General features: G+C 37.9%; 2 protein-coding genes and 1 long non-coding RNA gene across 3 annotated transcripts; 2 read left to right on the top strand and 1 right to left on the bottom strand.

The window, feature by feature from the left end:
- Positions 1-31,951: 31,951 nt before the first annotated feature.
- On the bottom strand, positions 31,952-32,783 carry LOC147621351 (uncharacterized). The gene is made up of 3 exons (XR_015269885.1): positions 32,683-32,783; positions 32,505-32,553; positions 31,952-32,373 (listed from the first exon to the last, which is right to left on the bottom strand). It is a non-coding gene; the product is annotated as an uncharacterized LOC147621351 (long non-coding RNA).
- A 32,179-nt stretch (positions 32,784-64,962) lies between these two features.
- LOC147621350 (uncharacterized) lies at positions 64,963-65,982 on the top strand. The gene has a single exon (XM_086824443.1). The coding sequence runs from the start codon at positions 64,969-64,971 to the stop codon at positions 65,980-65,982; it is 1,014 nt and encodes a 337-aa protein (XP_086680569.1). The 5' UTR covers positions 64,963-64,968.
- Positions 65,983-65,992: 10 nt separating this feature from the next.
- Positions 65,993-69,091, top strand: LOC147621349 (uncharacterized). The gene is made up of 6 exons (XM_086824442.1): positions 65,993-66,031; positions 66,124-66,615; positions 66,703-67,093; positions 67,196-68,265; positions 68,715-68,885; positions 69,017-69,091. Exons 1-6 carry the CDS (start codon positions 65,993-65,995, stop codon positions 69,089-69,091), a joined length of 2,238 nt encoding a protein of 745 aa, XP_086680568.1.
- The last annotated feature ends 2,998 nt before the right edge of the window (positions 69,092-72,089 follow it).

Raw genomic sequence — 72,089 nt, 5'->3', positions numbered from 1 at the left:
TCCTAGCATTTTTTAAAATAAACAGAGAGTAGAAAGAAGTGGATAAAAACATTAACAAAAACATATATTTACCAAGTTGAAATGATTAGAAAATATTGATAAGGTCTTTAGCCATATACAAAATAAAGCTAAAGGGATTACTAATCATTATCCTCACCTTCAAAATCACTTTATTTATCTTCATGGTCTTCTTGCCATATATAAAATAAAGCTAAAGGGATTACTAATCATTATCCTCACCTTCAAAATCACTTTATTTATCTTCATGGTCTTCTTGATGTCCATAGTTGGGATCATCTTCACTATGCCACACGTGCACACATGAATAAGATAACTATGAAATAGTAATAGAGAACTTATACATAAGAAAAAGGCTTATGTACTACTTATCGAGTTAGCTGTAGTTTCCTAAATGGACTCATTCCTAAGTATGACTAATAACAACCCTTTTGGTTGTGATTTAAGATTATGTTTCATGTAGATCGCATTGATCTAAAGTGGTGGCATGTTATACAAGTTTTCCCTCCTTCAAAACATTGTTTTCATTATCAAGATGTTGTGGCCAAATCTCTGGATGAGATGAATGTACTATTTTAAATGGACTCATTGGAAGAAGATGTGATCAAAATGAAGAAAATAATCTAGAAGAGGCCGATCAAGAGTGCGTGGAATATCATTCTAAAGAAGATAATGAGTCATAGTTTATCGATCATGACAATACTTTATTAGATGATAATAGTGTTATCCACATTGAACCTTAACTTTTTATTGAGCTTTAATTAGATATGGAGATTGATGAAGTAATACAAATGGATATATTATAAGATAGGATGGAATTGTTTATGCAGTAATTTCACGGCTCATTGAAAAAGTTTTCTTTCAAACTATCTATGTTTTTTTTTCAAACATGGCTTTAAGGGTCCACTCCAGATTTGTTTTTGAAACCACCATTTTTTTCTCTATAAATATGATATGTACAACCTCAAATCAATTCTCAATCACTCTCTAGATTTGTTTCGCAGTGTAGTAGCATTTTTCATTACTAATAATGATGTCGAGGAGCAGTGAAAAAATGATGTTGAGTGGCATTATTAGCAACCAAAAACTCTTGCTAAGTAACATTGAAAAACCCCGACACCCATGTTGTAGTAACATTGCTATCACCCGACATGTTGTAGTGACATAGTCTCCATCACATGGAATAATTAACAAAAAAGAGGGGGATGTTTTCTCCATTTGGAACACTGGCTTTTCTTTGAAACATTTTCTCTTCCTCACTTGCCTAAAAGATTTAATCTTTTGCGGTGCTTAAGTGTGTGTTTGCAACCAACCATGGCACTTGGTCACATCTCGCCCTTCTAAAAAAGGGAAGTGTGATGTTGTCTTAAAACTAAGTGATAATTTTGGGTTGTCCTTAAAACACAAGCCCAGATGTGGTTTTGCATACTATAGGGAAATTAAAATTGACCAAATTATTTTTTATCAAACAAAGGAAAGTTATTTACAAATTTACCACCTTAAAATTTAATAAACAAATCCTCAATATATACTCAAAATTCTATAAATTATAACAAGCCATTGATTTCCTCTCATATACCATTTACAACATTTGTGAATATATAAAAACCGAAATGAGAATATAGCATATTGTGGAGCTCAATGGTAAGCCTCTACTTTACCTTCTCTTGTAACTACACTAAATATGATCTAGCATATCTATTTAGTCATATATATTAGCTTCCATTATTCACATCTTCCTCTAGATTATCTCACATGTTTAACTCATATGACCAAAACAATGCCAAAATTCATTTTGGCATATCTATTTAGCCATACATATCATCTTCCATTACTTAGATCTCTTTTGAAAGGAAGAGACATAAATAAAAACCATTATTACACACACACGAATACCAAAAGGTGTATCATGGTTCCAATCTTTTTTCATTTTAAGGTAGTGGAAAGGTCATTGGAACACACTATAAGACAAGTTTTTCAAACATTTACAAGTCTTTTTTTTCACAACTTCTCTCGCTTTTTATGGTAAGGTGACCCATGGGCAAGCACGACATCCACATACACCCTACCTGTTTAAGCAAGAAAGTGAATATTTTATAATTATAATGGTTTTTTACATGAGTAATACATTGGGAGATCTTCATATATCCAAGTTAACCTCTATAGGCAGCTTTATTACGTAGACATGGTTAGAGATTGGGACTATTACCTTGTGAGTTATTTGAATTATAATGTTTTTTAATGCTCATTTGAGCTACTATTATGGTATAAGTATGATACTATACAAGTTTTATGATTCTAAATCATCATATAAACATGTAGCAATATGCCAAGCATATATTATACCATGCATAAAAGAATCCTAATATGTTTGATTTTTTTATTTAAAACTTTAGACTATATATTTTTACTATATGTAAACTATGTATCCCATGAGTTATATAATATTCAAACTTTATACAAAATATTGGCACTTTATATAACCACCTTTTCTTCTTGTGTGTGTAGGACTCAAGATTGTAAGTTTTGATCATGGCTTGCACATGCCTCTTTGGCATCCCAAAAGTTATTGTTTACTCACTTTTGAAAATTTTCCATCAATATATCCTTGATCATGTAGATCTATCAATAAAAAGGAATTTTGAATGCTCCTATTATTTAAAAAAAACACTATGAAAACACACTATTACATCAATTCAACTCCAATATAGAGTGATATAGCTTCAAGGAATCAACTTGTGTAGTATTGTTGCCAATCAATTATTGTAAATGAGGCCCAAGGAGTCAACTTGTGTACTATTACTACCAATCGATTATTGTAGATGATGTTAAGAAGCACATGATTAGGCAATACAAAGTCCTAATGTATTATAATGTGAGTGTGTAACATACCCATCTTCACTAATAAAGAAATGTCCATGTAATAGTGAATTTATGAGTTTTTATGGTATAAAAACATTGATTTTATTAAATGAGCCATTTCTACTTATAATCTTTACATTTTGAGCCCAAATTTAGAATTTGCGCGTAATTTTACCCTAATATAGGACTTTATAGCATCCAAAATGGACATCGGATCAAGCTTATACGTAAATTTTGGTTATTTTTAGTTAAAAAACGATGACCTTTAAACCTTAATAAATGCACGACTGAGCGTCCGATTGACGAACGGTCTGCACCCCAACGACCAGGGGGAGCATCCCGAACAAACAAAAAATCACCCCCTTGGGCGGTTCGGCAAGCAAATCGAAGCCAGAAACCCAAATTTGGAAACCCCGCCCCACAAAGGGACCGTACACACTCACTACGGTGCCCATACAATGGCGGCACAAGAACCAAAGGTCGGCCACCCATTGTGTGGTCCACACGCACTGCTACGTGGACACCCATGCTACCTCTGACAAGATAAGGTACATGCATACCCCTTTTCCTCTTAACCGCGCCACTGTACCTTTCACCCAGGGCCATGCACGCCACAGATCCACATCCTTTGCCGGCACACCGTCCTTTTGATCGTACTTTATGCAGTGCCCACACTCGTATCCCACAGCTATATAAATCCCCGGGGTGCTGCATAGGCAGCATGCATTTTTACATAGCCTATACTCTGCATAAGGCCGTGTCATCGTCTGTACCGCCCTTCTGTGCCTGCATAGTGTACTTGTTGCTGCAGTGTTGTCATCTCTTGCTACCGCCCCTCTCAACAACACCCCCTCATCTGCCACTTTTAAGATAAGCCAACTTTCCTCAAGTCAACCCTTGTTAGGAGACATTGTCCTTAGCTCTTCTCCCCCCCCCCTCCCCCCGTGTGAAGAGACTTACGGCAGCACCCCTCTCCCCTTCAGCAATTTGTTTTTGCCTTTTTCTTAAGGACATCTCACAATCCCCCCCCCCCCACATTTGTGTGGACTTTACTAACAAGTTTTTACCTTCTTAGAGAGGGTTCGTGCGTTGTGGTCTTTTGCTCATACGGTGAGCAAACAATCTCAGAATCAAGATCTGACTAAAGCATTACGACCACGACAGCGAGCACTACAAGGCAACATACAAGATGGCCCCATCCCAAAAACGCCAAAATACTACCTCGAGAGGAGCTCACAAGAATGAGATTGGAGAAGATGCTCCTAATGCGGCTCCAACCCTCCCGTTACAAGCTATGGTGGCCAGGTTAGCTTGGTTATCTTTTAAAGAAGAGTTTTTTCTTTAATATTAATGTTAATAAATGAAGAAAGAAAATGTGTATCTTTTCCTTCAAAAAAAATTGTATGAAGTTACGATTTGAAGTGATGTTGTATTCAATGAATTGTATTGAAATTGTTATCTTTAAGAGAAAGAGTGCAAATTTTTCCTGGCTTTGACGCTTACTCCGTTCTGTGCTTGTGTAGGCGGGCGCGGGATCATTAGCAAAGCCCACGATTGGCCCAAGGTATCTCTCATACCATTGGGAGAATAAGGTTCGCCGATTGAGGCGAGAGATTATGATGTCTAGTTCTGAGTGCCCAGGCTAGTGCGGTGAATAAGCCCACGCTAGTGCATAGACATCGCTCTGAGGGGCGGGAGGATCGAGCAACAGAGCCTGAGAGGGCGATAGGCCGGCTTGAGTCCTCGCCAGCAGCGACTGACAACGAGGTGTATGGTCCCGTAGGCTTTTGCCCAGCATGTAGAGGAGGCTAGAAGGCCGAATTCTAGATCATCTGTTGTATAAAGGAAAAGAATAAGAGAGCCGGTTTGGCTTGGATGGGATTGATTCATGTATATTTTTTTTTTATAAATCTTATCTTGGTATATTTGTACTATGGCAAAACGCTGTTTTAACAAACCTTGTGAAAAGGGCCTTAATTAAGGAACATGTTGATTTATGTCAAACAGTGTGGTAGGATTAATTAGAAAACAAAATTGACGCGTGAGTAGAATGGAAAGTGGGAGGATGGAATGCCCCGACGGCACCATCCTACGGATAAGTGGACTCGATTAGTCGGGTAGCTTTCCAACAGATTAAGTGAGAACCCTACACTAGATAAATAGGTTCTCGGGCAATTCTATTCTAGAAGACTAGGCCAACGGCTGTGCCTTGCATGGATGAGGAAAAAAGTGTTGTCTCTAGGAATCAAGACTAGTAGTTGCACAAATTATGATCAATTACCCTATGGGTGATTTGATTTTTAGAAGATCACACTCCCCTTGCGGGATAGGACATCTTACCTATGAACCGTATCCTTGAATCTCTTCATGGTCAAGGTGTCGATGAATAGAAAATTTTCTCCAAGTTAAGACTTAGTGGACTATCGTAAGTGTTTCCCCTATTTTGAAAGGGGGGAACCTTACAATTGGTATCAGAGCCAATCTTAGCTCCTACAACTTGCCATTTAAGAACTGTTGTAATGTATGTTTTACCTAACATAATGCTAATTAATAAAAACATCTTACTAAAAACAAGTTGAATTGATGTTTGAATGATTGTAGGAAGAGGAAGATGCCTAATCGAAGTTTCTAGTTTTCTAATGCATCTTTGAGACTGCTAGTCATTCCTCAAATTTCAAGTTCCATGACACCATGGTGCAGATACTAGAGAAGATGTCCCTTCCCCATTTCTCTCGTATCGAAAGAGGATGGGGTAGAGATTTCTGGAGTCGCGGGCCGAGATATTTCTTCATCCGAGTGGATCGAATTGGGAACCTTACCACCGACCTAAAGCGGATTCATTGGATTGAAAAGTTGAAGATGATCCATTTATTTTGGTTCATCGGTACTCCCAGGCCCAACACCTCTATGACTATAGATGGGATTCACATACCTCAGGATCGCTGGTGTATGACTGAGTGATGCAAATATTACCTGTCGACAGAGTAGCTGTGTTGGGACCTACCCCAATCCAGAGTCTACCACCCTTACCATCAGTTTTTCAAGTCTTAGAAAACGGAACCCCCATACTTCACCTATGTGGACCGCTCTACCCTTATGTCATAGTCAAGCTTAGGAATTTCCCTTGATGGTAAATAAGACTAATTATATTAGTCTCAGATCTTTGTAACAAAACTTGTCCTTGTAAAAATTTAGAAATAAAATGATTTCAATGTTTTACACTCCAAAGTAAGAGTTGTGCAAGTATGAATCTTGTAATCTTAAAATTATTTTTACAAAGATGGGCCATGATGATCAACCTCCACTTCCCAATGCGCTTTACAATGATATCACGAGAAGAAGCTCTTGCTCAAGCAAATGCAACCTCTCTCCTTTAAAGGAGAAGGTTCAAAGATTGAGAAGGATGCTGAAGTCTCGATTGAAGCGATGAACGATTATTTCTCTATTGCCGGGTACTGGAGTAGCAAATCAGTCTGCTTGCACGATGCTTGCACGGTTTTGCCTCATCGGAGATGCTAAAATCTGGTGGAAATATTGGTGCTGTGACAAGGGAGTCATCGAGCATTCTCAAACGTGGGAAGACATCAAGTAGGCCATGAAGGAAAGATATCTTCCCCCATCCCATGAATCCATAAAGATGAATGAGTTTTTTAGTCTTAGGCATTACAACTTAACTCTTGAGGACTACTGTTCCAAATTTATCACTCTTCGAAAGTATGCCCCCAGCTCTGACTACCTCCCAGCAAGTGGCTCGTTTCTGCCAAGGGTTAAATGAACCCTTAGATTCCCACCTTAAAGCAATGAGGCCAAGCACGTTACAGGATTCTCTCATACGAGCAAAGCCCCTTGTGAAACAAATGAGGACTGACAAAGCTAAGCCTCAAAAGAGATCTTACCCTGAGGAAACCCTAAGGCAAATCCTAAAGATCAACCCTACAAGAAACCCCAACAGAATTTCCCTACTACAAGAGCGGGTGGCAAAGCAACTCTTTTGTCCCCCGCTCCTTGTATATGCTACTTCTTCCAGAGAAGGCCCTCTGTGTTTTTAATGCAATGAGCCGGGACACTTTAGGGCCAACTGTCCCATGTTGGCAACATCATTTTCCCAAGGTGGCAGAGGAAATCAAGGCCGTGGAACCCCTATCCACCAAGGTGCAAGAGGCGGTGGACATGGCAGAGGCCGCAGAGGAGCAGTTGCTAGGATCCCCTATATTATAAGTGAAGAACCGACCTTGGAAATGGCTGAAGAAGAGCGCGCCACCGTCCATGTGGTGGTAGAACACCAAGGTCCGAATGAACAATTTAGTGTAATCCAAACCCCCGGCACTCATCATCACCGTAAGCCATTCTAGCTTTTGATTGATTGTGACAGTACCAATTCATTTCTTTCTCCTAGGTGTTTGCAAAAATTAAACTTGGGTCAAAAAACAACTAGAAGAATGATTATAGAGTTAGCCAGTGGGAAAGAAGTAGTATCTCGCCACTCTGTAGGAAACCTTGATTTTGAGCTGGGTAATGAGAAAACTCATGGCCACTTTAGAGTCTTGCCATTAGGAATTTATGATGGAATCCTTGGGATTGAGTGGTTAATTGTAAACAAAGCTAGCATTCACTGTAACCAGGGGAGTATCACTTTTAAAAATGAGCATGGCCAAGTAACATCCGTTCAAGGGAAAACAAGAAAACCTAAATTTAGGGTAGTCAAGGCAAAACATCTTCTCAAGGGAGCACATAAGGGTCAGCAAGTTTTCTTAGTTAAGCTCAACAAAGCCATTGAACCTAGTAAGGAGACAGAACCCTCTTGGCTCCAAGAATTCTCTAATATCTTCTCTGACCAGCTTACAGGGCTACCGCCTCCTCGAGAAGTCGATCATGAAATCGAGGTGATCCCTGGAGGTCAACCCATCTCAAAAATGCCCTATAAAATGTCCCTCTCTGAAGCCATTGAACTTAAAGAGCACATGTCCCAACTCATGAGCAAGGATTAGTACACCCCAGTAGCTCTCCTTGGGGGGCACCTGTTCTTTTCCAAAAGAAGAAGGACGAAACTCTCTGCCTCTACATAGATTATCGAGGGCTAAATCAAGTTACTGTGTCAAGAAATAAGTATCCTATCCCTCGCATCGACGAGCTTTTTGACATGCTTCATGGGGCCAAAGCTTTCTCAAAAATAGATTTGAGGTCTGGTTACTATCAGATCAAAGTCAAGGAAGTAGATGTACCCAAGATAGCCTTCAATACCCGTTATGGCCACTGAGTTTACTGTAATGTCATTCGGGATAACCAATGCTCCTGCAATCTTCAACCGTCTAATGCAAGATATATTCCTTCCCATTTATGCTTAATTTTAATGGTTTTTATGATTTTTGTCTTCTCTAAAATGAAAATGATGTTGCCTTGGTAGCTGCACAAGAAGGATTGCAAAATAGTGTGGCTGCCAATCCATCAAAACAATTTTGATCAGCTCAAGGTCATTATTACTTCTGTCCCAGTCCTGAAACTTTGTGATTTCACCAAGGAATTTGAAGTGGTTACTAATGCCAGTAGTCTATAAGACCTCATGCATAGCTTTATGCATAGGCTTTATGCATAAGGCCTCATGCATGTTTTATACATAAGCCTTATGCACAATACTTTATGCATGTCATGCATAGCTTTATGAAATAAGGCCTCATGCATGCTTTATGCATAAGCTTTAGCATAGCGTGCATAAGGCTTGCATAGTGGCATAGTTTGCATAAGCTTTAGCATAGCGTGCATAAGGCTTGCATAGTGGCATAGTTTGCATAAGGCTTGCATAAGCTTTAGCATAGCTTGCATAAGCTTTTGTATGAATGCATTACTAATCCTTTCCTTACCCTTTTGTTGGTTTTGTAGGTCCTCTAATCCTCTCTTTTCAACATCACGAAAAAGAGGTAAGTGCTTTTCTATCTTTCCTCTCTTTCCTCTATTATTGTTGCACCCTTGGGTGCTGGGGATTTGTTTTGTAGGATTGCGCATAATATTTATGCATAATGATTTATACATATGCTTTATGCATAAGGCCTCATGCATAGCTTTATGCATAAGACCTCATGCATAGCTTTATGCATAGGTTTTATGCATAAGACCTCATGCATAGCTTTATTCATAGGCTTTATGCATAATGCTTTATGCATAAGGCCTCATGCATAAAGTATTATGTTTAAATCTTTATTATCCCATAAGGCCTCATGCATAAAGCATTATGCATAAGGCCTCATACATGCTTTATGCATAAGCTTTATCATAGCTTAATCATAGAGCTTAATCTATGCATTAAGCTCTATTCAGGTCACCCACAGCCCAATAGAGACCCTTGCCAAGCACTTTACTCTTGTTAAGCACTTCACCTGCCTTTCACCCCTTATTCGTCAGCCGCCCCTTAGTGTTACAACATCTCCTAGACCAGCACCTTCAGGAGATGTGACACCTCACAGTCATCATGGCTCTCATGAGAGTGGCAGTCATCATCGTAGTAGGGGAGGATAGTCATAAGGTGGAGATAGTGGCGATCGTACCTCACGCCACACTAGCACTTAGAGTGGAGGTAGAGGAGATAGAGGATGCCTATAACAATGCTTTGGGAGTGGGGATAGTTCTTCAAAGTCACCACCACATCATGGTTATATATCATATTATGATATCAGAGATATGGGCGGCATAGTTGATGACTCTCATGGAAAGGAGGTGGTAAACTACTTGCGCGAAGCAGTTTTTGTACACTATAAAGACTGCTTTATACATTTTATGCAACAAAGGAAGAGCCTAGTGGATGATTGCATTAAAGCTGTCCACAAGAAGTATCCTAATCCTCATAACTAAAGGTTTAACAGTAGATAGACACAACACAAAATCAAAGACATACTTAAAAATAGAAGGTCTCTAGTAAAAGGAGACATGTAAAGGAGGAGAAATCCCGAATAGATGCCGGTCAAAATGGACACGGCAAGCTATCTACTGCTCATAGGGGCGAGTGGAAGAAAGCCAAGAAGGAGTAGTGAACCAGCAACAAAGAGAGGCACGATGAATACAAATGGAATGATATGGATCGTTGCACTTCAGATCTGGAGGTCGTGCATCATGGGAGGTCGAGTTTGTATGTATAGTGCAACTTCATGTCTTTTCTTTGTATTCTCTCTATTTGAGTTGTGTTATAATGTTTGTCTTGTGATGTAGCGTGACATTTTGGGTAGAGATCCTACCCCTGCAGAGACTGGCTACCATCATCGCCAAAGTAGAGGAGATACATGGGATTACCTTCATGATCGATGAAGGGATCATCTCCGACGAATAATACAATCGAGAAAGGAGAACACCAATGCACGTAATACTTTTTTATTTTTATTTACAAACATGTTTCGACCTTTATAATAATTTCTATTTTTATTTATATATATCTTCACTTTGTGTAGGCACAAGGTGGACAAGATGACTCGGAGAGTGATGACTCCTCCGAGTAGTTTTTCTTCATGTATAGTTTTGGTTTATGTAAATATGTTTCTTTTTCAAGCCTCATGTGGCTACCATCATGTATGGACAATTTCTTGGATATCAGATGAAATTTTTCATCTTCTTTATGTATCTATGTTTTTATTCAAGCCTTATGTGGCTACGATCATGTATGAGTAAATTTTTGGATATAAAATGTAATTTCTCATCTTCTTTAATCAATATTCGAAGTGATTTCACAAATCTTTTTGTGCATATCTATCTTTAATTTAAGTTTTTATATTGATATCTTTGCTAATCTTGATTCGTCTATGTACAAGTAAGAAAAACCTTAAACCAGAGAGCTGCCTGTGCAGAAAATGCAGCTGCATGTGTAGAAAATGCAGCTGTACACTACACAGGCAGCTCTTTGGAATTTCTTTTAAATTCCAGAGTGCATCAATAAGCGCGTCTATAACAAAGGCTATAAGGGAGTCTATTTAGGAGTCTCTAAGGGAGTCTATTTAGGAGTCTATATACATGTCTATATGTGTGTATATTTAGGCATCTATATTTGCATCTATTTGGGCATCTATATACGAATTTATTTACGCATCTATATTGGCGTCTATATGCGCGTATGTATTAGTATAGATGCCAATATAGACACATAAATAGACGCGTGTCCGTAGATGTGCTTTTAGACACCCTAATGCACCCGTAACAATTTAAAGCAGCATGTTGTCAAAATGTTTCTAAAAGCGCGCCTATAATCGCTTTTCCTTGTAGTGATATTCTTTTATATAGGAAATGTTTCTTACTTAATTATTTCTTCTAGATTTTTTAACATGTGATTTCTTATCTTATGTTATAGGCTTCTCAAGAAGATGCTCCCCCCTCAAAATCTATTGCCAAAATCATGAGATGAGGCTAATAAATTGCTCTATATGTCTGATATGGATTATATAAAAATGCATTCATGTCGTCAAGAGTGCATGCTATTTTGTACGATTTATAAAGATGAAACACAATGTCGCACACTGTGAAGTGTGTGGATATAGAGATGATTTACAAGGAGACAAAAATTTTCAAAAAGTGTTGAGAGACTTTCCTATTATTCCTTGCATCCAACACATGTTTAGATGTAAGAAGATTGCAAAGCTCATGACATGGCATGCAACACATCGATCAACCAATGGCATCATGAGGATCAGAGCCTGATTCACTTGCATGGAAACATGCGGAGCATGAGTGGACAAAGTTTAAAGATGAGCCGTGTCACTTATGTCTTGCTTGGCTCTACAGATGGTCTTAATCCATTTGTCTTCAACTCTACATCATGGTATACTTGTCCTATTGTGTTGGTGAATTTCAACCTCTCTCCATGGTGGCTAACAATCAATAAAGGTTACATCATGCTTGCTCTTATTGTCCCAGGTAAGTATCCGACAAGTATAAGATGAAGAACATGGATATGTACCTATACCTTTGATTGAGGAGCTCAAGGCAATATGGTGAGATATCAAAGTTGATGATACCTCAAGGTCAATAAATAAGCATCATGTGGAGGTGAAAGGAGTTTTGCTTTGGATGATACATGACTATCTGGGGCTCTCATAGTGCTCATGAACAAACTTGAACTTTCTAAATTAACGTAAAGACTAGACATATGAGAGTATTACCCTAATCTCAATTTTCTTAATTTTATAATAGACTCTACAACCTCTATATATCATGCATATCCGATTTGTGGACCAATACTTGTTTTGGAAAGACCCCCCTACACTAAATAAGGTTGTGTATGACAAACATCATCGTTTTTGTCCCCCTTTATATCCCAAGCATGTGACACATGATATCTCATCACTTGTGATAAGAGGTAGAGATTGGTTTTAGACATGGAAAAGCACCCCAAATCCACCACCTGATGGGATGTCAAGACACTCAATCTTTGTTCTTCAATATTGGTGTGAGTTGAAGATAAATCATCTCTTAGACCCCATGCACATCTTCAAGAATGTAACAATAAATATTTGGGACCGTTTAATTGGTAAAAGAGATACAAGTGTACAAGGGACGACTTACAAAAGATTAGTTTCCTTGAAAGTTCGTGGCCAATTATAGATGAGAGTGGTAACATGGTCATACCAATGGCACCATGGGTATTAACCAAGGAGGAGAAAAGTAAGGTGAAAAGATAATTGCCTCTTTTAATACACCAACGAGAGTAATGTATTTATTCACAAATACCAAAAAGACAAAAGGTGCAATTATATGACCGTAAAACACATGATTGGAACAAGATATTATAGGTATTCAAATATTCCTTTATTCATTTTCTCTTTATGGTACACAATTTATAGGCTCGTATACTAACTTTGTTTCTTTTTTAATGCAAAGTTTATTCTTCCAATGGCTATAGTTAGTTGTAGAGATAAGAAGGTGAGCGAGGCTATTTACAAAATGGCAAGCTTGGTGAGGTATGAATCTTCTCTTGAATTGACTATCTAAGTTACATTTAATATTTAGTATTCTCATGCAATCACAAGTTATGTATGATAAATAGTATACACGATTGGTATATATCCTCAAAGGATATAGATCCTACATCCATTGAGATGGCTTGTCTCAATGTAAGCAGAGGCAGTGTGAAATATAACTAATTTCCTAGAATAATACTCACTAGCTAATTGCATCTTGTGGTGCATTTGATTGATGAAGTGGAACTTTATAGTGGTGTTGTTCATGTTGGATGGATGTTTCTCCTTGAAAGGTTTATGAAAACCTTAAAGAACTTTATGAGACAAATTATAAGGTGAGAAGTAGCAAGCATGACAGAGAATAGTTGATGCAATCTCAAAACATGTCTCTTGAATAGATCCTTCCAAGCGATGATTGTGGAGCAATGAGGAGGATGACCAACTAATCACAAATGCGCCATGTGGAAAAGAAAGGCAACGAAGAATGGATGAAGAATTATGCCAAAATGTGAATACATTCTGTATTCTAAATAGTCCTATCATGGAGAAGTGGATTGGGAGATATAAGGATGCAATCAATAGACAAATTGATGAAAGAAGAGTAAATTAATGCTTGCCATTTCAACCCAGCTTAGAACCTCTCCCAAGTGTGATCAATATAGAATAGCTTCATAAGGTAATATTGAAGGCATTAAAAAACAGAGAGATAATCACAAGAGAAGAACAAGATTATGCACAAGAATGTGACCCTCAAGTAAGTATATCCTTAATCTCTTTCTCATGCTTTGATTGTTATATACCTTGTTTGATGAACTATTCTAAATATCATGCTTTTTTCTCACTTTTTTTCAATGTTAGTACCAATTATATATGCAATATGATTAGAGGAAAGGCACTTTTGAATGGAATGAATGGATTCTAAAAGGAACACATTTGATGGTGGTGTCATGGAAACTTTTTCAGCAAGAAATTCATAAAAGTCTTCTCTCATTCAAAACATATCTTTTAAGATCAAGATGTTGAGACCAAATCTCTCAACAATGAGGTGCAAGTACTACCTCAAATAGACCCATTAGAAGGAAATGATAAAAATGAACAAAACAATCTAGAGGAGGCCAATATCAAGAGCGTGAGGAACATCATTTCACAGAAGATGATGATTAGTCAATTATCAATCATGACAATGCTTTATTGACATTGAACCCCATGTTTTCATTAAGATTTCATTAGATGTAGAGACTGATAGCAACACATATGGATCTATTACAATATGGGATGGATTCATGATCTCAAAATTGTCTATGTTATCATTTCATTCGAGGAGTTTTCTTTCAACCTATCTTTATTTTTTTTCCAAAAAGGCTTTAAGGGATTTGAAGGATGTTTTTAAAGAAAAACCATCTTTCCTTTCTATATAAATATGATATGTATCAATGACCTAGAGAAAATCCCCATTCAATCTCTATTTTTTTATAGTGTAGCATTAAAATTTTGTTGTTGCACTGTTATTAAAATGTTGTCTAGTAGTGATATTTCATTGCTGAGCAATCAAATAACACTACTAAGCATAGTGAAATAAGACTGTTGTGAGTAGCCACCACAGAAGTCCCGATGTTTCCATTATTGGAATGCTGCTGCTAGAAAATTCTACTATATGGCCCCAACATGTTGTAATGCATAGCAATGGGCATTGTGGACATTCGAGGAGATCAAGATATTAAAGGTCGATCTAGCTCTAAGCTGAGCCTGAGTTGTAGGAGTTCTCACTGGAGGAATGCCCGAGAGAATCAAAGCTTTTATGTTAGGTATCTATTTCTATAGATTTCAAATGAAAACTTTTCTATTGTAGATGTGTCCTGTAGAGAGCACCACATGTTTGGATCATACCCAAGCTCCAACTACATGAGATGTATGATGATTAGCATAGCTTCCAACCTTCCAGCATAATCGAGAATCCAGCTTCAAGCTAATCTACTAGAAATTATTGCTTTAGAGATGGTAGGTATTCATAACTCATAATAGATTTGTGCATCATTGATCATTACATGCTTTTCCAAGTTGCCTACAATATGCATGTACTATCTGTAAACTGAGTTTTGCTACTAATGTTGAATCTTGATGAGTTTATATGGGTGATGAGTTTTCAACATATATATGTCTATGGTTGTTGAGTTATCATGGATCGGCTTTGACGTAGTGGAACAGCTCTAAAAAAGGACCCACAAATTGTCATTGTAGGTAATATAATCTATAAAAGCAAAACATGGTCTCTTGACCTATGTATATGAAAGTTGTCATTTCTTTCATTATGATGATAGGTTGATTGATTGTTTTATGGCCACCACCATGCTTGTGTTTTGAGGATTTCCCATCAAGCAATAGTGTAAAATGCAAATATATACACATGCTTCTCAAGGAGAACCTATCTTCTTATATATTATGGACTTCAAATAGACTTAAATGTATTGACACTAATAATAAATTATGTACATGTAGATACCCATCATTAAATCATCACACTTATTTGAAACTCAAGGAGGAGGTGGGAGAAATTGTTCCTAGACTATATAGTATTTCTCTTAAAATACCAGCTTGGTGGGTGAGCATCATGAATTACATGGTTTTATGAATTGTGGTGCTATTTGTGCAAATCACTTTGACTAGATACCAAGGTGAATGACACCCGAGAACTAGAAGATCTTAAGGGGGAGTGTTTATAGTTACATTTATGCAAGATGATGGGGGCCCTTCTCCTCCAATGTGCTTATATAGTTAAAACAACAAATGAACCAACTAGACCATTCACCTCTGATGATCATGATTATCTGAAAAAGAAAGAGGCACACGTCATTAGGAAATTTTTGAGGTCATTTTGGGGCCCTGTAAGGAAGTTTGACCGGAATATTCCCTCCAAAAAGGGGCACCGGATAAAATTTTTGCAAACGAACTCCAAATTTGTCGGACCTCACATATTTAGATTCTACTCTTCAAAAGCTATCCATTGATATATAACACGATAGGGTTCGGAGAAGGGACAAGATAGATACCTAGAAGATTCCTTTTTGCCTGGGAAAGATTCACGTAACGGGAAAGATAGGGTTCGGAGAAGGGACAAGATAGATACCTAGAAGATTCCTTTTTGCCTGGGAAAGATTCACGTAACGGGAAAGATTCACATAACGTTACGTGAATCTTTCCCAGGCAAAAAGGAAACTTCTAGGTATCTATCTTGTCCCTTCTCCGAACCCTATCGTGTTATATATCAATGGATAGCTTTTGAAGAGTAGAATCTAAATATGTGAGGTCCGACAAATTTGGAGTTCGTTTGCAAAAATTTTATCTGGTGCCCCTTTTTGGAGAGAATATTCCGGTCAAACTTCCTTACAGGGTCCCAAAATGACCTCAAAAATTTCCTAATGGGCGTAGCCAATGGGGCCAGATGTTGAGTTACTAATCAATGCATTATATATTGATGTAGTAAGCATAGAATAGCAAGTCTTTCAATATAGTAGTGATATGTGTGTGTATGATGCGAGTTTCTATAGAAGTGCACAGTGCACACTGTAACCAAACATAATATTCTATCTATAGTCTACACGATATGAAGGGATTGGCTGCGTAGCAAGCTAGCCTAAAACTACACCAAAATTGAGAAGGAAGTGATGTTTAAGATACAACCTATCCTGAAACTACACCAAAATTGAGAAAGAAACGATCTTTTAAGATAGAGTGGCCATGTGGCCACCGTCTATCGTCCATCCCAACCAGACATGCTACTCCATCATACATACTCATTAGGTGGCCAAAACCCTCTACTATGCTATTGATGATTTAGCACATCACTCCTCTCTTCTGCAACCATAAAGACACGCCCTTGTCTATGATGATCGTAGGTTTGTATGGCGAGAACTGTGTAGTGCTCTTGTACATGTACTAATAGTTCATCTGTATGGCATATCACAGATGTTTGCAGGTACTATACAATAGCACCATAGCCTTACTTTGCCCGTGCCATAGTCCTGCTTCGCCTGCGCCATAGCCTTGCTTCGCCGACCCTATAGCTGTTTCCTAAGAAGTCATCGTCCCCATAGCCCTGAACCCACAACTGCACCCTGAGCCCACCGTTAATTGAGCTCTAACTGCATGCCCACGCCATAGCTCCAACACACAAAAACCTTGTGGTGCACATTTTTCTACCAAGCTTACGCAATTGGTGCAATGATGAGAAAAAGAGGGAGAGAAACCTGGATTACACGGCAGTCGCCCCGAAAGAAGGTAAGAACGAAGAGAAAAGAAGCAACATGTCATCCAAAAATCGCACAGGTAGAGAAGAAGCTCCCCATCCAGAAAGCGCACACATTATACACAATCTACAACTTGTTTTGTTTACTGCAACTACACCTGGACATGCATCAGAGGTACGTAACATCATATGGTTCTTTTCAAGACACAAGTATTTTTTTATGATTTCCATCCTTGTTTATTATATTACTCGATGCCATACATGAGTGACTGAGATTCCATACATAATGAATTATTGAAACCAATGGCCAATGGATTTTAAAAGATGAGTAAATTCAATAAATAAAAAATTAAAGTTGAATATTTCAAGAGTAGGGAATAACAAAATATTATATTTATCTTAAGAAATAATCATTGAGACTTACCATTAGGGCAACACCTACTTTGAGGAAGTAGTGCTTGTCCCTCAATGTTACATCATCTTGAGGATGACCACAAAATTAAGCACGTTGATATTTCAAAAATAAAATTCAAGAGGCCTAAGTCAAATGAGAGACAAAATATTCATGTATAAGATAGGGCTACTAGGAAATGCCGGATGCGTTTCATGAAAATTGGGCTCAAGATAAAAAAATATAAGGAAGAAGAACTACAAGGGTGTACTAAGCAAAGCAGAATTTGCATGGGATCTTTGTGAGAAGAAGGGGGCATTACAAAGAATGAGTGGCAAGATTCCTACGTAAAGAAAAAGATGGACAAGTGGGAAAGGCAAATGTCGCCCACATGGAGAGAAGAATCCCCATATAGTATCTTGATGCATTTTACTCTTAATGTGGTAGAGGTTTGACGTGTCATTAGCTCCACAAGACACGTAAGAGAAGAAATTTTTATGCTTCCTCCCTACTCCTACTAGAATTGGTCAGCATGCCAATGATGTGAAGGTGATGGGAGAGTGTCGTCACATCAGGAGACTCATTCCATTATGAACATTTTTTGTGAGAGCACCCGAGTTTGTAAGCGTTGGAACTAGTAGGATTTGAAGATGGCATGTGCAATAACTTAATGAAGTATGAAGTACCTTGTAGAGCTGTAAGAATCATCTAGTTGATGAGGATAGCGATGATGACGAGAGAGATAGAGGACGATATCACTACCTTTATGCATATTGTGAAAACTAATTTCCAGCTCTTACTTGTGCTATGAGTCCTAATGTGCTGCACTCTTTCCAATGTAGACAACAACTGATCCTGAGAGGAATTAAAGATATACCTTTACCCAAGAGAAGAAAGTGTGATGCTTCCTCCCCTCATAGTGGAGGAGAGCATTTCTAAGTGATTCTCCTATCCTTGTTGTGGGTATATTATGCACAGTAATCTTTTCCATGTAGTATCCTACTGTGTTTCAGTCTTCCATTGTAGAGGATGGATGTGCAATTAGCTCTACAAAAGACACATAGGAAAAAAAATTCGATGCTTCGTTCCCTTCTATTAGAATTGGCCGGCATGTCCATGAGGAGAAGGTGATACATCAGTGTCATCAGGTGATTCCCCTCTTCTTGTTAGAAATTGATGTGTATACTATACACATTAATTAATTACATTATGAATGTTTTTGGCAAAAGAAACACGAGTTTCATGAGGAAAATAAATGTTCAATTGTTATCAATTTCATGTCTCTAGGCAAGAGCACTGAAGCAAAGAAAGTTGACTTCCTGGTCGGCACATGGAAATTTCAATGTTATAAAGTCCTCCCCAGAAATCCATGGCCTCTTATTTATACAGGTATCTTTTGTCATAGCTTACACCTTAATGTACTTTCTTTTTATAATTTCAACTCTGTAACTTAGACCAAAGAATGGTATTCTTGTAGATTGAGAATTGGCATGGTCTTTCACTTTACATCTACACAATTAGGATTGCTTGCAAACTTGAATGATAAACTTATTGATGCCAAGTAAGATGTCTAAGCATGCACTAATTTTATAAACATCTTTTCATTGTGAATATCTATACATGTCCTAAAAAATTGGTCTACTCCTTTTATTCCGTATTCAAATGGTATAACACTCCTTATGCAATTTCGTGTAGGTGGATGGAGAACGTGCCTTGCCAAAGAACATCATTGATTAGGTGTGGTTTGTAGATATTTTATGATACACTTATTTAACCCATCATTCACTTGAGCTACACCACTTTGAGAAATTTGTTGGGACACTAAAATTGGCTACTCACATGTTCACCTCTTTACCTGTCATTGTAGGTGCACTGTGAAATAAAAACGGTGTACTCATAAGTTTCTTGTCATGATGGTTATAACAATCGTTATTTGTAGATCACAGTAGACGCTTATGGTCTTCTGCAATGGTGGACACTTGGCACATTTCCATGGATTGACAAGAACATGGTCTATTGTACTTTACTTTGATTCTTTATCCACTCATTGTTGGATAGACTATTTATCGAAACTCACATTGTTGTACTTTTCTTCAATTGTTTGTCTTCTCTTTGCTTTGACATGACCATGTTATATCTGTTAGAGCTATATATATTACACCCTAACTTGACCTACATCTCACCTATATATACAAACTCATAATCAATATGAACTAGTCTTTTGGGAGCGTATATGGTGTAACTCTCTTCCTCCTTGTCTCTCTCTGAGTCACTCTGTCCTTATCTCTGAGTGTTCGTGTATTTCCAACATGATATCAGAGTATCATCGATCTTGCTATTGAAGAGAAGAGAAAGGAAGTATCAATTGTGTTAATTCCATTCATGTTGTGCATGTTCTATGTTTCATTCAATCTGTTTTGTAGAATTCCAATGATTAATCACTATTAACAAGTTTATGCAGGTCCTTGGATGATCGATCTGGACCACCCTATCTTATCCTAATTGGAATTGTATTATAGAAATGCAATTGGTACTAAAAATTTCATGGCATCGGAAGCTTTCTATAGAGTGAATTGGTTTGTCAATATGATATTCATATCAAAAGCTATGTCATTTCAGATAAACAATACTTAAAATAGAAAACGTGTAACATGCAACTCGTGCAATAAATTATAAGTATTTTCTTGGCTTCATCGAAGTTTGGAGTTGAAAGTTATGGTGTTTTTTGCGCAACAGACCAGGGATTTCATTAACGTCTTCACAATTTCGTGATCACGTTAACAAAACCTGTTGTTAACATAAAAATTCTTGTGATCACAATGTATATTCATGGGCATTTTTTATGACCTACAAAAACCTTCTCTGCCAGTAATCCCACCGGGAAAATGCATTTCCCGGCGGACAAATTAAAAAAAATAAAAAATAAAAAAAATAAAAAAAATAAAAAAAATCATGTTCACAGTCATTCTTACCATTTTTGGGCCTTCTGGACTCATTTATGATGTCAAAAGTTCAAAATTCTTGGCACAAAAAAAGTTTTGTATAATTTGATGGTCTTAAGTTCAATTGACACACCAATTAAATCTAACTATACTTACATCAATTGACTCAATTGTCCATGACATCATTGCACTCAATTGAGCCCAATTGGACTCAATTACACTTGATTTACACTCAATTGATATTAATTGGGTGTCAATTGATGTCAATTGTGCCTAATTCGACGCAATTGAGCCCAATTTACATCCAATTTGCATAAATTGGGTGTAAACTAAGTATCAATTGAGTCGAATTAGACTCAATTGATAATAATTGGATGTTAATTGATATTAATTAAGCCCAATTGACTTCAATTGGGTGTTAATTTATTACAATTAATGTCAATTAAGCTCAATTGAGCTCAGTTGACATCAATTGGGTGTCAATTGATATCAATTAAGCTCAATTGAGCTCAGTTGACATCAATTGGGTGTCAATTGATATCAATTAAGCTCAATTGAGCTCAGTTGACATCAATTGGGTGTCAATTGATATCAATTGGGCTCAATTGGACTCAATTGCACTCAATTAACACTCAATTGGGTGTTAATTGCATCCTATTGTGCTCAATTGAGCCCAATAGGATACAATTAACATCAATCGAGTGTCAATTGATCACAATTGATATCAATTGGGCTCAATTGCACTCAATTGTGTGTCAATTGATGTCAATTGAGCCTAATATGATACAATTGAGCTCAATTCACGTCCAATTGGATGTAAATTGAGTGTCAATTGAGCCGAATTAGACTCAATTGATAGCAATTGGGTGTTAATTGATATCAATTAATATCCAATTAACACAATTGAAGTCAATTAAGTTCAATTGACTTCAATTGGATAATTTGGGTGTCAATTGAGCTCAATTGGACGTAAATGACATCAATTGGGGGTCAATTAACATCAATTGAACCTTATTGACATCAATTGGATGCCAATTAACATCAATTGGACTCAATTGACATCAGTATTGAGCCAAATTGGATGCAACTGATACATCAATTGGGTGTCAATTGATTACAACTGAGCTGAATTGGGCTCAATTGCACTCAATTGATATTAATTGGGTGTCAATTAAACCTAATTCCATGTAATTGAGCTCAATTGACATCAATTGATATTAATTGGGTGTCAATTGATGTCAATTGAGCCTAATTCGATGCAATTGAGCTCAATTCACATCAGTTCACATCAATTGGGTGATGTCAATTGAGTAAAATTGAGTCTAATTGGGTGTCAATTGAGTCAAATTGAGTATAATTGGGTGTCAATTAATATCAATTGAGCCAAATTGAGTCTAATTGAGTCTAATTAGACTTAATTAAGCCAAATTGAGTCTAATTGGGTGTCAATTGATGTTAATTGAGTCAAATTGAGTCTAATTGGGTGTCAATGGAGCTTAATTGACATCAATTGGGTGTCAATTGATGTCAATTGAGCCCAATTGAAGTTAATTGTGTATCAATTGACACACAATTGATATCAATTGGGCTCAATTGACATCAATTGGATTCAATTGACACACAATTGATGTCACATGGACTCAATTGACATCAATTAACACCTAATTGATGTCAATTAATATCAATTGGGTGTCAATTGATTATAATTGATGCTAAATTGAATGAATTGAGTCCAATTGACATCAATTAAGTCTAATTGGGTATTAATTGATCAATTGGGCTCAATTGATATCAATTGACACCCAATTGGACTCAATTGACATCAATTGGACTCAAAAGGGTGTTAACTAATGTTAATTGAGCCCAATTGACATCAATTGGATTAATTGAGCTCAATTGGACACAATTAACAATAATTGGGTATGAATTGAACTCAATTGACATCAATTAGGTGTCAATTGAGCCTAATTGCATCCAATTGAACTCAATTGACATCAATTGGATAAATTACGTCCAATTTAATTCAATTGACATCAATTAAGCCTAATTGCATCCAATGTAATCCAATTGGACTCAATTGAATCCAATTGGACTCAATTGACATCAGTTAGGTGTCAATTGAGCCTAATTGTATCTATTTGGGCTTAATTGACATCAATTGGGTGTCAATTAAACCCAATTGGAGTCAATTGATATCAATTGGGTGTTTATTGATATTAATTGAGTTTAATTGACATCAATTGGATGTTTATTGATGTCAATCGAGTCCAATTAGATGCAATTGGACTCAATTGGGTGTGAATTAGACTTAATTAATATCAATTGGGCTCAATTGATATCAATTAGGTGTGAAATGATGTCAATTGAGCCCAATTCGATGCAATTGATATCACTTGGGTGTCAATTAGACTCAATTGGCACCCAATTGATGTCAATTGAGTCCAAGTGGATGTCAATTGATATCAATTGAGCCCAATTGATCAATTGACATCCAATTAGACTTAATTGATATCAATTTGACTCAATTAGGTGTTAATTGATATCAATTAGACTCAATTGGATACTAATTGATATTAATTGAGCTCAATTAGATTTAATTGATATCAATTAGGTGCTAATTGAGTGTAATTGATGTCCATTAAGCCCAATTTGGCTTAATTGACATCAATTGGGTATCAATTGACTACAATTGATGTCAATTGAGCTCAATTGACATCGATTGGGTGTTAATTAATATCAATCAAGTCCAATTAATATCAATTAGGTATCAATTAAGCTAAATTGATATCAATTGGGTGTCAATTGAGCCCAATTCATTTCAATTGAGTGTAAATTGAGCCTAATTGGACTCAATTAACATCAATTAGGTGTGAATTGATGTCAATTGATCCCACTTGGATGCAATTGATATCAATTTGGTGTCGATTGGACTCAATTGGCACCCAATTGATGTCAATTGAGTCCACTTGGATGTCAATTGATATCAATTGAGTCCAATTGATCAATTGACACCCAATTAGACTTAATTGATATCAATTTGACTCAATTGGGTATTAATTGATGTCAATTGAACTCAATTGGATGTTAATTGATGTTAATTGAGTCTCAATTGACATCAATTGGATGCCAATTGAGTGCAATTGATATCAATTAAGCCCAATTTGGCTCAATTAACATCAATTGGGTGTCAATTAACTACGATTGATATCAATTGAGCTGAATTGACATCAATTGGATATTAATTGATATTAATTAAGTTTAATTGACATCAATTGGGTGTTAATTGATGTCACTTGAGTCCAATTAGATGTAATTAGACTCAATTGGGTTTGAGTTAGACTCAATTGATATCAATTGGGCTGAGTTAATTGGGTGTCAATTGAGCCCAATTGACATCAATTGGGTGTGAATTGAACGTGATTGGACTCAATTGACATTAATTAGGTGTGAATTGATGTCAATTGAGCCCAATTGGATGCAATGGATATCAATTGGGTGTCACTTGGACTCAATTGGCACCCAATGATGTCAATTGAGTCCAATTGGATGTCAATTGGTACCAATTGAGCCCAATTGATCAATTGACATCCAATTAGACTTAATTGATATCAATCTGACTCAATTAGGTATTAATTGATATCAATTAAACTTAAATGGGTGTTAATTGATGTTAATTGAGTCTAATCGGACTCAATTGATATCAATTGGGTACCAATTGAGTGTAATTAATATAAATTAAGCTCAATTCGACTCAATTGGCATCAATTGGGTGTCAATTGACTACGATTGATGTCAATTGAGCTCAATTGACATCAATTGGGTGTTAATTGATGTCAATTGAGTCCAATTAACATCAATTGGATGTCAATTGAGCCCAATTGACATCAATTGGGTGTGAATTGAACCGGATTGGACTCAATTGACATCAATTAGGTGTGAATTGATGTCAATTAAGCCCAATTGGATGCAATTGATATCAATTGGGTGTCACTTGGACTCAATTGGCACCCAATTGATGTCAATTGAATCCAATTAGATGTCAATTGATATCAATTGAGTCAAATTGATTAATTGACACTCAATTATACTTAATTGATATCAATTTGACTCAATTAGGTATTAGTTGATGTCAATTGGACTCAATTGGGTGTTAATTGATGTTAATTGAGGACTCAATTGACATCAATTGGGTACCAATTGAGTGCAATTGGTGTCAATTCGGCTCAATTGGCATCAATTGGATATCAATGAACTAGGATTGATGTCAATTGAGCTCAATTGACATCAATTGGGTGTTAATCGATGTCAATTGAGTCCAATTAAGCCCAGTTGTGTCCAATTGGGTGTCAATTGATTGAATCCAATTAAGTCCAATTAAGCCCAATTGAGTCCAATGGGGTGTCAATTCATGTCAATTGAGCCCAATCGATCAATTGACACCCAATTAGACTTAATTGATACTAATTGGACTCAATTGGATATTAATTGATGTCAATTAGACTCAATTAGAAGTATAATAAGATCTAATTGATGGTAATCGAGCTTAAGGTGATAAATTTAGAGATAAATTTTTTTGTACAAAAAATTTTGAACTTTTGACATCATAAATGAGTTCAGAAGGCCCAAAAATGGTAGGAATGACTGTGAACATGAATATATTTTGACCATTTTTTTAAACTTTTTTTCTCGCCGGGAAAATGGATTTTCCCGACGGGCCCGCCGGGAAAACAAAAAGCCCGGCGGGCTTCGGCAGGTTACCAAGTCACTGGTAACCTGCTATTTTGAGAACATGTGAACATGTGAATAACATGTTCACAAGTGTTATTAACAAAAAAAATCTTGTGATCACGTGAATATAAAATCCCTGCAACAGACTTTTGCTCATTTTTCGTGTGCTACACGCTTTTCATGTTTTAATCCAAAAATAGCTAATTTTTGGGTCATCCATATCTCAAAATAGCAGTGCTCCAACTATTTTTGGAGTTACTTTCTTATTGCATATCACGTTTCTTCTATTTTCAGGCTACTTTTCATCGCCACTTGCTTTTCGTAACTCGTAAATCACGTTGTATATTTGACAAGTTCATTGCCACTCGCTTTTCATACACGTATCTCATATAACTTTCAGGGTCCTCCTTGTTTATGTTCTCATTTCATGATTTCTACACTTTAATACAATCAAATCAACCCTCTCAAATAGCAAAAAAAGCATGCATGTCATATCTTAGATTCTTATATATATAAGAAAAGAATTATAGAATCTCAACAAACATTCCCATAAATAAAACCTCTATCAAATAAAGCATATCATCTCAATCAATCACCATGTATGTGTCTATCTCAAACATTATGTCATCATTACCATACTCGATAACATGATAAGTCATAATTACCAAAATCCAACCAATCGAGGGCTTTTGCCGATGCCCGTTCACCCAACCTCCACACCAGACACATCATGGCTATCCTATATGCCTCTTTTTGAATCTCGTCCTCTCCGGTTCCTACCACATGGCTCCTAGAGGGCATAAATCTCGTTCTCTGTCTGACGTTTCCTATCTAAGGAGGACGGCCAGCCTAAATCTCAAAATCTCATGTCGAGTCTCATCATCATACACATGCATATCAATCATTAATACACATGCATATCAACCATTCATTTAAAAACAAAGCAATCACAAGTCATTCTTATCATCTTACACTCATCTCTAGTCCACAGTCTTTTAAGACAAGCATATTCAAATTAATCAAATTCAACTTCAAGTATAAAGACAAGCTTTTAATTCAAACAGTCCTTAACTTCTCTTAGTCTTTTAAGCCACATGAGAATCTTTGTTTCTAACAAAATCAATTATTATGTTCTAACTAGCAAGATCATCTCTAGTCACTATAGCTAAGTCTTAACTATGCTTATGCATGAGTCCATCCAGTCTATGCGTTAGTCCATCTGGTTTATATAGATAAGATAGTCAATCTTGATGGCAATTCGTAAGGCAAAGCCTGACAACTGGTCTCTTTGAGAGAGTATTATCTTCTAATCTATTTGGAATTAGAGAAAAGTCAAAACTACAAAGTTTTAGGACTTTTAATTCTCTATAAAAACATATCTCAGTGATGGTTCTCTAAAAATGAGTTCTATGGTGTATTTGAGAGCATTCAGAATGGCCAAAGTTGTGTTTTCAGCATAAAACTGTAAAAAATAGCCAAGTGCCCCACTTTGCACTCGAATAACTAAAAAACGAAAGGGATTTGGCTTTCTAACATCTCATACACTCTTTTAGAGATTTCTATCCTCTTAAACTTTTATCTTTATGTACAATATAATTCTAAACAAATGAAAAGATAATGCTTCGTAAAACATCTCCTAATGAAGGTTATACCTAAGATCTAGTCACAAACTAGTCAAATATTCTATCTTCTAATTCGTTAACTACAAGTGTTTATTCTATGAGTCAGACTAAGGTAATCAACAATAGTTCTTAGCGGGAAAACCCCTCCTCTCCCTTTCTCGTGGTGTTCCCCCATAATTGCCAATGGTTAAGCATTCCGTACATCAACTCAGATTCTCCCATATACATGCTTATCGATTTATTTATTTGATCTCTAAAGAGTTTAAAGCAAAATAATAGAAAGAGTGTTGTATACTTCCCTAATATATTTGCTGATGTCTTGATTGATTGAGAATCCATGTCTACTCTCGAGAACTTGTGAAAGAGTTGTTTGTAGATTTGGCGAGCCTCTCATATCTGCTGTCAGGACTCCAGCCTATAGCAGGTATAACTTCACACAGTTAGAAACTAGTCATGTGGATACTTAAAATTACCAAAGTATGTACGGTCTACAACCCCCCACCATGGGAGGAATCGCCAAAATTAGTTGTATATGAAACCCAACTCTAAAAATAGGTCACGTTTTTAATTTTTTATCAAATTTTGATCTACATGTCCATATAAACACTTAAAGACTTCCTTTGAGCACACTAACTAATTGAAAACTCACTTAATTTCAACACTTACAATTTTTGCCTACTCTAAAAAACTGCTAAAGACCTGCTCTGAAATTCATTACTGAAATCTGTAACATCCAAAACTTAAGATTATCTGTAATCATAACTTTGTTAAACTTAGAGGTATGTTAAAAATATTCTCAACGATATGAATGCCGTACAGAGAATTATGACACTATTTTGAATACACAAGAAGCTGCAGATTCCAAAATGGCTTGTATTAAACACCAGACTAGATATTCTCTTTGCAGCTAATTTCTTGGGACAACATCTTGCTTCTCCTTCTGTTGCACATTAGGCTGCAGCCAAACGTGTTCTTAAATATTTGAAAGACACTAAAGACTTTATACTCGTCTATCTTACCGCCGCCATCAACAAGAACCTTCTCCCTCGGATTCTTTATGTCCTCTTAGTTATTCAGATGCTGAGACTGGGCAAGCTCGTCTATGTAATCTACAAGAGAAAATTGTCTCTTTATTAATGATTTCCCAATTTCTTGGGCTAGCAATAAACAACGTTGTGTTGCAATCTTTAGAACCAAATTTGAGTATGTAGCTACATTTTAGCAGCTCATGAATTGATATGGCTTCATCGATTACTTACTTATCTTGGACATCCATTATTGTCAAGTACTCCACTTAGATGTGACAATCAAAGTGCCATTAGTCTTGCCAAGGATTATGTTCAACATAGCAAAGCCAAGCATATTGCTATTCATTATCATTATGTTTGACATGAAGTGAGTGAATAAAGGATCAATAATGATTAAGAATTACACCACATATAAGATGATTGCAGATATATTCACCAAAGGACTAAGTGAAGCTCGATTCACATCATTACGTGGAGAACTTGGAGTTGTTGCAGCTTCATGCTTTGGAGATTAATACTTTTCACACTCACACCCTGAATAATTAAACTTGTATAAAATGTATTTTCGTATCAACACCATATTAGTGAATTTGGGAATTTCCCAATTCCCATTTTTGAATACTTAAAAAAGGGGGACATGGATAACATGTTTGTAAGTTTCTCAAAACCCTATCATATGACCTATCGTTGGAAAGCGCTTGAAAAATGGAATCTTAAGAGCTATAAAACGCTCATTTTGGATTAGTGGTGTTCAAGTTATGGTTAATCCAAACTTTTGACCACGTGTTCCAAACTTGTGGGAAATTCCCATATTCCCCAATATGGTGTTTATCCTTGTAGATACTCTTTCACATTATGCACATTGATCTTTTTTATATGATATGTATGTATAGGGCCTTGGGTTTTTTCCTTGTACTCCCCAAGGGTTTTTTCACTCGCAGCTAGAGACCTTTGTTTGAGTGGGGGTGTTGAAGCTATATATATCACACCCTAACTTGACCTAGATCTCACCTATATATACAAACTCATAAACAATATGAACTAGTCTTTTGGGAGAGTATACGGTGTAACTTTCTTCCTTCTCCTCTCTCTCAGTCACTCTGTCTTTATCTCTTCATGTTAATGTATTTCCAACAATATTAGGGTTCTTCAATACATTTCTAGGTTTTGTTCTAGTCAAAATGTGAGGAGTGAGCTTAAGAGCCCATAAGGCCAGTGCAATGGTGGAGGTATTCTCATATTTTCATCCTTGTTATGTTTTTGAGCTCAATTTATCTCCTTATTCTATCAACATGGTTGTGCTTTTATGTCTGAGATGTCGTAATAACCCAATGGTATCCATTATGGATATAACGTAATGGCCTACATGATGTTCTTGATCGAGGAAAGACTACAAGGCAAGGGGAAAATGAAATGGGTAAGCTTCGAAGTCTTTTATTTGTTTCAATGAATTCATGGAATGTCTAAGTGATAGCATATCTTGGTGTAGCTTACGAGGGCTTGATTTACACATGCAGATGTGGAGATCATGAAGGACAAACTCTTTCAATGGATTCATGGCCTTTTTCTCAACATGGAGCTTCATTGTATATCTTTTTCTTAGCATGCAGTTGGAATATATACCTTTTTCTTAACATGGAGTTTTGACGTATATCTTTTTGGTTGGTCTTTGTATAGTCCTCATGTTTTCCCACAGTATGAAACAGAAGTTTTTGATCCACAATCTCTTTTAATGGCGTGAATGGATTCACGGCCTTTTTCTTAACATGAAGCTTTGATGTATTTATTTTTTTGAATAATATCAATGTGTAAGTCATAATGATTCCAATGTCTTTTTGTTATTAAACCAAGTGTGAAGTGAAAAATTTCAAGTTCTTTTTGTTTAGACCAATCACCCCATACCTAAAGAGAAAGCTAAGGTAATTACTAGTGACATATTACATTTTTACCTATGCTGGTGACCTTGGAGAGCTAGTTGGTCCTAATTGAGCCCCTCAATATTTCTACCTAGAGGACAAGGCCCCGCATGGCACCAACTAAAAAGGGTTCGGGTCTTGTAAACATGCATCAAGTCATTCACATCCAATCCTTCACATCCAATCCTTCACCAAATGAAAAGGCAGAGATACACAAAGTTTACATGTTGAACCTCTTTCCTCTCCTTGCTTGAAATGGTGCCACCTCTTCCTCTCTTAAATTTTAAGCCCATTTGGCTACCCTAGCATGTAGTCTTGACTCTATAAAGCGCCGTCTCAAGAGCAACCCAGTCTACAGTCCACCATCTAGATTCTTGTTATCCTTGGTGAAGGGTTTTTTTTTGGATTCTAGCATTAAAGATGAGGTGGCATAATGCTTCCTAGAGCTTTGCTCTCTCTCCAAGGCATTCAGATGTTGTAAAGAATCGATTTAAGGGCGTAGGGTTTTTGCGTGGGAGCGCTTGGACGCAAAGGGGATCAATGTAGGAGAAGATTGGATGGTTCCTTGCATGAGATCCCGAAATAGCAAGGTTGTGTTGAATGGAGAAAATTAAAGGTTAGATATTGCTAAGTGAAGGGATTTTCCATTAAGATAGGTGAGTGTCTAGTTTCCATGTACCAAGTGGGTCCGGCATGTTTGAATGTTCAAACGTCTTCTTCTCATGCATAGCTTGGCTAGAGAAAGATCGCAGAGATTGAGTGTTGGTCGTCTCTGCGTAGTAATCTCGAGTTCTCACAATAAACTTGGGAAACCACAATACTTTCTTTATCCAATTCTTCTCAAATATTTTGATGATTCCACACATATTTAAATAAGAAAGAAAGATAGTCGTTTTGTAAATAACTAAAAAGATGTGAAGACTCAAACAGGTATAGCCTAGTCTCTTCGTTGCTTGACTACAAGGAGATCATGCTAAATAAAGAAACCCCACAAGATTTGTGTGTCGAGAATGTAGATAATAACATAAGGATTTGACCTTTAAGTTATAAAAAATCTTTTTATTGAAAGTCCAAGAATGTTAACGATACATTCTTTACATTTTGAGATAAACTATTCTCACTAATTTTGACGATGTTTTGTATGGATTGTGTTCAGTATTTAAAAAGCTATGGTGATACATTTAAAAATATACACTTCTCTTGTCATAGATCACTAATCTCAAGTTGATTTATTTTTCATAAGTACAGATCTTCAATTTTTAATCACTCAAAAGTAATGTAAAATGTCTATTGTCCAATTTAAAAATTTTGAATAGTTAATACAACATATCTATATTTAAAAATGCAAATAAGTATCAAATTATTTTAGCATAGTAATAAAGACATGCTAAATAAAGATTTTATAATCTATGTATTTATACTAAACAAACTACAAAGAATCATATAATTAACTAGGTAGATTGTTAACCATATATAGGAAAAGTTTTTTTATATAAAAGGTTTTTTTTTGTTTTTCAAGATTAACGATTCTAGAAAAATATTTTCTGTACAAAAATAATTTTCTAGGAATGGAATTTTTGATATACATAGGTGATATTTACTACGTAGATGAAATGAGATTAAGGACATATTAGATTGGTTATGAATTAAGAACAATGGGATGTTGAAGTAGTTTGCAATTATGTGTGCAGAGGATTGAATTTGAGAACTATCTCTCTCTCTCTCTCTCTCTCTCCCTCGCGCACCCCACAAAGTAAGCGTGGGAGTTCTTTGATGTTTCCCCATGGCATGGAAGGCCTAGGATTCCACATAGTATCGAGCTAAGACACTTCAGATAGCCTGCTCAAAAGAGTGGAGAGTAAGCGTGTGCCTTCCTGGATGTTTTCTGCACATGGTATTGAGCTAGGCAGCCTTCTGAAAAGGAAGCGAATCACTCTAAAGGCTTTTGAAAAGGGAGGGGATTACGAAGGAAGACACACAAGGGAGTAAGTGTGTCTTGTGGACATTTGTACATGGTATTAAGCTAGGTAGATAGAAAGTGACCTGCATAGTATTGAGCTACGTACTCACACGTAATATAGAGAGAGCATGACCAAACATGGATGCTTTCTTTTAGCTTTATTTGACATGTGAGGTGAGCAGCGGGATCGATGGTGCAAGGTTGGGGATGGGATGATCCGGGGACTAAATGGCCGTCGAATTCAAGATGGCAGACAGGTGGATGGTCATCGGTGATCCCAAGTGGAGAGTAATATTAGGTGCCGGAAATTAGGCGCCTTACTCAAATCATTGCTATGAATGGTAACAAGACAACATCACACTATACAACTCGCACGAAGGCACCTCAACATGCACGTTGTTCATTGTTCACGCATCTATTATCAAATAGTAGTGCTATCCCGATGACCATAGCCAGAGTTACAATGTCACTGCATGCCTGCTTGCTCCACTTGCCTCACAACCCTGAGGCTACCTGTCAGAGTGCCATAGCCTGAGAATCGACCATGCATGACCGACCATCACTGTGGATCCGTTTCCTAAGAGGCCATCATCCCCATAGCCATAGGAGGAGGCCATAGTCCTCAGCTTATGTCTATTCTCTGAGCCTGCTCCACCTACTCGTCCATGCGATAGCCTCATCACACAATCGACATACCAATAAGAATCAATGCACCATTGGTAATCACTGCACCTCTGTCCCCATACATAGCGCATACAAAGGCATATCAGAGATTAAAAAAAGCATTTAACACTAAGAAAAAGAGAGGAAAAAAGCATATACATAGAACTTACATAAAAGATTAAGAGGAAAAAAGAGGGTTTACCTTCTTGTTGAAAACAAAGCCAAATGAGCAAGCATGAAAAATTCCAATCCTATAAAATAAGCACGTAGAATAAAGTTAACTAACAAAAAAGATAGAAAAGTGAGAAGAAGAAGACAACTATCAAGACCTGCGTATGTGCATAGAGATTGAAACAAATGTGAGAATAGAGAGAATATACCCTTGAAGTTACCTTTCACCATAAGACTTGTATTTTTAAAGATAAAAGCACATAAATGAAAGAGAACATGAGTTTGATGCTTGAGATGCTTGAGGTATAGGAGATGAAGGGAGAAAAAAAAACAACTTTAATGCAGGTTTTAGAAGAAAAAATATGCAAAAAAATGACACGTATCGTATGAGAAAATTATATTTTAACAATACACGTGGTTATATATATGCAGCTACCACGTATATAACCACACTCGACAGTAACCACCTGTATAGCCACGTACTAAAAGTTCTCTCTCTCTCTCTCTCGCGCGCGCGCGCTCTGTCGCAAATCCGCGTTCTGGGTCTGCTCCAATAGCACTTGGTGTTTCCAAACTAAATTTATTATACTCTGTACTGACCTCATCGAGACTTGTCAGGGGGAGCTCATCGAGACTTGTCCTTACCAAAAAAGGAAACAAAAACTTAATGAATTTGATACTGCTGGTGCATAAGAGAATAATCACCTTCCGGTAGCTCGCATAAGCGAGTACGAGCTTAGAGAAGTTGGGGTGCGCGATAATCTTTGGTTTCTGTCTTTCCATGTCCGATGCCGATACACTTGCACACTTGCAAGTTATGAAGTAGATGCACCTGGCCTGAGGGTTCTAGCTGGTTGCACTCTTTTCCAATGAGAGATGCCTCCATTTTCAATGTTCTTTCCTGGTTACTTAAAGTTACTAGTACATTCCCCACTACCTCATCAACATGGTCATCCAAATGTTCTTTCCTGGTTTATGTAATGACTGATAAAGAGCATGAGCCTGTGTAGTGGCAACGACATACTGCTCATTTTGTTGCCCTTCCTCGTTCATCAGAACCGTAAAGGAGCCTGTCGCTCCCACATAGATCAACGGATCACAAAGCGTTGCGATCGCTGTTACACCGAATCTCAAAGAGCAGTTCCCTCTGGTAGCCTCTCGGGCAAAAATTATCCTGTTCGATACTGCAATAGTAATATCACTATCGAAAGAAAGGTGCTAAGAAGCTTCTGCGTGGCGCAAACAAGATCAACGGTTACCGTCCAAGTCCTACCATGAAGGGTTAGGATTAAAGTTTAGCGTTAATAGGAAAGATATGGTCGTTGCCCACTATTCTTACCAGCACAAGCAGTGACCTTCAGAGCCTTGGTTGGGCAGCGTAAAGGTACCAAAGATATCCACGATTAGATAAAAGAAGCTTCAAGCTCTGCTGGGTTAGGAAGCGAACATAGAATTGACGGAATTGATAGCTATGCAAAAAGCTTGGACACTCTGTGGAGAGTTTGACTCTCCCGTTGGCAAGGCGTGATGTTGATCATGAGAAAGTGATGAAAGGAGGGGAGGGCTCGTGGTAAGAAGCCGGGAAATAAGTGAATGGGTCGGTACAAGATGAGCGGTGAATTGCTAACACAGACGGTGGTTGACAGGCTGACAGCGTAGAGCAAAATAGGCTTGAGTCGAGGAAGACGAGAAACTTACCTCCTGGCTGCGTTGGGTCGGATCACCAATGCCATTCTTTAAACTTCACAGTACACTCCCGCGGCCCGGCTTATAAACGTGGTTTGACGGGCGTCCTCCCCCTCATGGGTCCACTGGTCCCAGCCAGGACTCCTAGCTGGAGCCATGTGAGAACATGCAGGGGGAGGTCGAGGACGACCAGTTGATGAGCCATTCCTCCGTCCTCGCGCACTTCGAAAAACCTTTCCTCAGTCCTCGCGCTCGCTGCAGCGAATGTCTTTGTTTCTTAACCTTAATCAATCCAATGCCTCCAGCCATTAATTAATTCCACTTTCTTTTTTCCGTCCTCGCGCTCGCTGGCAGCGAATCTCTTTGTTTCTTAACCTTAATCAATCCAATTCCTCCAGCCATTAATTAATTCCTCTTTCTTTCTTTTTGTTTCATGACCTTATGCACATGGGAATTTGACCGGTTACACACACCATACTAACCACACACCCCCCCAGTACCATAAGGGGTACCATCCTTTCAAATATTGGTCACTTTATAGGTAGTGGGCTAGTCGCGGGGACGAACCCTACAAGTTAGTATTGAGTACAGCTTTGGTAGAGCTGGGCATCGCAAAAGCTGAGTCAGGATCTTTGATGTCCATGGCAACCATCATCCCTAATCCAAAGCACGAGATTGAAGGGCAAGCATTGCACACTCTTGTCGCCTCAAGATCACAAAGTGGAAGGTGGAAGCAAAAGTGCCATGATGATAGAACGATGACGACGTGCCCACCTGCATACGAACACACCCTTAGTATAAGATGTCCCGAAGAGGATTTGAACCCAAGACCTCCCTGTAGAAAGTCCAAAGTCTTATCTGCTAGGCTATCACCTTGGAAACATTCCTCTTTCTTTTCCAAAACTCAACCCCCATAAGTTAGTTCCCCACGTTCGTTACACACCTCATTTTAAAACATTGAACAACACATCGAATTGAGCACCAAATTGGAAACAAAATACAATACATAAGCTGGGCCTATCTTGCCTGCCATGACCTACGCAAGCAATGATAAAGTTGATAGTGAACGCTAGAGCCAGTGACACTTCTACAGAAGGGTCTAGGACCTTAATCTCCCCTTCCCTCTTCCATCTCTAACGAAGCATTGGGTCGGCCACCTTGTTGCACGATATTCCAAGTGCATGTGATAGTATCAGTCTGGAGTCTGGTCTCTTGGACCCTACACTCATCACCAATGTCTTCTTTTGTTGCCGAGGAATTGTGTCTTTTTGGCACTTATAAACTGTAATTAGCATTTAGGCTACCCACCTAAAGCGAGTATGCCATCTTCTCTTCAAACCTTACGATGCCCTTATGCATAGCCTTTCAAAAAAAAACTATTTTATAGGCAGGTGTGCCAAGTTTTAAATCATTTTGTAACTTGCCCAGGAACCGTCTCCACACAACCAAATTCCCTCAAGAAAAGTTGGACAAAATGACCTTCTTTTAAAAAAATAGTACTTTGTGTTTATTGGTCCTTTTCTATGTGTAAAGAGTGAGTGCGCCCAAAGACATGGATTCGAGTCTTTTCATTGGCTATTCAAACCAAAAAGTTGGATAGTCCTCTGTGTAAGTGACATGAGACCGTAGAAAAACAAATATACAACTAGCTAAAAAAACACGACTCATCTATGTTCGTTCAATTCTTATCTTAAAGTTGTCATATAGATCTTGTAGTGAGCATCAATTAAATTTAAAATCATAACACTTTTCAGCGTTTATCACCTCAATAGGTAAGTTCTCGAGATTGGGCTATAGATACCACAAGGCGCATGAATTGGGCAACTTGTAAAACTACTCTTCACAAAATTAACAGCATAATTGCTTGGGTTTTAATCCAATGGTTTGAGTTTACCTTACAAGACCATAGAAAAACATGTATATGCAACAAATGGCTTTTTATAGGAATTTCAACCTATATATGCTAAAAAAACATAACTATACAAACATCCTATGATCCTCAAAGTCTATTGTTAATCATGTTCATCCGATTATTCTCTTGAAGTTATCATCATCACCTTGAAACTAATTAAATGAAGCAACGTAAAACTTTTAGGTGGTTACCACCTCATGAGGTAAGTCTAGGAGACATCACTATAGGTATAACAAGCCATATGTAATCAATGATCAAACATTAGAAACTTTGGGGGGAGGGGGGTAAAAAACTCATCAAAATTTTTTTTAAAGGTCCCTTTGGGTTTAGCCTTATGGTTTTAGCTTAAGCACTCTCAAAAGGGTGGTCTTATGCTAGACACTATACCCTCATGGTTTTAGCTTAAGCATCTCAAAAGGGTGATCTTATGCTAGACACTATACCCTCATTATATGGGAGGTCACATGCTTTGGTGCGTGTTTTATACAAGTGGGAATAAAGGTTGCAACACCTATATAATATATGTGTTATCGAGGATTAGTTCAATACTGCTATACCTCATACAATAAAAATGATCAACAATAATACTATTCAAAGCTAACTCTCTGTATCTTAGACTTAGACTTAGACATCTTTAAAGACATGCACTAAAACAAAATGAGAGTATAGTAACGTTATTATAACTACAATCCTTGGTAAATGTTAGGATCGTTTCACTGCTAAGATGCTGTCATATTCGATGCAGTGCGAGCATTGCTCAACAACGCTAGCATTATTAGCAACGAAATTTTGCTGCAAGGCAATGTTATTTTTCCTATTGTAAATGCTGTTGAGCAAAAAAAATAAACCTCCAAAAAGAAACCTAAGGGAGACTTGGAGGTTCTCACAGAACTCCCCAGTCTACACCAGCTTTTAGAAAAGTTTTCACTACTACATGATGCTTATGTTCCGACGGCGAGTTTCAACGTTTCCTTCAGCGTCAAAAATAAAGTTTATATTAATGTGGGTAATAGCATTGGAAAGAACATCCACGAAAGCATCGAAAATGCCATCGGAATTCTTTTTCAAATATTTTATTTTCAGCTTATTTATATCTTAACCAATATATATGTTTTTTTTCTCACTTTTGGTATACACAATACTTGTAAAAGTAAATAAAACCAAAAAAAAAAAGAAAGTTTATCTCGTGGAGGTGATTCATGGTCTTCGCACACCCTTTCTGCACACACAAATACATTACGATCAAATCATAACATGTGAGAATATTTGCATGTTTATAAAATCAGTGGCCCCAAAAAGATATATTTCAACGAAAAACCCTCCATCTTCGAATCGTGCAGGAATTAAAGGGGCATCTTAGATCTCTTAAGTCCTCCTTAAATATTATCTGCTCACGATGCTCTGGTAGTACAAATGTGTCTTTTTGGTCAATCAATATCTCTGTGGAGTCCACTTGAACTAATCCGGATTTGTTTGTTCGTACGGTTACATATGCTCCTGTTGTAACTACCTTGAACCACTTAACATCAAAGATAAACATATGAAACTTTCTAAAGCCAACCTTGATGATATCTTGAATGGTTCCAAAGTAATTAATCATGTTCACATCAGTATTTGAATCACTTGCACTAGTCCTACTTTCCTCCATGAAATTTGCTTTAACACCACAATCGGATTTTGTTCTCTTCTTATCGATCCGCTCCACTTGAAAATGGCATCCATGTGACCATAGTGCTAAAACGTTTCGGTACTAAAAGAAAATAACACATCGTTAGTTTATGGAAAATTTGTAAAAAATATTTGGAGAACATGTGATCGTATCAAGGCTTAGAATGAATGAAATCACCTACACGGTAGTCACAACCATATGCATGCTCTTGTTCCTCATCTGTTATAACTTTATCACAAGGTGTTTCTTCTTGTAGTAAGGTTTGTTGGAGCCATCTACTTGACGGGAAGTTTGGAAGTATAGGTTATGGTTGGCGAGCCGACTCCTTCGAAATAATTGACGAGCTCAATTCCTTTCGTTCTTGGCCTCTCCATACCACCTTTCTAACAGCTCTTCCCATAGTGAAGGTGGCGTGAAATCAAAGTTGTGGAACTATGAACTTCGTGTCTTTTACTAGCATACTCTATCAATGATCTTTTTATAAAGGCCTCTAAGGCCCTCTTAGCATTAGTCCAACTAGGAGCCCATGCTCTTGTTATTAGCATATCATTAAGCCCCTTTTTGAAAACATCCTTGAGATCAAGGTCTTCAAAAGCTAAGCTAGATATGGAGATGGACCTTGAATATGAGAATAAAGAAAGGAAAATATTTATTCCCATTTTCAATGACATAAAGTCCAAATGCTCTACAAAAGCTTCTTAGTGAAGCAAATGAATCTTTACAAATGGAAAGTTTACGTTATTTTGCAAACCTAAAAAACACTTAAGTGTGATCTTGACTCCATAAGATCTTATACTCATAAAGCTTCAACTCATCAACTGCACCATGCATAGCATAGACTACACCCTATGACATTGCCAGCCAAGTCAGTAGAACCCAAGAGTAGGTGTAGGTTCACGCATAAAGATATGTTACCATAGTTGACAAATATTCATAGATATACTATCAAATCTGGCAATCTAAGCTACATTTCCTCCGGCCCCATGTTTTTTGATGATGTACTTATCCAATTGCGAATAGTGTGCCAACTTTTGTTATGTGTACTACCTATCAGCCTTGATATTCTTGACTACCTTCTTCCACTCTTTCACTGAGCACTGAGCGGATATGCCTGTTCCTTCCTTCATGCATTTATTTATATGTTACCTCTTGTTGTTTAATATCCTCATGATGTAATCTCTAGTAAAATGCATGCCAGGAGGATTAGGAAATTGCTCATATATGCATTCGATAATATATAGTCAAAGTCCTTGTTTCTCTTTTTCCCCCAATGGTTTAAAGGCATTCTTATATAATTCAATCACTACTTGGAAAAGCTATAGTAAAAAGAATTCCCTTGAGCCAGCTAGGGCAGGTTCTTCTTGCGTAGGGCAAGGTCCCACACTCGGGGCCTTGCCCATACTAGGGTGTGTTTTAGCCTTCTCTTTCTACCTCTTTGCAAGCATATGTGTCTATGAGAGAGAGAGAGAGAGAGAGAGAGAGAGAGAGAGAGAGAGAGAGAGATGATCAGAGAGAGAGAGATAGATAAAGAGAGAGAGAGAGAGAGGGGGGGAGCCGAGGAGGGAGAGAGGATGGTATAACTTCCATCATGCTCTTTGAAGGAGAAAAAATGCTAGCTCCTCCTCCTCATCTAACTAAGGTGCACTTGGCTGTTTTTAACACTTTTATGCTGAAAACACAACTTTGGCCATTTTGAATGCTCTCAGATAGACCTTAGAACTCATTTTTAGAAAACCATCACTCAGATATGTTTTTATAGAGAATTAGAAGTCCGAAAACTTTGTAGTTTTGACTTTTGTTTAAGTTCCAAATAGATTGGAAGATATTACTCTCTCAAAGAGACCAGTTGTTAGGCTTTGCCTTACAAATTGCCATCAAGATTGACTATCTTATCTATATAAACCAGATGGACTAACGCATAGACTGGATGGACTAATGCATAAGCAGAGTTAAGACTTAGCTGTAGTGACTAGAGATGATCTTGCTAGTTAGAACATAATAATTGATTCTGTTAGAAGCAAAGATTCTCATGTGACTTAAAAGACTAAGAGAAGTTAAGGACTGTTTGAATTAAAAGCTTGTCTCTATACTTGAGGTTGAATTTGACTGATTTGAATATGCTTGTCTTAAAAGATTGTGGATTAGAGATGAGTGTAAGATGATAAGAATGACTTGTGATTGCTTTGTTTTGAAATAAATGATTGATATGCATATGTATGAATGATTGATATGCATGTGTTTGATGATGAGACTCCACATGAGATTTTGAGATTCGGGCCAATCGTCCTTAGACAGGAAACATCAGACAGAAAAGGAAATTTATGCCCTCTAGGAGCCATGTGGTAGGACCCAAAGAGGATGAGATTCAAAAAGAGGCATATCCAGGATATCCGCGATGTCTAGTGCGGAGGTTGGGTGGACGGGCATCAGAGAAAGCCCTAGATTGGTTGGATTTTGGTCATTATGACTTATCATGTTGTCGAGTATGGTAATGATAACAGAATGTTTGAGATAGACACATACATGGTGATTGATTGAGATGATATGCTTTAATTGATAGAGGTTTTATTTCTGGGAATGTTTGTTTGAGATTCTATAATTCTTTTCTTATATGATAAGAATCTAAGATATGACATGCATGCTTCTTTTGCTATTTTAGAGGGTTGATTTGATTGTATTACAGTGTATAAATCAGCACGATTAAGTGAGTTTTAATGTCTACTTGGATTAAGTTATACGCTTAAGATATGGCTAGATTTGGAAACGTCACAGTTGGTATCAGAGCATAGGTTGGGCAGTCCGCACTTAATTGTGGATGTTGCAGGTCTTGGGTGACACATTTTATTTTTTATTTTTGTGATAGAACCTGAAGTTTCTTTTCTTTGAAAACGCGTTTGCAATTTTGTTGAATAGTCACAAGATGGCTTAAAAATCCGTCTTATAATGAGAAAGGAAATTTATCCAAACTAAGAGAATACAAATGGGTGAAGAAGAAGAATGGTAACCAGTCTTTCACATATTTGTCTCTAGAGATGGTGAGAAAGACACGTCATGAAGGCCTTTGCTTCCATTGTCTACAAAAGGGTCATAAAACTGAAACAAGCCAACATCACATAAGGTACGTGTGGGATTAACTAAAGAAGATCAAAAAATAAGGCAGAGTATTTAAGAGAATATACATGGATTTTTTTCAAGTACTAACAATGCTCGTGGAGGAGGAGGAAAAGATGCAAAAACTATGGCCGAGGAGATTGAAGAATATGCACATGTCAATGCTGCTGTTTATACAGGTAGGGTTGAAAACCAAGATTCAATTATTAAAATTCTTTTCAAGATGGTGAATATTGTATTTCAAGTGTTGATTGACTCAGGAAGTACCCATAGTTTTCAATTACCCCATGTGGTAAAATAGTAAGGAATAATTTAATTTTATCAAAAGAAGCTTATGGTAGATCTTACTTCGGGAAATCAAAAGACATGTAAGGCGTATGTCAAGAATATGTGTTTTATTTATAGGCAACTTCAAGTCAAAAGCTGATTTTCATGTGTTGTCTTTGGGAAGATATGATGCCATATTAGGCATAACTTTCAACTCCAAACTCCGATGAAGCCAAGAAAATACTTATAATTTATCGCACGAGCTACATGTTGCTTGTTTTCTGTTTTAAGTGTTGTTTATCTGAAATGACATAACTTTTGATATGAATATCATATTGACAAACCAAGTGACTCTATAGAAAGCTTACGATGCCATGAAATTTTTAGTACCAATTGCGTTTCTATAATGTAATTCCAATTAGGAAAAGATAGTGTGGTCCATATCGATCATCCGAGGACCTGCATAAACTTGTTAATAGTGATTAATCACTAGAATTCTTCAAAACATGAATAAGAGATTGAATGAAACATAGAACATGCACGTGAATGGAATCAACACAATTGATACTTACTTTCTCTTCTCTTCACAATAGCAAGCTCGATGATACTCTGATATCATGTTGGAAATACACGAACATGAAGAGATAAGGAGAGAGTGACTCGGAGTGATACAAGGAGGAAGAGAGTTATACCATATACGCTCCCAAAAGACTAGTTCATATTTATTATGAGTTTGTATATATAGGTGAGATCTACGTCAAGTTAGGGTGTGATATATATAGATCCAACAAATATAACATGGTCATGTTAAAGCAAAGAGAAGACAAACGATTGAAGAAAAGAAGGGGGCATTACAAAGAATGAGTGGCAAGATTCCTAAATAAAGAAGAAGATGGACGAGTGGTAAAGGCAAAAATCGCCCACATGGAGAGAAGAATCCCCATATAGTATCCTAATGCATTTTATTCTTGTTGTGGTAGAGGTTTGACGTGTCATTAGCTCCACAAGACACATAAGAGAAGAAAGTTTTATGCTTCCTCCCCTTCTACTACTAGACTTGGTTGGGATGCCAATGATGTGAAGGTGATGGGAGAGTGTCGTCACAAGAGACTCATTCCATTATGAACATTTTTTGTGAGAGCACCGGAGTTTGTAAGCGTTCGAACTAGTAGGATTTGAAGATGGCGTGTGCGATAACTTAATGAAGTATGAAGTACCTTGTAGAGGTGTAAAAATCATCTAGTTGATGAGGATAGCGATGATGATGAGAGAGATACACGACGATATCACTACCTTTATGCATATTGTGAAAACTAATTTCCAGCTCTTACTTGTGCTACGAGTGCTAATGTGCTGCACTCTTTCCAATGTAGACAACAAGTGATCCTGAGAGGAAAGATATACCTTTACCCAAGAGAAGAAAGTGTGATGCTTCCTCCCCTTGTAGTGGACGAGAGCATTTCCAGGTGATTCTCCTATCCTTGTTGTGGGTATATTATGCACAGTAATCTTTTCCATGTAGTAACCTAATGTGTTTGAGTCTTTCCATTGTAGAGGATGGATGTGCAATTAGCTCTACAAACAACACATAGGAGAAAGAAAATCAATGCTTCGTCCCCTTCTATTAGAATTGGCTAGCATGTCCATGACGAGAAGGTGATACATGAGTGTCGTCTCAGGTGATTCCCCTCTTCTTATTAGAAATTGGTGTGTATACTATGCACATTAATTAATTACATCATGAATTTTTTGGCAAAAGAAACCCGAGTTTCATGAGGGAAATAAAGGTTCAATTGTTATCAATTTCATGTCTCTAGGCAAGAACACTGAAGCAAAGGAAGTTGACTTCGTGGACGGCACATGGAAATTTCAATGTTATAAAGTCCTCTCCCGAACTCCATGGCCTATTATTTATAAAGGTGCCTTCTATCATAGCTTACACCTTAATGTACTTTCTTTTTATAATTTCAACTTTGTAACTTAGACCAGAGAATGGTATTTTTGTAGATTGAGAATTGGCATGGTCTTCCACTTTACATCTACATGATTAGGATTGCTTGCAAATTTGAATGATAAACTTATTGATGCCAAGTTGGATGTCTAAGCATGCACTAATTTTATAAACATCTTTTCATTGTTTGTGAATATCTATACATGTCGTAAAAAATTGGTCTACTCCTTTTATTCCGTATTCAGATGGTATAACACTCATGCAATTTCATGTAGGTGGATGGAGAACGTGCTTTGCCAAAGAACATCATTGATTGGGTGTGGTTTGTAGATATTTTATGGTACACTTATTTAACCCATCATTCACTTGAGCTACACCACTTTGAGAAATTTGTTGGGACACTAAACTTGGCTACTCATATGTTCACCTTTTTCCCTGTCATTGTAGGTGCAGTGTGAAATAAAAACGGTGTACTCATAAGTTTCTTGTCGTCTCATGATGGTTATAACAATCGTTATTTGTAGATCATAGTAGATGCTTATGGTCTTCTACAATGGTGGACACTTGGCACATTTCCATGGATTGACAAGAAAATGGTCTATTGTACTTTACTTTGATTCTTTATCCACTCATTGTTGGATAGACTATTTACCCAAACTCACATTGTTGTACTTTTCTTCAATTGTTTGTCTTCTCTTTGCTTTAACATGACCATGTTATATTTGTTGGAGCTATATATATCACACCCTAACTTGACCTAGATCTCACCTATATATACCAACTCATAATCAATATGAACTAGTCTTTTGGGAGCGTATATGGTGTAACTCTCTTCCTGCTTGTCTCTCTCTGAGTCACTCTGTCCTTATCTCTTCGTGTTCGTGTATTTCCAACATGATATCAGAGTATCATCGATCTTTCTATTGTGAAGAGAAGAGAAAGGAAGTATCAATTGTGTTAATACCATTCATGTGCATGTTCTATGTTTCATTCAATCTCTTATTCATGTTTTGAAGAATTCTAGTGATTAATCACTATTAACAAGTTTATGCAGGTCCTTGGATGATCGATCTGGACCACCCTATCTTTTCCTAATTGGAATTATATTATAGAAACGCAATTGGTATTAAAAATTCCATGGCATCGCAAGCTTTCTATAGAGTCAATTGGTTTGTCAATATGATATTCATATCAAAAGTTATGTCATTTCAGATAGACAACACTTAAAACAGAAAATAGGCAACATGTAGCTCGTGCGATAAATTATAAGTATTTGCTTGGCTTCATCGGAGTTTGAAGTTGAAAGTTATGGTGTTTTTCGTGCAACATACTTTTGCACATTTTTCGTGTACAACACGCTTTTCATATTTTAATCCAAAAATAGCTAATTTTTGAGCTTGTCCACGTCTTAAATTAGCAGTGCTCCAACTACAACTATTTTTGGAGTTACTCTCTTATTGCATATCACGTTTCTTCTATTTTCAGGTACTACTTTTCATCGCCACTTGCTTTTTCGTAACTCGTAAATCACGTTCTATATCTGACAAGTTCATTGCCACTCGCTTTTCATACACGTATCTCATATAACTTTCAGGGTCCTCCTTGTTTATGTTCTCATTTCATGGTCTGCAAATTATGCCATCTCGTTCTATACATATTCTCACAATCCAAGATGGCAGCTTCTATTCTTGTTAATGGTTTTCCGTCTACTCAACGATCTCTTCCCCTATTTCAAGGCCAAGGATTTCTCGGATGGAAGGCCAAGATGATGATGATACTTGAAGGTGACGATCATCCTGATATTGTTTTTGGAAATCTTGTATGTCCGTCTCAATCTATTGATGCATAATAGGATTATTCACTTATTACTGTTGGTCCTATTTTTGAGCAATGGAAAACTGATTACTCAAATTGGATCCATGATGATAAAGATGCTCGTCGGTATATCTTATCTGCTCTTCATGATTCTGTTATGTTGGATATATTCAATCTTCTTACTTCTCACGATATATGGCAGTATCTTCATACATCTTTTGAGAAGAAATCTAATATAGAAATTCTTTATCTTCGTAATCTCCTAAATAATTTACAATACACGATCAGTACTCCTATGAATTCGCATATTGAATACTTCAAAGATATTGTCAATCAACTTACTGGTGCTGGTGCTCTTATTGCAAGAAATCAATTAGTTACACATCTTCTTCATACGGTCAAGAATCATTTATATGATAATATTGTCACTACTCTATCTAACAAGGATGGCATTAATTTTGACACTACTTGTATTTCTCTCGTTGAATATTGTGAGGTTTTTGAATCTAGCCATATCTAAAGTGCATAACTTAATCTAAGTAAACATTGAGACTCGCTTAATCGTGTTGATTTCTACATAGTAATACAATCAAATCAACCCTCTCAAATAGCAAAAGAAGCATGCATGTCATATCCTAGATTCTTATCGTATAAGAAAAGATTTATAGAATCTCAAACAAACATTCCCATAAATAAAAGCTCTATCGATTAAAGCATATCATCTCAATCACTCACCAAGTATGTGTCTATCTCAAACATGCTGGCATCATCACCATGCTCGACCACATGGTTAATCATAATTTTAAAAATCTAGCCAATCTAGGGATTTCTCTGATGCCCATCCACACAACCTCCACACTGGACATCGCGGCTATCCTGGGTATGCCTCTTTCCGAATCTCGTCCTCTCTGGGTCATACCACATGGCTCCCAGAGGGCATAAATCTCGTTCTCTGTCCGGCGTTCCTTGTCTAAGGATGGCCGGCCCGAATCTTAAAATCTCATGTCAAGTCTCATTATCATACACATATCAATCATTCATACACATGTATATCAATCATTCATTTCAAAACAAAGCAATCACACATCATTCTAATCATCTTACACTGATCTCTAATCTATAGTCTTTCAAGACAAGCATATTCAAATCAATCAAATTCAACCCCAAGTATAGAGATAAACTTTTAATTCAAACAATCCTTAACTTCTCTTAGTCTTTTAAGTCACATGAGAATCTTTGTTTCTAACAAAGTCAATTATCATGTTCTAACTAGCGAGATTATCTCGTCACTATAGCTAAGTCTTAACTATGCTTATACATTAGTACATCTAGTCTATGCGTTAGTCCATCCGGTCTATACAGATAAGAAAGTCCATCTTAATGGCAATTTCTAAGGCAAAGATTGGAATTAGAGAAATATCTTCAAATCTATTTGGAATTAGAGAAAAGTCAAAACTACAAAGTTTTAGGACTAATTCTCTATAAAAACATATCTTAGTGATGGTTCTCTAAAAATGAATTCTAAGGTCTCTTTGAGAGCATTCAAAATGACCAAGTTGTGTTTTCAACATAAAACATTAAAAAACAGCCAAGTGCCCCACTTTGCACTCGAATAACTAAAAAACGAAAGGGATTTGGCTTTGTAACGTCTCATGAAGTCTAATAGAGTTTTTTGTTGTCTAAAACTTTTGTCTTTTTGTCAAAATCTAATTATAAAATCATGGAAAGATAAATGCTATGTAAAACAGTCCCTAATGAAGGTTATACCTAAAATCTAGTCACAAACCAGTCAAATATTCTAATTCTTTAACACCAAAAGTGTTTATTCTATGAGTCGGACTAAGGTAATCAACAATAGTTCTTGGTGAGAAAACCCCCCCTCTCCCTTTCTCGTGGTTTTCTCTCATCATTGCCATGGTTAAGCATGCCGTAAATCGACTTCGATTCTTCCATATACACGCTTATTGATTTATTTATTTAATCTCAAAAGAATTTAAAGAAAAATAATAGAAAGAGTGTTGTAAACTTCTCCGATATATTTGCTGATGTCTTGATTGATTGAGAATCTATGTTTACTCTCTAGAACTTGTGGAAGAGCTATTTGTAGATTTGGCAAGGCTCTCAAATCTACTGTCAGGGCTCCAACCTGCAATAGGTATAACTTCGCGCATAGTTATCAGCAGAGACTAGTCATGTGGGTGCTTAAAATTACCATAGTATGTGAGGTCAAAAATCCAATGCGGGCATAATCGCCAAAATTAGTTGTATATGAAAGTCAACTCTAAAAATAAGTCACATTTTAATTTTTTATCAAATTTTGATTTGCATGTCCATATACACACTTAAAGGCTTCTTTGAGCACACTAACTAATTGAAAACTCAATCTTGAAGTTTCACTTAATTTCAACACTTAGAATTTTTACCTGCTCTAAAAGACTATTAAAAAACTGCTTAAATTCATTACTAAAATCTTTAACATCCAAAACTTAAGATTATCTTTAATCATAACTTGGTTAAACTTAGAGATATGTTACATTCTCTCCCCGTTATGAAATCATCGTCCTCGACGATAAAAACATCTTATCCTCACTCATTAGACATTGAGAAATAGTTTTTCTTATTCACATTATACTTGATATAGTACTACTTGAGAAGTTGTATGCTTTTAGCTTTCCAGAAAACTATAAATATCTATATATCTTCGTCTTGAGATTTCTTCAAGTAGCCTTTGAAGGAAGGACTTGACAACTTGCTTGTCTAAGATCTTAACTTGATATAATAAGCTTTTAACTTGATTCTTCATTTCTTACCCTATCTCTTGGGTAATATCAGCATACTCAGTAATCACTGCATGTATTAGACTCTCTATACTATAGCATTCTTTTCTCTCAGTATTGTGCTCTTTTTCACTCATATCTTTGATCGATCTTATCTTGGATAAACAATTTTATATGTTAAGCTAGTCATGTATACGCTAGAGTTTAGAAAGTCTCCTAAACTCGTCTTAATTCCATAAAATTTAAACCCAAGTAAGAAACTAGATAGATCTTGAGGCATTACACAAAGTATCTTGATCTTGTAAATCAGTCACTAACCATGTCATAAACAAGCCTTCTTGGAATTATAACTTAATAAACAATAATAAATCTGATGAAAAACGTTATCATCATTTTGTCTTAAACTTCAAGATAATCAAACAATTTGTAAACTCTTATTTTCACTTTTCTTGTATCTTTAGACTTAGTCAAATTTCTTCCACAAGAGAGCGATCCTCTATTCTTTGTTCAATTAAGAAGCTTATAAAGTGAAACACTTTTAAACTTTACAAACAAATGTGGTTACATAATCTTTCTATTGATGGACTTGTAACCTCCACAACAGATATAGATTTACAAACCTACACTTATTTACTTCACGACGATGATAATTTACTACTTAAAAAGCAAATAGTATACTACATGAAATGCTTTTCTTCCTCTGCTGTGCAAAGGAGACATCATTCTAAATTCTATATCACATCTTTGACCCTATAAGTAATAATATTTACCATCATCTCTAATCATGCAAACCCGCTTGTCATAACACAATATCTTGGCCTTTCTAGGAACACTAACCAATCTATCCCTAATATGGCATCATATCTTTCCAAAGACAACACATGAAAATCAGCTTTTGACTTGAAGTTGCCTATAAATAAAACACATATTCTTGACATACGCCTTACATGTCTTTTGATTTCCCGAAGCAAGATCTACCATAAGCTTCTTTTAATAAAATTAAATTATTCCTTACTATTTTACCACGTGGGGTAATTAAAAACTATGGGTACTTCTCGAGTCAATCAACACTTGAAATACACTATTCGCGTTCTTGATAGGAATTTTCATAATTGAATCTTGGTTTTCGACCTTACCTGTATAAACAACAGCATTGACATGTGCATTTTCTTCAATCTCCTCGGCCATAGTATTTGCATCTCTTCCTCCTCCTCCACGAGCGTTGTCAGTACTTGAAAAAAATCCATGTATATTCTCTTGCGTACTCTGTCTTGTTTTCTCATCTTCTTTAGTTAATACCACATACCTTATGTGATGTTGGCTTGTTTTAGTTTTATGACCCTTTTGTCGACAACGGAAGCAAAGGCCTTCATGACGTGTCTTTCTCACCATCTCTCGAGACAAATATGTGAAAGACTGGCTACCATTCTTCTTCACCCATTTGTATTCTCTTATTTTGGATAAAATTTTCTTTCTCATTATAAAATGGATTTTTGAGCCATCTTGTGACTATTCAACAAAATTGCAAACGCTTTTTCAAAGAAAAGAAACTTCTGGTTGTATCACAAAAATAGAAAATAAAATGTGTCACCCACCAAGACCTGCAACATTCATGCGATTAACTGCGGACTGCCCAACCTATGCTCTGATACCAACTATGCCGTTTCTAAATCTAGCCATATCTTAAGCGTAAAACTTAATCCAAGTAGACATTATAACTCACTTAATCGTGCTGATTTCTACACTGTAATACAATCAAATCAACCCACTAAAATAGAAAAAGAAGCATGCATGTCATATCTTAGATTCTTATCATATAAGAAAAGAATTATAGAATCTTAAACAAACATTTCCATAAATAAAACCTCTATCAATTCAAGCATATCATCTCACTCAATCACCATGTATTTGTCTATCTCAAACATTCTGTTATCATTACCATACTCGACAACATGATAAGTCATAATGACCAAAATCCAACCAATCTAGGGCTTTTTCTGATGCCTGTCCACCCAACCTCCACACTAGACATTGCGGCAGATATGCCTCTTTTTGAATCTCGTCCTCTCTGGGTCCTACCACATGGCTCCTAGAGGGCATAAATCTCCTTCTCTGTCCGATGTTTCCTATCTAAGGACGACCGGCCCGAATCTCAAAATCTCATGTTGAATCTCATCATCAAACACATGCATATCAATCATTCATACACATGCATATCAATCATCATTTCAAAACAAAAGCAATCACAAGTCATTCTTATCATCTTACACTCATCTCTAATCCACAGTCTTTTGAGACAAGCATATTCAAATCAATCAAATTCAACCTCAAGTATAGAGACAAGCTTTTAATTCAAACAGTCCTTAACTTCTCTTAGTCTTTTAAGCCACATGAGAATCTTTATTTCTAACAAAATCAATTATTATGTTCTAACTAGCAAGATCGTCTCTAGTCACTATAGCTAAGTCTTAACTTTGCTTATGCATTAGTCCATCTAGTCTATGCGTTAGTCCATCTAGTTTATATAGATAAGATAGTCAATCTTGATGGCAATTTGTAAGGCAAAGCCTGACAACTGGTCTCTTTGAGAGAGTAATATCTTCCAATCTATTTGAAATTAAAGAAAAGTCAAAACTACAAAGTTTTAGGACTTCTAATTCTCTATTAAAACATATCTCAGTGATGGTTCTCTAAAAATGAGTTCTAAGGTCTATTTGAGAGCATTCAAAATGGCCAAAGTTGTGTTTTTAGCATAAAACTGTTAAAAACAACCAAGTGCACCTTAGTGATGAGGAGGAGGAGCTAGCATTTTTTCTCCTTCAAAGAGCTTGGTGGAAGTTATACCCTCCTCGGCTCCCCCCCCTCTCTCTCTCTCTCTCTCTTTACCTTTCTCTTTCTCTCTGATCATCTCTCTCTCTCTCTCTCTCTCTCTCTCTCTCTCTCTCTCTCTCTCATAGACACATATGCTTGCAAAGAGGTAGAAAGAGAAGGCTAAAACACACCCTAGGATGGGAACTAGTAAATATTATATATAAGTTCAATTTTTTAAAAAAAGAAAGATTGACTGTTATTTCGACGCTTATTCCGACGACTTTTTCCACATATTTCGATTGTTATTTTGACGGATTTCTCCATGCATATTTTGACACCTATTTCGATGCACATATCGACAACGCAACCAAGCGTGGAAACTAAGCGTCGAAAAGCAATGATTCTCTTGTAGTGAATAGATTTGTGCATCATTAATCGTTGCATTCTTTATGAAAGTTGTCATTTCTTTCATTATGATGATAGGTTGATTGATTGTTTTATGGCCACCACCATGCTTGTGTTTTGAGGATTTCCCATCAAACAATAGTGTAAAATGGCAAATATATACACATGCTTCTCAAGGAGAACCTATCTTCTTATATAGAATGGACTTCAAATAGAGTTAAATGTATTGACACTTATAATAAATTATGTACATGTAGATACCCATCATTAAATCCTCTACATGTACATAACAAATTATGTACATGTAGATACCCATCATTAAATCCTCACACTTATTTGCAACTCAAGGAGGTGGGAGAAATTGTTCCTCGACTATATAGTATTTCTCTTAACCTACCAGCTTGGGTGAGCATCATAAATTATATAGTTTTATGGATTGTGTTGCTATTTGTGCAAATCACTTTGACTAGATACCAAGGTGAATGACACCCAAGAACTAGAGGATCTTAAGGGGGAGTGTGTATAGTTACCTTTCCGCCGAAGATGATGGGGGCCCTTCTCCTCCAATGTGCTTATATACTTAAAACCACAGATGAACCAACTAGAAAAATTGAGTACCATTCACCTCTGAATGATCATGATTATCTGTAAAAGAAAGAGGCACACGTGGCTTAGCCAATGGGGAAAGATGTTGAGTTACTAATCAATGCGTTATATATTGATGTAGTAAGCATAGACTAGCAAGCCTTTTAATATATTAGTGATATGTGTGTGTATGAAGCGAGTTTCTATAGTAGTGCACAGTGCACAGTGTAACCAAACATAATATTCTATCTTTAGTCTACACGATATGAAGGGATTGGCTACCTAGCAGGCTAGCCTGAAACTACACACAAATTGAGAGGAAGTGATGTTTAAGATACAACCTATTTATCCTGAAACTACACCAAAATTGAGAAAGAAATGATCTTTTAAGATAGAGTGGCCATGTGTCCACCGTCTATCGTCCATCCCAATCAGACATGCTACTCCATTATACATCCTCATGGGGTGGCCAAAACCCTCTACTATGCTATTGATGATTTACCACATCACTCCTCTCTTCTGCCAACAGGCCCTTGTCTGTGATGATTGTAGGTTTGTAAGGTGAGAACTGTGTAGTGCTCTTGTACAGATACTAACAGTTCATCTGTATGGCATATCACAGATGTTTGTAGGTACTACACAATAGCACCATAGCCTTACTTTGCCCGTGCCATAGTCCTGCTTTGCCTGTGCCATAGCCTTGCTTTGTCAGCCCCATAGCCGCTTCCTAAGAGGTCATCGTCCCCATAGCCCTGAGCCCACAGCTGCACCCTGAGCCCACTGTTAATTGAGCTCTAACTGCATGCCCACGCCATAGCTCCAACACACAAAAACGTTGTGGTGCACATTTTTCTACCAAGCTTACGCAACTAGTGCAATGATGAGGAAAAGAGGGAGAGAAACCTGGACTACACGGCAACCGCAAAAGAAGGTAAGAATGAAGAGAAAAGAAGCAACATGTCATCCAAAAATCGCACGGGTAGAGAAGAATCTCTCCATCCAGAAAGCGCACGCATTATAAACAATCTATAACTTGTTTTGTTTAGCAACTACACATGGACATGCATTAGAGGTACGTAACATAATATGGTTCTTTTAAAGACAAATATTTTTTGTAACATCATATGGTTCTTTTAAAGACAAATATTTTTTTATGATTTTCCATCCTTGTTTATTATATTACTCGATGCCGCACATGAGTGACTGAGATTCCATACATAATGAATTATTGAAACCAATGGCCAATGGCTTTTAAAAGAAGAGTAAATTCAATAAATAAAAAATTAAAGTTGAATATTTTAAGAGTAGGGAATAACAAAATATTATATTTATCTTAAGAAATATTCATTGAGACTTACCATTAGGGCAACACCTACTTTGAGGAAGTAGTGCTTCTAAATGGAAAGGTGGTCCCTCAATGTTACATCATCTTGAGGATGACCACAAAATTAAGCACCTTGATATTTCAAAGAGAAAAATCAAGAGGCCTAAGTCAAATGAGAGACGAAATATTCATGTATAAGATAGGGTTACTAGGAAATGCTGGATGCGTTTCATGAAAATTGAGCTCAAGATAAAAAATATAAGGAAGAAGAACTACAAGGGTGTACTATGCAAAGCAGAATTTGCATGAGATCTTTGTGAGAAGAAGGGGGCATTACAAAGAATGAGTGGAAAGATTCCTACATAAAGAAGAAGATGGACGAGTGGGAAAGGAAAATGTCGCCCACATGGAGAGAAGAATCCCCATATAGTATCCTGATGCATTTTACTCTTGTTGTGGTAGAGGTTTGACGTGTCATTAGCTCCACAAGAAGACACATAAGAGAATAAAGTTTTATGCTTCCTCCTCTGCTACTACTAGACTTGGTTGGCATGCCAATGATGTGAAGGTGATGGGAGAGTGTCGTGAGGAGACTCAATCCATTATGAACGTTTTTTGTGAGAGCACCCGAGTTTGTAAGCATTGGAACTAGTAGTATTTGAAGATGGTGTGTGCGATAACTTAACGAAGTATGAAGTACATTGTAGAGCTGTAAGAATCATCTAGTTTATAAGGAAAGCAATGATGACGAAAGAGATAGAGGACGATATCACTACCTTTATGCATATTGTGAAAACTAATTTCTAGCTCTTACTTGTGCTACGAGTGCTAATGTGCAGCACTCTTTCCAATGTAGACAACAAGTGATCCTGAGAGGAAAGATATACCTTTACCCAATAGAAGAAAGTGTGATGCTTCCTCCCCTCGAAGTGGACGAGAGCATTTCCAGGTGATTCTCCTATCCTTGTTGTGGGTATGTTATGCACAATAATCTTTTCCATGTATTATCTTAATGTGTTTCAGTCTTTCCATTGTAGAGGATGGATGTGCAATTAGCTCTACAAAAGACACTTAGGAGAAAAAAATTCGATGCTTCGTCCCCTTCTATTAGAATTGGCCGGCATGTCCATGAGAAGAAGGTGATACATGACTGTCATCAAGTGATTTACCTCTTCTTGTTAGAAATTGGTGTGTATACTATGCACGTTAATTAATTACATTATGAAGGTTTTTGGAGAAAGAAACCCGAGTTTCATGAGGGAAATAGAGGTTCAATTGTTATCAATTTCATGTCTCTAGCCAAGAGCACTGAAGCAAAGAAAGTTGACTTCCTGGTCGGCACATGGAAATTTCAATGTTATGAAGTCCTCTCTCGAACTCCATGGCCTATTATTTATAGAGGTGCCTTTTGTCATAGCTTACACCTTGATGTACTTTTTTTTATGATTTCAACTATGTATCTTACCAGAGAATGGTATTCTTGTAGATTGAGAATTGGCATGGTCTTCCACTTTACATCTACATGATTAGGATAGCTTGCAAATTTGAATGATAAACTTATTGATGCCAAGTTGGATTTCTAAGCATGCACTAATTTTATAAACATATTTTCATTGTGAATATCTATACATGTCCTAAAAATTTGGTCTACTCCTTTTGTTCCATATTCAGATGGTATAACACTCCTTATGCAATTTCATGTAGGTGGATGGAGAACGTGCCTTGCCAAAGAACATCATTGATTGGGTGTGGTTTGTAGATATTTTATGGTACACTTATTTAACCCATCATTCACTTGAGCTACACCACTTTGAGAAATTTGTTGGGACACTAAAATTGGCTACTCATATGTTCACCTTTTTCCTCGTCATTGTAGGTGCAGTGTGAAATAAAAACGGTATACTCATAGGTTTCTTGTCATGATGGTTATAACAATCGTTATTTGTAGATCATAGTAGATGCTTATGGTCTTCTACAATGGTGGACACTTGGCACATTTCCATGGATTGACAAGAAAATGGTCTATTGTACTTTACTTTGATTCTTTATCCACTCATTGTTGGATAGACTATTTACCCAAACTCACATTGTTGCACTTTTCTTCAATTGTTTGTCTTCTCTTTGCTTTAACATGACCATGTTAAATTTGTTGGAGCTATATATATCACACTCTAACTTGACCTAGATCTCACCTATATAATACCAACTCATAATCAATATGAACTAGTCTTTTGGGAGTGTATATGGTGTAACTCTCTTCCTGCTTATCTCTCCCTGAGTCACTCTGTCCTTATCTCTTCGTGTTCGTGTATTTCCAACATGATATCTGAGTATCAACGATCTTGCTATTGTGAAGAGAAGAGAAAGGAAGTATCAATTGTGTTAATTCCATTCATGTGCATGTTCTATGTTTCATTCAATCTCTTATTCATGTTTTGAAGAATTTCAGTGATTAATCACTATTAACAAGTTTATGCACGTCCTTGGATGATGGATCTCTGAACCACCCTATCTTTTCTTAATTGGAATTATATTATAGAAACACAATTGGTATTAAAAATTTCATGGCATCGCAAGCTTTCTATAGAGTCAATTAGTTTGTCAATATGATATTCATATCAAAAGTTATGTCCTTTCAGATAAACAACACTTAAAATAGAAAACAGGCAACATGTAGCTCGTGCGATAAATTATAAGTATTTGCTTGGCTTCATCGGAGTTCGGAGTCGCAAGTTATGGTGTTTTTCGTGCAATAGACTTTTGCTCATTTTTTCTGTGCTACACGCTTTTCATGTTTTAATCCAATAATAGCTAATATTTGGGTCGTCTGCGTCTTAAATTAGCAGTGCTCCAACTATTTTTGGAGTTACTCTCTTATTGCATATCACATTTCTTCTATTTTGGGATACTACTTTTCATCTCCACTTGCTTTTCGTAACTTGTAAATCACGTTCTATGTTTGACAAGTTCATTACTACTCGCTTTTCATACACGTATCTCATATAACTTTCAGGGTCCTCCTTGTTTATGTTCTTATTTCATGATCTGCAAATTATGTCATCTCGTTCTATACATATTCTCGCAATCCGAGATGGTAGGTTCTATTCTCGTTAATGGTTTTCCATCTGCTCAACGATCTGTTCCCCTATTTCAAGGCCAAGGATTTCCTGGATGGAAGGCCAAGATAATGTTATTACTTGAAGGTGACGATCGTCGTGATATTGTTTTGGAAAATCTTGTATGTCGTCTCAATCTGTTTATGTATAATAGGATAGTTCTCTTATTACTGTTGGTCCTATTTTTGAGCAATGAAAAACTGATTACTCGAATTGGATCCGTCATGATAAAACTGCTCGTTGTTGGTATATCTTATTTGCTCTTCATGATTCTGTTATGCTGGATAAATTCAATTTTCTTACTTCTCATGATATATGGCAGTATCTTCTTACAACTTTTGAGAAGAAATCTGCTATAGAAATTCTTTATCTTCATAATCTCCTGAACAATTTACAATACACAATCAATACTCCTATGAATTCGCATACTCCTTGATTCAATATTTTCCACGACGCACGTGTGGGTATCTTCGACGACCCAGATCTCGAACACCGTGTGGTCAGCAACCTCTAGGATCCTTCGCAGGTCACCGCTTCACTCATAGGCCGCTTCCTTGGTCCCTCATCCACCGTACCGGAAGCTCACCATTTAAATCAAACCGAGGCTGGTCAAGATCTCGGCAGACCATGCTACGCGAGACATCCTCCGTTGACTCTCCGTCAGCTGTTGCAACTTTATCAGCTAGGTCTCCACGACCTTAATCACAAGACGATCAAAATGCTTCCCCAGCATTCTTGACATAAAACAGTCATTTACAAACAGATCACAAATACAATTTCTATAATGAACTCTCATCTTTTCACATTATCTCTCATCAGTCCACTACTTATTCCACATTCCATTCATATGTGTACTCATTCTCATCCAATCACATCATTTTTCATCTCATCACATCAAATTCATTCATATACATATCATTTATTCACATCCCAATTCACATGTCATCACATCTCATCCATTCACTCATATCGACGTCTCATCATTTCACACATTTGCATTCATTATTCCACATACACATCCACATTCGTACATCCATTTCATACATCCAATTCCATATCTGCATTCATACACACATCCATATCCACATCTATACATCCACATCCACATCCATACATCCATTTTCACATCCGCATTCATACATCCATATCCACGTCCACATTCACATCCATACATCCATTTTCACATCTACATCCACATCCATACATCCATTTTCACATCCGCATTCATACATCCATATCCACATCCACATTCACATCCATATATCCATATCCACATTCCACATTCATATATCCATTCACATCTACATCCACATCCATACGTCCACATCTACATCTACATTCATACATCCATATCCACATTCCACATTCATACATCCATTTTCACATCTACATTCACATCCACATCTACATTCATACATCCACATCCATACATCCATATCCACATCCACATCCATACATCCATTTTCACATCCACATCCACATCCATACATCCATATCCACATTTATACATCCACATCCACATCCATACATCCACACATCCACATCCACATCTACATTCATACATCCATATATCCATATCCACATTCCACATTCATACATCCACTTTCACATCTACATCCATACATCCACATCCACATCCATATCCACATTCCACGTTCATACATCCATTTTCACATCCACATCCATATCCATACATCCAAATCCACATCTACATTCATACATCCACGTTCACATCCATATCCATACATCCATATCCACATTCCATATTCATACATCCATATCCACAATCCACATTCATACATCCATATCCACATCCCACATTCATATTCACAAACATCCTCATCCATTCATCCATTTACATTTATCTAATTCATATCACTTTCATCCATCCATTTACATCTATCTGATTTCTATCACATCTATTTATAGAATGTAAGAGAATTCTAATTTTTTGATATAAAGATTCTTTACGCATCTAATTAGGCATAAAGATAACTTTAGTAAGAATAACACTTTTATAAAAATCATTTTATGCATCTATTTATGCATAATTTCAATTTTAAAAAAAATAACACTTTCGAATTGAAAATAAACCTTTTATGCATTTTACTATGCATAAATTCCATTTTAATGAGAATATAGCCTACTCAAAAGAGTGAAGAGTAAGCGTGTGCCTTCCTCGATGTTTTCTGCACATGGTATTAAGCTAGGCAGTCTTCTGAAAAGGAAGCGAATCACTCTAAAGGCTTTTAAAAAGGGAGAGAATTAGGAAGGAAGACACACAAGGGAGTAAGTGTGCCTTCTGGATATTTATACGTGGTATTAAGCTAGATAGAGAGTGAGCTGCATAGTATTGAGCTACGTACTCACATCTAATATAAAGAGAGCATGTGCAAACATGGATGCTTTCTTTTAGCTTTATTTGACATGCGAGGTGAGCAGCGGAATCAATGGTGCGAGGTTGGGGATGGGATGATCCGGGGACCGAATGGCCGTCGAATTCAAGACGGCAGACAAGTGGATGGTCACTGATGATCCCAAGTGAAGAGTAATATTAGGTGCCTAAAATTAGGCGGCTTACTCAAATCATTTGTATGAATGGTAACAAGACAACAGCACACTATACAACTCGCACACAGAGGTACCTCAACATGCACGTTATTCATTGTTCACGCATCTATTATCAAATAGTAGTGCCGTCCCGACTACGATAGCCAAAGTTTACAACGTCGTCCACTGCATGCCTGCTTGCTCCACTTGTCTCACAACCCTTAGGGTGCCTGTCACAGTGCCATAGCCTGCGAATCGACCATGCACGACCGACCATCATTGTGGATCCGTTTCCTAAGAGGCCATCATCCCCATAGCCATAGGAGGAGGCCATAGTCCTCAGCCTATGTCTATTCTCTGAGCCCGCTCCACCTACACGTCCATGCCATAGCCCCATCACACAATCAACATACCAACAATAGGAATCAATGCGCCATTGGTAGTCACTGCACCTCTGTCCCCATACATAGAGCATACAAAGGCATATCAGAGATTAAAAAAAGCATTTAACACTAAAAAAGAGAGAAAAAAAGCATATACATAGAGCTTACATAAAAGATTAAGAGGAAAAAAGAGGGTTTGACTTCTTGTTGAAAACAAAGCCAAATGAGCAAGCATCAAAAATTCCAATCCTATAAAATAAGCACATACAATAAAGTTAACTAACGAAAAAAATAAAAAAGTGAGAAGAAGAAGACAACTATCAAGACCTGCGTATATGCATAGAGATTTAAACAAATGTGAGAATAGAGAGAATATACCCTTGAAGTTACCTTTCACCATAAGACTTGTATTTTAAAGATAAAAGCACATAAATGAAAGAGAACATGAGTTTCATGCTTGAGATGCTTGAGATATAGGAGATGAAGGGAGAAAAAGAAACAAGTTTAATGAAGGTTTTAGAAGAAAAAACAAGCAAAAAAATGACACGCATCGTATGGGAGAATTATTTTTTTAACAATACATGTCTATACACGTGGTTATATATGCAACTACCACACGTATATAACCACACTTGACACGTATATAAGCTATCGCGTATATAACCACACTCGACAGTAACCACGTGTATAGCCGGGCACTAAAAAAAAATCCTATTACATGTAACCACAACTCTCAATACTTTCTCTCACTATATCCTGTGGCTATACCATCATCCTCTTGTAGTGAGTGAAATTTTTTGAGATGTCTATAAGTTTTAGAGAGTACTCTAGATATTTTCGTTTTAATTTGCTTATATATATAGATAATATAATATATACATATACATACATATGGGTATTATATATATATATATATATATATATATACGCATATTTTATATGAAGGTTGGGTCTGCTCCAATAGCACTTGGTGTTTCCAAACCAAATTGTAGATATTGTCTTTTCGAAAGAAAGAAAAAAAGAACTAAATGAATTTAAAAGTTTAAAGGGCCTAGTGATACTGCTGGTGCATAAGAGAATAATCACCTTACGGCAGTTCTCATAAGCGAGTCGAGCTTAGAAAAGTTTGACACGTGCGCGATAATCTTTGCTTTCTGTCTTTCCATGTCCGATGCCGATAAACTTGCAAGTTGTGAATTAGATGCACGTAGCCTGAGGGTTCTAGCTTACGACAGTTCGCATAGGTGCATAGGTGTGTAGGAACTAATGCTATAATGCCCGCATGTGTCTGAATGCATGTGAGCAATGAACGGACACACGAAGAGGCACAACTCAATAACTATAAATAAATGTATTCTCTCATTAATAAACAACGATTCACAACTGTGAGCGTGTCTCCTTCTCGCTCTCGCTCTCCTGCTGTGCAGCCATGGCAACACCAGCATGGCTGTAGCCTCCCCTTTAATTTCCACATGGTATCATCGCCTGCTTTTTTGGAGAGCCTGTGTGGGCCTGCATCGCCTCCGCCACCTTCGCAAGCCAACCAAAATTTGACCACCACCATCCCGCCATCGCGTGCTTGCAGCCCACCAGCGTTTCGAGGCTTTCGCTTCCTCTCACCTACCACAACAAAATCGGCCAACTCAGAGCAACAAAAGAAGCGCATTGCAAGGTGAAACCAACTACCATACGTTTTAAAAAAAAGTATTTTTTATTTTTATTTTTATTTTAAATTAAACAATAAAAGCAACAACTAACAATAACCTTTTTTTAAATATTTTAAAAAATAATAGATAACTTTAACCTAGATAATTTTATTAATTATATTAAACTTTTTTTTACTAACAATAACCATAAATTTTATTATTTAAAAAAAAGCCCACAATACTTAAAAATCAATATTTTTTTTGTGAACAACCAATAGTAACAAAAAATTAACACAAATCAATAATAACAATAAACTTTAACAAAAGTTAATATTTTATTTGTAAGCAATTTTTTTCTAAAAAAAATTAATAATTCACTCACATCACGAACATGCCTAATTATTCAGGCTATTCGTGAGCGCAAACATGCCTACTCTTTCAGGCTATTTACGTGCACACATAACATTTTATACAAAAATGATAAAAACTTTTCAAATAATAATAATGATGATCAAAAGAAACAAACTAACAAATAAACAACCCAAATGGGCAAAGACCCACAAAAAGGCAAAGACCTACCAAAAGGGCAAAGACCCACAAAAAAGGCAAAGACCTACCAATGGACAGTGACCCATAAAAAGACCCAAAGAGGTCCATCCTACAATGGACACTAATATAAGACCTGGGCAAACAAATAAGACCAAAATAAATAAATAAATAATAATAATAATAATAAAGCCCAAAGAGGCATCAACCCGTTGGAGTGTTGGCCACACCCACGAGGTATGATATTAAGACAAAATTATGGGTGATATAATCGTCCACCCTAAGCGCCCAAAGTGGCATGAAACAACAACCCAAACAGGGAATTACGAATCCCCAAGAGGGAAACAACTATGTCCAAAGAGGCAATTGAGCCCATTGGAGTGTCTGCAACACCCACGAGGCCAAAATTAAACATTGGTCTTCGACAAGCTGAAAACGAATCAACCTCTGAGCGATGACAAATGAAACTTAATTGTACATACACACTTGTAAATAACATCATATCACATATATATTTTGATAATTCAACTCATACTCATATATTAATTTCCTTTTGACATGTACAAATGCAACTACATTTCATTCCCTTTATGTGCTTGAGGGGGAGAGCTCAATGGATGGTTCAAGCTCACAAAGAGAATCAAAGTGTTGCGGCTATAAAGCATCACCGACATCATTATTTTCAATGGAGTACCTAAAGTTGTCTTCGTCATCATCAACAACGACATCAACACTCATATACCTTTTTAACCTTGTTCACCACATTCAATTGTTCACTCATGATGTAAACAAAATATATCATGTCTCATGCATTCACAATACATACATCACTAGACACATAGCATGCTCTCACTTACCCTTATGCGGACATTCGCATTAAGGGGGAGTGTAGGAATTAATGCTATAATGCCTGCATGTGTGTGAACGCATGTGAGCAATGAACGGACACACGAAGAGGCACAACTCAATAACTATAAATAAATGTATTCTCTCACTAATAAACAACGATTCACAACTGTGAGCGTGTCTCCTTCTCGCTCTCGCTCTCCTGCTGCAGCCATGGCAACACCAGCATGGCTGTAGCCTCCCCTTTAATTTCCACAAGGTGAAATGAGATTAAGAACATATTAGATTGGTTATGAATTAAGAACAAGGGGATGTTGAATTAGTTTGCAATGGTGTGTGCAAAGGACTGAATTTGAGAACAACTATGATCACCTCGCTCTCTCTCTCTCGCGCGCGCGCGTGCGCTCTGTCGCACCTGTTTCACAAATCCGCGCGCTCTGGGTCTGCTCCAATAGCACTTGGTGTTTCCAAACCAAATTTATTATACTCTGTACTGACCTCATCGAGACTTGTCAGGGGGAGCTCATCGAGACTTGTCCTTACCAAAAAAGGAAACAAAAACTTAATGAATTTGATACTGCTGGTGCATAAGAGAAAAATCACCTTCTGGTAGCTCGCATAAGCGAGTACGAGCTTAGAGAAGTTGGGGTGCGCGATAATCTTTGGTTTCTGTCTTTCCATGTCCGATGCCGATACACTTGCACACTTGCAAGTTATGAAGTAGATGCACCTGGCCTGAGGGTTCTAGCTGGTTGCACTCTTTTCCAATGAGAGATGCCTCCATTTTCAATGTTCTTTCCTGGTTGCTTAAAGTTACTAGTACGTTCCCCACTACCTCATCAACATGGTCATCCAAATGCTCTTTCCTGGTTTATGTAATGACTGATAGGGGGTCCGTGAAAAGCATGAGCCTGTGAAGTGGCAACGACATACTGCTCGTTTTGTTGCCCTTCCTCGTTCATCAGAACCGTCAAGGAGCCTGTCGCTCCCACATAGATCAACGGATCACAAAGCGTTGCGATCGATGTTACACTGAATCTCAAAGAGCAGTTCCCTCTGGTAGCCTCTCGGGCAAAAATTAGCCTCTTCGATACTGCAATATCAATATCACTATCGAAATAAAGGTGCTAAGAAGCTTCTGCGTGGCACAAACAAGATCCTACCTAAAAGGGTTAGGATTAAAGTTTAGCGTTAATAGGAAAGATGTGGTCGTTGCCCACTGTTCTTACCAGCACAAGCAGGGACCTTGAGAGCCTTGGTTGGGCAGCGTAAAGGTACCAAAGATATCCATGATTAGATAAAAGAAGCTTCAAGCTCTGCTGGGTTAGGAAGCGAACATAGAATTGACGAAATTGATAGCTATGCAAAAAGCTTGCACACTCTGTGGAGAGTTTGCATAACACCGACTCTCCCGTTGGCGAGGCGTCATGTTGATCGTGAGAAAACAATGAAAAGAGGGGAGGGCTCGTGGTAAGAAGCCGGGAAATAAGTGAATGGGTCGGTACAACAAGAGCAGTGAATTGCTAACACAGACGGTGGTTGACAGGCTGACAGCGTAGAGCAAAATAGGCGATGTTTGCTTGAATCGAGGACGACGAGAAACTTACCTCCCGGCTGCGTTGGGCCGGATCACCAACGCCATTCTTTAAACTTCACAGTACACTGCCGCGGCCCCCAGCTTATAAACGTGGTTTGACGGGCGTCCTCCCCCTGCATGTTCTCACATGGGTCCACTGGCCTCAACACTAAAGGGCACGGGACACTAGGGAAGCCAAAGATTTGGGATCGAGGGTGGGAAAGTGGGGGGACGCTGGCGGCTTCAATCTGGGCCGTCGGATGCAGTGAACTCGGGTAGCAACTGGTGAACTCGGGTTTTGGCTGAGCTGGCGCCCCAAATCGAAATTTAAAATAAACTCAATAGCCACGTTGGCTTGACGTGGAGGGCAGGCTTCTCCAGCGTGGCTTGCAAAAGGGCAGAATTTCAAATTTGTATGATGACGTCGTAGAGCATGTGTTGCATGTGTTCTGTAAAATCACCACGGCTATGGAAAGCTCTTCTCAGGAATCACTCAGATTGATTCCAGATTTAAACCAGGTACACACACACACAAAAACTCACACTTGCCAATCAACAGGCTCTCTCTCTCTCTCTCTCTCTCTCTCTCTCTCTCTCTCTCTATGTGAAGAGCCCCTTACTTAGGTTGATTTTGGATTTAAACCATGCACACACACACTGGATTTAAACCACGCATGCGTGCGCGCATGCACGCACACACACACACACAATTTTGCCACTTGAAATCAGCTTTTCTCTCTCTCTCTTTGAAGAGGTTTTTGCATTGAAGCTAAATGGATGCTCAATGAATATTGAAAACATGGGTCAATCAAGCCATCTAAAACAGAGACCACCTCATCTTTGCGAGAACAGATAAGAAAGAAGCGCTCATGGAGGGAAAAATGCATACATTGATTGCAACACTGTGTCTTGAGCAAAGCCTTGTAGGGGATACTTCTAGCCGTAGTGCTTCATTCATCATCCAATGTTTGATTACTTCTGGGACTAGCAGACCCCCCATAGCTTGTCATTGGCTTTGTGGACATTCGTAGAGCGGAGGGTGACATTACCTTTGAAGTGGCATTAGTTATAGAAAGGTTTGCCCTTCCTAGTGCCCTACATTGTTTTCATAGCCATAATAAAATTAGCAAACGATGCAAAAACTTGTTTTAAGAACATGTCCTACCTCTCTCTGCCTATCTAACTTGGACTTCAATAGCAGGTTGATTGGAATCCAACGAGTGACACAAGTGACTTCGCGGTGCCATGGCAGGCTAATTGGAATGCATCAAATGAGGCTGATTGGAATGCATCCAATGACACAAATCAGTTCATATTGGATGAGTATTTAGATAATACAACAAGTAGTGACACTACATCAAGTGACGACGCAGATGTATGTGACCTCTTCCAAGATGATAATGAGGGTGTTTTTCCAAGTTCATGGAGTACACCTAGGCTTGATTCATGGGGGGCATTGGATCCATTTACATATACATCAAGCTTTTTTTTCTCTTTCGATGAGACGAGCTTCTCCTTAATGGAGAAAGATCTTAGAGGAGCTCTCACAGTGACGCTTCCAACATTAAAAGCACACGATGCAAGAGACTTGTTGGATTTGAAGAGGTGGAAAAGAATAAGAGAAGAGCTTTGTTTCAGCCCGCTTCACCTTTGCCTATGTTCGAAATCAACAGGATTGAAAATAGCATACATTGAAGATTGGGAGCGTATTGTCATGGCAGCCCATCGTCCTCTTGAGTATGGTGTTCATCATGGTGTGAATGCCACTATCAATGCAATCAAGGCAGAATGGTGCACCGACAAGAGGAGGCATGGAATTTCTCTTGACTATGTGAAAGATAGGATTATCGCTTGCGGCTGCCTGCTTACTGAGGTCGGGGAACAGACCCCTACGAGCAAAAAGACCATAGCTCCAGCATCAACAATTGTCACAACTAAGTCTCAAGTCAATCAAGAGTTGACCAACATCATGATCAAGCACCAAACAAAGCTAGTATTACTTCGATCCACAAAGAAGCATGGACCATCCAAGTGGGTGCAAGAGTACATGTGCCATAGGGCAGGAAGTATTGCTCGGAGAGGTGCTAACAAGAGAAGATTGCGGAGGTCCAAGAGGTGTGGGTGTCCCTTTAAGGTGGTCTTGCAGCACTCTCATGACACAGAGAAGGTGACCATGCTAGTTCATGATGTTCACGAGGGACATATACCAGGCTCACGTGTTGACCTCTATTACTTGCCCGTGCACCCACGTGTGATTGCTTGTTGCATGGATGACTTGTTCGACGTAGGGACATGTCGTCATGTGGCAAAAATGTCTACATCAAAAGAAAGATTTCACATACAGAATGCCTTGCCATTAGATCGTGTAATCTTTCGCTTCTTCATGATACCAAAAGAGGTGCAAATGATGTCATATCAAATGCGCACACAAGGTACTTTGCTTTGCTTTACCAACAATTCTCCTTGTAACTTTTGGTTGTTTTATACTTCTAATCTGCCTCTCTATCCTTGTAGGAAGATGTACAAACAATGATTGGGCTGTGATGTTTGGAGAGGCTCTTCGTTTGCAAGAACAGAACAAGGTTCTTTATGTTCAACCTTACAGCCAACGTTCTTTATGTTTGAAGCTCTTTCCCCTATTCTTGCCTCTTTATTCATCATGATTTCTTTGTAGGTTCTTTATGTTCAACCTTATAACCCACAAGCCTCTGATGAAAGTAAACGACCCTTTGTCCTCATCATTCAAGATGAGTGGATGCTACAAATTGCTCTTCGTTTCTCACGACAAAACACTTGGGCAGTAGATAGCACATTCAAGACAAATGTCTTTGGTTTGCCCCTGTATGCTGCAGTTTTGCCCAACCAAAATGGCATGGGTATTCCAATATGGCTCATGCTATGCACTAATGACATCGGCACTAACCAAGAAAGTGTAGCCTTGGAGTTGACCTTCAAGATGATCTTCACAAGGTTGCATGGAGTTCGTCCGACGGCTATTATCATCGACAAAAACCAGCAAGAGTTGGAAGCCATTATGAAGATTGTTGATGTAGACCCCTATTGCTGGACACAAGATGAAGAAGGGAGACGACACCAAATTGCATGCCATGTCTTGCTATGCTGGTTTCATGTTAAGAAGGCATGGGTAGAGAACCTCCTACCGCAAGTAAGTCACCTTTTAAAAGCTAGATCCATTCTATTGTGCATATCATTATCAGGTGGTATGTATATTCATTTTATTTTGGCTGTGTAGGTTCCAAAAGAGAAGCGAGATGATGTGTATAGTTCCTTGTCAAATCTAATGCAAATGGCAAGTGAAGAGGCATTTGAAGAGAGATACCAAGAGCTCTTGCAGAGATATTCAACGTATATCAATGTTCAACGATACATCTCGAATGGATGGTGTGCCACCACATGCATGTGGCGGAGAAGGTGGCCAAAGTTTGGGCGTCTATTTTCACATGGAAATGTGGATACAACAAACTTGGTCGAGAGGCTCTGGCAATACATCAAGTACACTCTTCTTGATGCAAAGATAAATAGATCAATTCTAGTTCTGTTACATGCTATTGCAGGGGATTCTCTAACGGGCACTTACATCGGCGGAACGCTACTTGAGTTCTTTAAGAACAAACAAGAAATAGGTAATGACCTCTTTTTTTCTCTTGTGGCTTGTCCCCCCTTTGTTGCTTGACACTCATGAAGAAAAGGTGTCGTGATACTAACCAGCTTTACGTACTTTTCAGCTGATTCTCAACGTTTTAGTATTCATGGATCAAGCAAGAGTCATACGTCCAGATTAGCAGCAGGTGAAGAAATCTTGAGAAGATTTGAGGCTAGTTCGTCCACCCTTCAAGTGATTGATGAGTCCACTTTGCTATTCAAAATCTTGAGTATGTCTTCATCTTCGCAATGGTATCATGTCAGTGTTCAGTCCAACTATTGCGATTGTCCAAGTTGGGGATCTGATTGTAAGCATCTTTATGGAATCCGCCTAATAATTCAACATCATTTTCCACATCTACATGCCATTTTCCCTGTCCTTGATAGTCTTCATTCTCTAAGTCAAATGGACGAGGACATTGATGTTGGGCTAAGTGAGCAGGACATGCCAGATAACATAAAGAGTGGTGAGTGCAAGGTTGTCAACATCAATGAGCAGATAGCTTGCTGCATTCAAGACATGAAAAGGGTTCTACATGTTTTGGAAGAGAATCTATCAGCATGTGACACCAAGTTGAAAGAAGCAATACTCCAGCAATTGAGCATCTCACAGAATAATATTTCAGCTTTGATTATCCCAAAGGAGATTGATTTGCCAATGAGGGGGTCCATCAAACAAATCCAAGCTCATGTTACGCTTACTCGGCTTGGTCACGGGAGACCGCATGAAGTAGCTACAACCGTATGTGATCAAGAGATAGCCTGCTCGCCTCCAACAAAACGTGCTTGTATGACAGGGGTCTTGAGACGTAAGCATCAACGTGGCAGGAGTCGGGTGCGGTTTGACAAGAGACCTCGCATATTTTGTCACCATTGCTGTAGTAAAACTCTCCTAGTTGATCCTATACAAAGTCACTCGTGCCATACATGCCACGCGCTCCTTCCCCTTTCAAGTAGACATGCCCCAGTTGGTTCAGAGGCTCCTCTTATTAACCGAGCTGTTAACCTCTACAACAACCTTTGCATTGAAAAGGGACTACTCATCTCATGTATGTATGGGTCACTTGAAGATGAGGAGAGGCGCTTCACTATGCATTTATCTAATGGTTCAGTACTCGAGAAGGTCCTTGCATCCGAGCAAAGGATAATACTTGTATATTAATAATGCAGATGTATTCAACTTGTACATTATATCATTTTGGAACGAGTGAGGAGATTTTTTGTCCATTTTGGTATAACCTGCTGCTCTAAAAACCAAATGTATATGCTTATTTTGGATCAGCTGGAGACTCAATGTTTTGTAAATTTGCATGTATGTTGTTTCTGTGAAGGGAATTCATGTTCAGTATAGCTTGATATAACTTGCTGCTCCAAAAACCATATGTGTCTGCTCATTATGGATCAGTCAAGAAAACGACGCTCAATTTGTGTTATGTTTTTTGACCATAGCTGATTTATACAGCCCTTGGGCATGTAATGCAAGACTAGATTCATGCAATCTTGTCCGAGCTTCTCTCTTTTTTTGTGTGCTCTTAAAACTGTATATACTTTTTGCATGGGTACACAATGTGGGTTAGAACTTAGTTTTACTTGGGTTGACAGACAGACATTAGTTATTTCAAAAGCTGGTGGTTTTGGTACCACGAGACCCTGCAGCAGAAGTCAGTTTATTTGCAACAGGTGGGATCAAGAGCGGGAGGCCTGGTTCTCGTTGGGAGAGGGCGGATGGAAGAGGGAGTTTTGATAATCAGCTATGAAACTTTTATGCTTGGCGTATGAGTGTTGTGGCTTTCCCTGCATATTATGTCGCATGGTCACTGTATTGATCTGTCACATCAACTCATTTCATGACTGACATGTCAAGAGGTAGTAGTTCCAACTGTTCAGTTGTTATGCTATTGTAGGGGATGGCCAGTCGGCTGTATGACACGTTACCCAACCTACAGCTGCCCGACCAGCTGCTCAACCCTCCAGACTAGTCAAAATGCATCCAGATCTGTCCCTACACGGCTTCCCAACTGCCAGGCTTAGGTGTCTTGCCTGTGTGCTATCTACTTGCAATGTCCAATGCTTGACACCAAGACTGTTTGGAGTTTGCACATGTACAATAGGCTAGTCAAAATGCGTCCAAATCTGTCCCTACAAGGCTGCCCAACTGCCAAGCTTAGGTGTCTTGCCTGTGTGCTATCTACTTGCAATGTCCAATGCTTTACACTTGGCCTAGTAAGCATCCTAAACATCTATACGTATGTCAACTCCAAGTGGGTTACAATCCTGTGTGCTATCTACTTGCAATGTCCAATGCTTTACACTTGACCTAGAAAGCGTCCTAAACATCTATACGTATGTCAACTCCAAGTGGGTTACAAGACTGTGTGGAGTTAGCATGTACAATAGGCTGGATCTTGCTGCTCGGAATAGGTCTTGCCAGAACAGCTGTGTACAAGGCAGGGCTCTAGAATACCCTATTTTTTTGGGGTCTCAGGCAAAACACTTGCCTGCGTCCATCTACCTTGAAGAAGAGTGCTAATGTCTTGGATTGATGCCATGCTGATGCTCCTGCTGATGCTTGGTGGCTGGAAATCTAATGCCTTGGCTGGGAAGAGGCAGGGCCTTTAAGTAGGGCAATTTTCTGCACCCTACTTATCAGCTTGGCCTGCCTGCTGTACGACCTGTTACCAATCTACAGCTGCCTGACCAGTTGCTCAACTGCTCCAGACTAGTCAAAATGCGTCCAGATCTGTCCACAAGGCTGCCCAACTACCAGGCTTAGGTGTCTTGCCTGTGTGCTATCTACTTGCAATGTCCAATGCTTGACACTTGGCCTAGTAAGCATCCTAAGCATCTATACGTATGTCGACTCCAAGTGGGTTACAAGACTGTGCAGAGTTTGTGTACAAGGCAGGGCTCTAGAATAGCCTATTTTTTCGGGGTCTCAGGCAAAACACTTGCCTGCGTCCATCTAACTTGAAGAAGAGTGCTAATGTCTTGGATTGATGCCATGCCGATGCTCTTGCTAATGTTGGGTGGCTGGAAATCTAATGCCTTGGCTGGGAAGAGGCAGGGCCTTTAAATAGGGCAATTTTCTGCACCCTTCTGCTTATCAGCCTGGCCAGCCTGCTGTATGACCTGTTACCAACCTTCAAGCTGCTCAACTGCTGCAGACTAGTTAAAATGCATCCAAAGTACCATCCCTTTCATCTGCAACCTCTGGAGCTCCATCAAGGCATCAATGATGCTTCTCCAACAAAATTTCGTCTTCTTGATACTGACTGGACTACACACATCTGTTGATACCAATGTTGATGCACCCAATGTTACTGAGCTTGACTGATATCCTTTGCTCTTGACTGTCCGAAGAAGATCCCTTGCTTTGAGCTGACCTTAGCTCCGAACTGCCTTGGGATGAACTGTATTCCAGGCGGCCCATGGCTCTAGCATGTCTTAGGACGAACCCTAGCTTTGATGTGCCTTAGGGCGAACCTGATGCTTTGATATTTTGATACTAATGTCTTGTGCAACATGGCCTTGCTCTACAATTTCACACGCAGAAGCCTTGATACTCATTTCTCATGCAACATAGCTTCCTCTGCTCTGATACAATGTCACATGTGGAAGCATTATACATACATAGCTGGATTGTGCATACTGTGGTGTGTAAAAACCAGACAACATTGGGTCCCAATACCCGCTGAAGGGCCCCCACCTTTCATTGTATTTGCTTTATTATGAAGCTGAAATATCCTTGACCTGAGATAACTTCCTCCCTGCCGAGCTGAAAATAAGCATGTATACCTAGACTAGTCACTAAAAAATAGGATGCTCCAAAGTTCAAACAGGTCCTTAGCGGAACAATGCCTGCTGAGCAGGGCTTTGCAATACCCTGTTTTGTCAGATCTGAGACAAATGCCATCTACCTTAAAGAAGAGCCCTGATGTCTTGGATGATGCCATGCTAGATGTTGCTGCTATTGCTCTCTGGACCTGTCTCCAAGCTAAGAATCAGATGCCTTGGTTGAGAAGAGGTGTGGCCTTTAAATAGGTAAATTTTCTGCCCCTTCTGCTGGTCCGCCTGGTTTCTTTGCTGTACGACCTGCCCGACTGCTCCAGACCTGTCCAAACACCTCCAAATCTGTCCCAGATGGGCTGCCCAGCTGTGATTGCCTGTGGCCCATTTACCTGTGTCTGGTGCATGGCACTTGCCTAATAAGCATCCTAAACATTCTACATAATAAGCATCCTAAACATTCTACATGCATCAACTCCAAGTGGGCTAACAACTGTGCGCGGTTACTGCATGTACTTAGCCTGGCCTACCCTGATGGCAAGTGGCGACTTGTCCCTGGACTGGAGATCACAAAATGCACAGTTCACATCACTAACCAAAACATGCAATTTCTGGAACTGTCATGTCACCATGCCACCCAAGTGCGGGGTGCACGTGACACCATGTCCCTGTATACGGGCCCAGGTGGCCAAAAGAGTATAAACGATGTCACTCCATATACTGCAAATACACTGAGTGTCATAAACAAATACCCTTAAAGGCCTCTGAGCATCTAGTCTTCCGGATATGCAACGACGTGATACTAGCAATAATCTCCGGTGGTGTCAATACTCAGAGGAGGTGGTGTGTATCGTAACTAGGGGGGTATGCCCATGAAAAGGTGGAAAACCTATCTTACCTAATCTACTCTGTGACCTAGCACCCAAAGGTGTTAGATGTCTAACAATGAGCCAAGCACCACCTTTTATAGGCCCTTTAAGGACAAGTGAACTGGCCGACCTGCTGTCAGTCAGTTCCATGGACCTGGAAAAATACCTTGATGATGATCCCATCATGTCAATGTTCCATCTGCTGGCCGACAGAGACCTGGTCCACCACAATACCTGCCATGCCTATGACAGCTAATGAAGCTCTAGAATCAAGTCTTTTATCTGCTGCTGCAAATCAAGGATAAGCATAGGGATTAGCATG

Source organism: Cibotium barometz, chromosome 30, assembly GCF_041138505.1.
Source record: "Cibotium barometz isolate CiBa-2024 chromosome 30, ASM4113850v1, whole genome shotgun sequence".
NCBI lineage: Eukaryota > Viridiplantae > Streptophyta > Polypodiopsida > Cyatheales > Cibotiaceae > Cibotium > Cibotium barometz.
Note: the sequence above shows the minus strand (reverse complement) of the source record. Positions and strands in the feature narration are given on the sequence as shown.

What these genes read in the sequence shown, in the direction of transcription:
- LOC147621350 (XM_086824443.1), top strand. Translation starts at nt 64,969, where the DNA reads ATGGAGAAAGATCTTAGAGGAGCTCTCACAGTGACGCTTCCAACATTA.
- LOC147621349 (XM_086824442.1), top strand. Translation starts at nt 65,993, where the DNA reads ATGTTTGGAGAGGCTCTTCGTTTGCAAGAACAGAACAAG. An exon ending in CCGAGCAAAGGATAATACTT is followed by an intron (nt 68,266 to 68,714) that starts GTATATTAATAA and finishes TTGGGTTGACAG; the next exon opens with ACAGACATTAGTTATTTCAA. An exon ending in ATGAAACTTTTATGCTTGGC is followed by an intron (nt 68,886 to 69,016) that starts GTATGAGTGTTG and finishes ATGCTATTGTAG; the next exon opens with GGGATGGCCAGTCGGCTGTA.